Below are 72,089 nucleotides of genomic sequence, written 5' to 3'. Positions count from 1 at the left end.
TAGCCTTTGTTCGTGACTTCGGGTGCCCGATCCTAGGTTCGGTCTCCCAAACTCTTGTGTTCGGTTGCCTGGGGCTCTTTTTGAACTATACAGTTTGGTCGCCCGGGTTGGTGAAAAGCACTCTGACATAGGTTTAGGTGCCCGAGGAGGATACATTCAGAAAGGTTCGGTCACCCGAAACCAAATCAACTCGCTGACTTCCCTGCGGTTCGAACGCCTGAGGAGTTCTGAACTCCAAGGGTTCGGTCACCCGATCTCTCTCATTTTATACCTATTAGGTTTATTTTCACTTCAATTGATTTCCCAGATATTATAAGTGATATATGGGAATTTCTTTTGTGCAAGTGTTGTGACCTAGGGTATTTTCTAAGGTCTTACTGAGTATGCCAAAAACCTGGCGTTGGTGCCCTAAGGTCATTCAGTCTCTATGGTCAGTTTATGACATTTCTGAGCTTACAAAAACCTACATGCATGACATGCAAAGATTATTACAGACCATATACCTAGTTACTATTACAGACCCATACTACAATCATTGATTTGACAATACAAATTAAAGTCTTCAGGGTATTCATGCTTTGTTTTCATGTGTCATCAATTGGTTTGCTAATATAAACTTGCACATAAATTAGACAGACATTAAATACCAGAGTATTTTTCATAATCAAAATAGGGCATGACCCATAGGGTCAATAATCTCTCACTTTTTGATGATGACAAATACACTATGCAAAAAGTCGGTATAGCCTTGAAAGGCTCATCCTAGCAATATGTATAATGTTAAAGATTTGAAAATTTTTCAAGTACCCAATTTTTGCCTCTTCTCCCCCTTTTGGCAATAGAAAAAAAGGGCTATAAATATAAAGAATGTAAGCAAGGCATTTGAGTATGAATCATTTAGAAACACGATAAGATTGGGAAAAGTTTTAGAAATTTCGGCAGCATGCCGTTTGAAAATAGAGCATTTTCCCAAAAATACATGTATAGAAATGACTTGATTGAGTTTTAAGTATATAATTATCCACAATAGTCAACTCAAACAGTCCAATAATGATTAATAAAATAAACAAGAGTATAACTATCAATATGCATGAGATATGATAATCATGCATTGCAAACTATAAACAAATTCACAAAACATGAAATATAGAAATGAAGCACACAAACTGTATAATTGGTCATTTAAATGATTTAAATGACATAACAAAAGTAATTAGACCAAAACTATCCACAAACCATAGCAATTTAAATCATATCATAAGACCCGTGAAAGATTTGAGTTAAAAGCACATGACATACGATACTAAATAGAAGGTTTGAGCATAAAATAGTCTAACTAGTTCGCATGCATTTTCATGTGAAGTTGCTGAACCAGTTATGCAATTTTAAAAACATATATGTATATATATCCCACTTAGGATGTTTTCAAAATAGTGCTGGGGGTTGCTTGCCAAAAAAATTTAAAGATCATGCAAGCAAACAACAATTTTTCAGGCTTGTTAATTAAGCACACAAACTGAAATATAACCAAAAATTTATGCAAATCAAGTGACTGTGGCAATAACATCATATTTAAAATTTATGATTTTCTACAAGAATAACACATTTAAGCACATGCCACAGTGAATAACAAACTGATCTAAGCCAAGAATGCTAGTGAGTGTAACAAGATGGGAATTTAATTTCAGATGTTCCCCCTATCAATTTGAATTCATGCTTAGATACAATAAGTTGCTTATATTGGATAGAGAATTATTCTATTATGCCTAGTAGTATAAGCCATCATTTGGAAACTTCTAAACCAGCTATACTGATTATTAATCAACTATATTTATCCTTATTAGTATAGTTGTCCCTATAGACCATAGATGCATCAAAGAATATATATTAAGGCATGCAATAATGTTCATGACACTACGAAAAATCAAGGTATTAGTGAAGGATTATTAGTGACGAATTTATGAGTATTAGTGACGATTTTAAAATAGTTGTTATATCTACCATTACTACTAACTATTAGTGATGAATTTTAAATTCGTCACTAATAATTGAGTATTATTGACGGATTATAACCATCACTAAAACCCTAATACTGTCACTATAAATTTTACATCGGCTTAACTCAAATTCGTCACTAATAGTAGGGTATTAGTGACGAATTACAAATTTGTCACTAATAATAAAGTAGTAGTGAAAGATTCAAATTCGTCACTAAAAGTATGCTATTAGTGATGAATTATTAGTGATGAATTATGAATTCATCACTAATAGCATACTATTAGTGACGAATCTAAAAACCGTCACTAATACTTCACTATTAATGACGAATTTGAATCCTTCACTATTACTTTATTATTAGTGACGAATTTGTAATTCGTCATTGATACCTTACTATTAGTGACGAATTTGAATCCTTCACTAATAATTTAAAAATTAAAAAAAATATTTGATACTAATTTTTTTTAATCATCAATTCCTATAAAAATCTATAATTACATTTTCGCATACATAACCTGAAACCATAATTACTACAAAATTCATAAATTATTCAAAATTTCGAATTCAAATACAAATTCAATTAAAATAAAGAAATAACATCTGTTTAGATAGCAAAAAAAATTTCAAAATATTCAAAATTCAAATACAAATACTAATACAAATTCAAATAAAATACAAAAATTTCATTTGTTCAAATAACAATAAAAATTACAAAGAAATAATCGAAAGTTGCATCCGCCGACTGTAGTGCATGCATGTATGGCATCGTGTTGATGTTATGACAGCTGCGAACCCTATAAATTAAGAATCATAAAAAAAAAAATTAGTATACAAATGGAGAGCTGGCGCTCAGTATAATCAGGAAAAAAAAAATATTGAGAGTGCGCCGTACAATAATTTTCAATCCTGAACAAATAACTGAAATGAATGTGAATGGCGTATGTATGAATATATAAACAGTTGCATGCATCAAACCACGCACGTAGACACTTTAACTCGTTCTCAAAACAGAATATCCTTGGTGGTGGACAAATGATAATGTTTATCCATAGTTAAAAGCAAATGATTTGCCATGTATGTTAATAGATGCAAATTTCTAACTTTCACTCTTCCTTTCAAAAATATTTTAACTTTTATTTTATCATAATTCTTTGTACATGGTTTTTTTTTATAGAAAATTTTAACAAAATTTTGGCAACATGACATCTGTAAATTAGGCACTTTCCCATAAAACTTGTACTTGATAAATTCAAATAAGCCATTTATAATTCAGTTTAAGGCACATGAGAACCTATATCTACTACCAGCATGCAATACACATCAACTGCATCCGCCATGCAGGAGACATTCTAGACTAGCATGCAATCAGGTAGTAATCAACAAATCACAATATATAATCTATCCATTAAAGAATATAAATAGCAGAGAACAGTGGATTGTATTGAGTTCAGTGTAGTATTTTTATTCATCTAGGCATATGGACATGAATGTTATGAGATGATGAGAGCATTTAGTTTAAAGAATTATGAAGATGATGCTCCCTCTGAGTTATGTATATATTCAACTTATGTATTTTTCTAACTTTCAAATCCTTAGCCAAGTGTTTTTAAGATTGTTAATGATTTAGGCTCGGTAATAAATGCTTTAGGCTTATCGTACCAAAAATATAAAAATGAATGCTTCTTTAAATGAACTAAGCCTATATTGCCTCCTTTCTTATGATTCATAACTTTCACTCATCAAAAATATTTTAACATTCATTTTATCATAATTATTATTGTGCATAGTTTTTTTTTTGGGAAAATTTTAACAAAATTTCGGCAACATGATGTCTGTAAATTGGCTATTTTCCCATAAAACCTATACCTGATAGGTTCAAATAAGCCATTTATAATTCAGTTCAAGGCACACGAGAACCTATATCCACTATCAGCATGCAATACACATCAACTGCATCCGTCATGCAGGAGGCATTCTAGACTAGCATGCAATTAGGTAGCAATCAACAAATCACAATATATAATCTATCCATTAAAGAATATAAACAATAGGCATGAACACACTCTTAATTATAGGCAATTTATTCATCTAAAGTGACAATCACATAACATTCAAATAACATACATTTACACTTTTTTTTTCCCAAATATAGCAGTGTTATCCCAACTAAGTGCACATTTTATCTCAAACAAGTGCCAAATTACAGCTTGGCCAACCATTAATTAATGCAGAAATACCCTACGGAGATTTAGGGCCTTTCACCCAAGGGAGACACAATCCCTACTTGCTTAAATTTCACAGTTTCACATCCATGACAACTAGTGTTATCTATTTCACTCTATAACAATTTGACAGATGCATACACAAGGTTTGACATAGTAAGTAAAGCTATCATCCTTACAAGATGAATATCTATTATATGAAAATTTCCCAACTAAACAAGATATACAACTATGATAACAATAAAAAAAAAAAAACGCATGTATGAATTATGCAACCATATCAAGTAATTAGAGATAACAAGCTTAAATCTTCCTAATTAGGATTCAACCTTATGCAAGTTTCTACCATTGTTTCCTTTAGATACCCAAAATCCCTAGTTGAACAAATGAAAATTAAGAACACCAACTTGATTTTTCAGCTTCTTCTAACTTAGTTTAAGTCTCTCTCTAAATTTCTTGTATTTTCTCTTGATTGTCACTGAATTTCTTGATTTTCTACAGAGTTATCTCTCTCTCTCTCTAGAACTAGGTTTTTCAACCAGAGGTTGTGGTATTCTTTTCTGTATTCAGGATGCTTTGTAGGACTAGAAAGGTCAAGACAACAATCGGACACATGGCAAGACTGTAGCAGTTGGTGGCAATAGAGGTCTTGCAATGTTAACATTTGTGCGCTAGGTGTTTATAGGGGTTGTGGTATTCTTTTCTGTATTCAGGATGCTTTGTAGGACTGGAAAGGTCACCAATGCTCACCTTTGGCATGCTTTGAGAAATCAAATGGCACTTCTTGTCCATGTCAAGCTGACCACATGGTTGTATCTTTAGCACACCATTTGCTCAGAATAAAAAAAGAAAATCAGAGAACATGTTTTTTTTTCCTTCTTTCTTAGAAATGAGAGCACGTCACATGCAAAAAGAAAAGAATAGTGATGCTCTATATAAGACAATTGAAATTCACTAGAATTCATGTATGCACACAACCACACACATGTGATGGATGCAAAAGCTATAAAATAAAAATAAAAAATTAGAGGAGTAGGTTTCATTTACAATGCATATATCTACAGCAATTTTTAATCATAAGTGTGCATATATTTGCAATTTATTGCACTACAGCAGGTTTCATGTGCAATGGATAAATCTGTAGTTTTTTTTTTTTTTTTTAAAGATAAGCATTATTCACTAAGCATGGGAAGATGCATAATTTGAAGCAACTAAAGACTGAAAATGAAAGCAATGTCTATACAAAACACCCAAGCTGATGGTGGTTCTCAGATGATCTATTCTTCCAAGGTTATATGGTATCAATACTACATTATTTGGAAATGAGTAAAATCCTAGCAAGCACTTCTAATGAAATCACAATTTGATGCATTGCAACTCAATTAGTGTCTTTAGGCAGGTATTAATAATTTTCTTTTTAGTGCATTTAAATACCAAAGATAAAGAACATGCATCATTGATGATCCAATGTTTCATGCATATTACGTGCATTCATGGATATACTAGGTTCCTATAAATATACATTTTTAGTCCCACAAATACTGTAGCCATTAAAAAGAAAATTATGAGCCTGCATAATTTCTGCAAATCAATTAACATATAAAGGATCCTTAAAATATATGTACCTCTTTTTTACTCATCAGTGCACTACATAGCTTTCTTTCTAAACCCTGGTACTCTTCTCCAAACCTAAATTCTTCTCTTATCCTGAATTAATTGAGCAAAGAAAAAACAAGATTCATAATTCTTTGTAGACATTATTACTCAATTTTCCCTTCCTTTCATGAGAAAATTGTGTGTGTGTGTGTGTGCATGCATGCATGTGTGTGTGTGTGTGTGTGTGTCTCTGTGTGTGTGTGTGTGTGTGTGTGTGTGTGTGTGTGAGAGAGAGAGAGAGAGAGAGAGAGAGAGAGAGAGAGAGAGGGACGGAGGGAGAGAGAGAGAGATTGGACCTCTCAGAACAGAGTCCGTGATGCTCAAGTAGAAGAATAAAAGGCCTGAATGGATACGTTCTGAATGTTCCCAATAAATTATTATTTTAGCGCTGGTTTGCTTCCTACATCTCATGATTGGATATTTAAGAATTTATTAACCAGTTGCACGATTTGGTTGTGAGTACATCCAAAGTTCTTAGCATTACCGCTTCAGATCTACTTTCTAGCAAAGTAACTTCATCAACTGGTATCTGCACCATTTTCTCATTCAAACTATCCAGCTGTATCACAACACAATCAGGCTACTAAGAAAGAGGAATCAATGGAAATAAAAGATAAACTTTGGTGTTTTTAAAGTTTTGTCCAATGCCTAGGAGATATCCACTGGTTAAAGCTTGGGATTCCCACGTTGGTAGTCTGAGGGTCAAGCTCTGGAAGGAATGGGAAGAAGTATGGGATGGGCTAACTCCCATTGTGTAGCCCAGGTCCAGTGGGGGGCCTCCCATCGACCAAGTTTTGTCTAATGCCTGATACATATTTGATAGGGATATGACTCACTTTTATAGAATAATCAATTATCCATTACACAAAATTTTCTCACTCAATTAGATATAGCCCTTATTCTCTTTCCTTTTCTCTAGGAAGACATGAAATGGGATGCTTAGGTTGGGCCAGGGTCATTTTCTTGGCACAAATGTTCCATGTTTGCATTTGAAAGTACAGATGGATGCTTAGATAGTACTAACATCAAGAATTGCAGTGTCACTACTTTTGAAGCTACAATGCCACTTATATAACTTTCAGTAAATGAAAGTACAAGTAGGTATTTGAATATTGATTGTGGCCTGCTTACATCCATTTCATGAAACATGAAATAAGATCTACACTGTAAGGATACATACAATCATCACACCACCTCATGAAATCATTAGATGCATAAAAAGTTATGCAACAAGGCGTGCATGTAGATTCATCACACATATACCCAGTGTTGGAAGCGAAAAAAAAAATTGATGTAAAAGAAGCAATGATTGATACAGGGCATCCTAACTGCAAGCTGCCTGTTGAGGAATGCAATGAATGCTGCAATTAATAAGACTCATCATTAAAATAATATGGTGCAATTTAATGTGCTGACGAACAGACAATATATTTGCTACACAATTGGCATCACTAAAAATGTATCGACAAGAGATGTACCATGCAATGCTGTAAAAAACAGAGTCTACTTTTCTAGATCTTACATAAAAAAGAACAGGCTATTTAATTCCACAAAACATCCGCACAAACTTGCAAATACCAATTATTTAAAATTAGTAAAAGGCCATTTCCCAGTGGTTTCCCACCGAGTTGAGCTCTTGAAGGGTGATCTAACACAATCATAAACTTCTTGGCTCATTGCACAAAAAGATCTCTCTCAAGACTAACTGCATGCATGCACTTTCCCGAGTGAGGTTGTAAAAATGCCAAGACTATGGTCTACAGTTTAGCTACTAAACATTAATTATTGGGGTAGGGCTGGGGATTGTGGAATTTTAGTAGGTTGACCTCTAAATAAATCTTACCCAAATTCAAATTGGTGGCATGAGTAACTAAGCAAGAAAAGTTCCAAACTTGACAATATTGAAGCAGCTGATGACTAAACAATAACACAACTTCAGAAACTTGTGGTTGGCTGGCTAAATAATCCCCAAGAAACCTTCAACTCAGCAAAATACTAGCATTATATACAAAAATGAATTATATGACCAGTTCAGTTTTTATTTTGATATAGAAATATGTAATACTTCATTACTTAAACTTGAACTAGATATCTTTCATGCATTTTCACATCATTCAACCCAACAACATAGTAAATCTAAGTTCTTAAAAATTCACTATTCAAGAAGGAACATATGCTTACAAAATCTTCAAGGGTAGAATTCGCTCACTGCATTGCATCCAACCCAACCATAGCTATGTCTTCAAAATTAGTTTGCAGTGGATCATAGTCAATCTTATCCTCATGATTGGGAATTACATGTTTTCTAATTAAATGCTGCTGAAAGCCTGTCAGAAAGTAAAAATTTCATGCATAAGTTTAAAACATTATGCTAATCCATTCCATCATGAAGGAGATGAAAACAACTTAACCAGGGCATTATAAATTTCTTTCAACTACACTAGTTAATATTCCAAATTGAAGGAATATAAAAAACAGTGAAAATTTTAATTTAAATGGTAAATATTATTTTGCATCAAATTAAATGTAAAACATTATAAGTTTTTTTCTCCCGAAGAGGCTTCTTTTAAAAGAAAGAAATAAAGAAAAGGCATACAATTACTCTATCAAGATTTCTTCTCATATTCCAAAAGTTGGTACTAGAACATAATGAATGGTAGGTAAATTTGAATCAGCTACAGTAAATAACAAAGAATTTTGCAGCTAAATGTCATAGTCGCATAATGTTAAGACATTCTCATTTCATTTTATCTTTTTTTTTTTTCAATTTTAATTCAAAATAAAGAAAAATTATGCTTCAAAGATGCATGAATTCTTTAGAAAAAATCTTCTGTTTTTCCCTAGACAAGAAAAAATATCTTAAAATATGAAAGTAATAGAGGAATTAACTTTAGTAAATCAATCAAATGAAAGTAGCAATGGTACATTAGGAAAGGAACAAAAAGAATGAATCATTTTCCAAATACATATTAGGAATACATGAGAAGGTTCGAAGCAAGACAACCAATATTGAAAGGGGAAAGAAAGACATGGCAAAGTGATAACTATAGGAGTAGGCATGGTTGGAAGAGGGCAGCCAAAGGTTGAGTGATGAGCGGATGCCATACCATGAATAGGAGGAATTGAGCAAGGAACCGATCAGAGTCGCAATGACTATTTATGGAAAAGGTTGTGAAGCCACGCGACTACATCAATAGCAGCATCTTCTGCTCTTCTTGTTTCCAGTCCAATGATGATGGGCGATGGACGACGACGATGGGCAACGGCGACGGGCGACAGAGAGAGGAGGATTGGGAGAGAGGAGGATCCGGAGGGGTTGCACGCTGGAAACAAGAGATTGGGGGGAATATTGGGGGGAAAACCGAGAAACAAGTGTTTGGGGGGGGGGGAGGGGCAATAGTGACGAATATTAAAATTCGTCACTAATAGTATTAAATAAATTTTTTTTTTAAATAAGGAAAGTATTAGTGACGGTTCTCAAATCTGTCACTAATAATGAGGCAATAGTGACGAATATAAAAATTCGTCACTAATAATCTTAAACAAAAATTCATATTTTTTTTAAAAAAATAAGGGGAGTATTAGTGACGGTTTTCAAATCCGTCACTAAGAAGGGGTCAATAGTGACGAATATGGAAATTCGTCACTAATACTCTGAAACAAAAATTTTTATTTATTTTTAAATAAGGGGAGTATTAGTGACGGTTCTCAAATCCGTCACTAATAATGGGGCAATAGTAACGAATATATAAATTTGTTACTAATACTCTGAAACAAAAATTCTTTTTTTTTTTTTTTAAATAAGGGAAGTATTAGTGACGGTTTTCAAATCCGTCACTAATGGTGTGCCAATTGTGACAAATTTACAAATTCGTCACTAATACTCTGAAACAAAATTTTTTATTTTTTTAAATAAGGGGAGTATTAGTGACGGTTCTCAAATCCGTCACTAATAGTGGGCCAATAGTGATGAATTTACAAATTTGTCACTAATACTCTGAAATAAAAATTTTTATTTATTTTTAAAATAATAGTAGTGATGGTTGTTTAATCGTCATTAATGAATATCTTTTAGTGACAGATTTAATTTGTCACTAATACTGTAGAAATCATTGCTAATATTTTTCTAAGATAATTTCTTCGCAAAAAATGATTTCCTGCGATTTTTTTTTCGGTTTTTAGAATACCCACTTTTAGTGACGAAATTGAATCTATCACTAATAATTTCGTCACTAAAAACCATTTTTTTTGTAGTGTGACCCAAGAACATTCCATATCAAATCATAGAACCTCAAGTGCAAGATATAATATTTAGGGATTTCAGAAGAGCCTCAATATTTTAGTAGACGAAAGTGACGCATATAAGTCATTTATGTTCTTCCTATAAGGACGGATCTGAACCTTTCTAAACAGTTGATGATTATGTTAGGATGAAGTTTAATTATCTATTTGGTTTCACTCATCCTTTCAAAAACATTTTAACATTTTTATTATCATGATCATCTTTAACACAAGGTTTTGGTTTGGGAAAAATCCTGTCGAAATTTTGGCAGTATGTCGTTTGTAAATCAGACATTTCCCAAATTTTCATGCACCAAAACCTGATAGATTCAAGCAATCAATTCAAAATAAATCAATTTGAGCATGCGAGAACCTATAATCCACTACCAGTATGCAATTCTCATCAACTGTAACCACCGTGTAGGAGGCATTCTATACTAAGCATGCACTCTAGTAGTATAAACAATTTATAAAACATAATCTATCCATCAAAGAATATGCACAGTAAAGAACAGAGGATAGAATGAGTCTAGTGCACTATTAATATTTATTTAGGCATTCAAACATATAGTATGATTATGAGAGCATTTAGTTAATATAACAATCAAAGAAGGATGCTCCCCCTGAGTTATGCACTTAATCATTTTATGCCTTTTCTTATAGTTCAAGTTCTTTAGCCAAGTGTTTTAAGATTTTCAGTTATTATATCTTGGCGGTAGATGCATAGGCTTTAAAGGACCAAAGAGTCACAGTCAATATTCCTTCAATGAATAAAGCCTATAACTGCCTCTTTTCTTATGATCTTCAAAATGTGAGCGGCACAAGTTCAAATGGCATTAAGCTTTAAGAATCGAGCATAAGTTTCTTGAAATTTTGTATCTTCATATATGTTGAAACCAAAACCAATCATGTAAGCCATTTAACTTAATTCACGAAGACGAAGCTCTAAAGGTTTTGACATAAATTTTGAGAGCTTGTGATGATGATTTAAATATTCTTAGTGGTTAAATTTCTATTAGAGTTAGAAGAGTATTTTAGAATAGGTACGACATTTTTTCAAAATGTTTCCTGTGATGGTGATCATGTCCATGCTTCGGCAAAGCGCATATAGGATATGTGAATGTTGAGAACAATGCTCTTTGGTGATTGGAAAGTATCCTATAAATATAATCACAATTTGAAGCAAGGATACAAATAGATAGGCGAAACCTTATCGAATATGATCATGGTTTGGTAAGAATTCCTATGGATGGGATGGTGAACCAAAATTAGAGGAGTTTCATATTTTAAGCACAAAAGAAATATTTGATTTAACTAGATGATTTGATTTCCTTAGTGGATGCCCCTAATTTGGTTATAGCTATGAGAAGCACTCAATACATTAGTCATTTATGATCAATAGTGCTTTAAGCCTAGAGTGGTAACTTGATTTTGATTTAGGCTTTTCATATTCAAAAGTGAGTCTAGGGTATAGTGATATATGATATAAGATGGATCCCTAGCACTCAATCTTGTGCACTGGACAACAGTGGCTCAACTTAAAGTATTATATTTAAGCATGGGTTACACATTTGAAATTAATTACTTGACAAAGATGCCATGTCCAATTGGAAGTGGATTTAATTCAATTTTTGAATTGGCTTGCTAATCTTATGATTCTAAGTATGGAAAAAGTGTATAATGAATATATATACTAAGAATTTTCATTTTAAGCACAAAACACTTTCTAAGCCTACAGTCATCACAACCCCAACTAAGGGAAGATTAAAATATTTATACAATTTCGATTGGAATCTGGTCTTCCTTAGATCCTACAGGGTTTGCTTTACTGATTATCCATTTCATTTCCTTTTCTAAGCCTCTTGCACTTCTAAATAGACAGTTAAACCACACGTGCCGCACAGATTTGCAAAATAAGCAGGTATTGAATATACATAAAAGAGTATGCTTATTTAATCTGTTTTTACTCAATAAGGCATGATAATAAGTTTTGTAAGATAAACCCTTTTTGAAATGATTTTTATTTTTAAGACCTAAGGATTTACCATCTCCTGTTTCTCCTTTCTTGCAGATTATTTTCAATATCTTTTCAATCTTTTTCTTTTCAAGAATAGCATGATAATCTTTTAATTCGTCTAATTGCACTACTATCCTTTTATTCTCACTTTTCAGAAATGATTTCTGCTTAGATAACTTAACTAGAAATTTATTCATTTTCAATAAAGTCTTTTCTAGTTTTTCAAATGACAACATGCTTTCCTTATTCAATTCAGCACATGATTCATCAAAAGAATTAACACAATAATTTTCACATGAATCACTGCATACAAGAACAACAATATTTTCACAAGGAATACTTGATGATTCATTATACAATATATTGCAATATTTTTCACGATTATCATCATATGCATCACTAACAGAATTATCATGATATTCAATAGATGATTCAACATAACACACATTACATCGTTCAACACAAGAATCATCAATAGTGGCAAAGATAGAATTATATACCCCATGTTCTGTTAATGCACTAACCCCGTCATTTACCACATCCTGAGTGGTGGTTTTATTCTCCCAGGATTCTCCATATTTTTTTCCGAGTTCATCCCAAATATCCTTTGCAGTCCGACATGCCACAGACTCAACAAAAATATTAGAATCTAATGCAAGATATAATATGTCAATGGCATATGAATTTGCATGCATTATCCTAATATCATGTTCATCCAAAGGCATACGAATCCTATTAACAATCACCGTCCAGGCCATCCAATTCATTAATTTTATAAATACGCTCATTCTAATTTTCCAAGTGGTGTAATCGACACCACAAAATACAGGAGGCCTAGAAGGTGAATGTCCCTCACCGAATGGGGATATACCAAATTGAGCCATTGCGATCTTTTTGCAAAAACGTTTAAGTATAGTGCAACAAGGCTCTGATACCAATTGTTAGCTTTACTGTATTCCCAAGAGGGGGGGCGAGTGAATTGGAATTTTAAAAGTTCTTTCCTAGGTTACACTAGTTCAACAACAGTACATTCACAACCTATGTATATCTACCCAAATGCGCAGATAAGTATAATATGCAGAATTTATATCATGCGCATCATTCACATAATAACATACACGTGCGGTAAATATAAAGTGCAGAAATATAAACATACACACAATATGTTATTGGCGTTCGACCAACTGTGCCTACATCCTCGCCTCTAGCTCGCAAGCTCGAGAATTCCACTAAAGCTCACTTAACAGGTGGAGTGGCACCTAATACAACTAGGTCAATTAGCACAGAGCTGACCTCAACCTTTACAAACTCTCCTTGCGGGGCGGAGAAGGCCCTAGGTCAAATTCACAAGGCTGATCCCAACCTGATCCTACGGGAAGCCCCCTCAGGCCACACCTGGAAATACAATAGTATTCTTCACAATTAAATGGTACAGTGATTATGCTTTCATGTAAAGCAGATATGTACCCAATATGCACAATCACATACACATCAATAATGTAGGTAAATGTAAGCTCAGTGATGTGTATATATGTGCAAATAACACTCAACAAGATATGATCACAATAATGTTTAAGAGTGTTCTAAATAAGCAATACCTTGGAATTTAAGCAATGCACAAATCAATAGCAAATCAGTATTCCATAGATATCAATAAGATATTCAAACTAGTTCAAGAAGATTTTCTTCAATGAAATAGGCACACTACTAGTTCGAAAATATTTTGCTTGTATGAAAATATCTTTGCACAACCAAAAAAAAAACTATTGGACACTTGCAATAACAATGCAAGTATCCTAAGCTTACTAGGTTATCCCAACACAAGATTTATAGTATGAAAATCTGTGGGATAAACCTAAACTAAACTCCCCCAAAATAATATCTTAATCACACAAGCAAGTGGGAGTTTTTAGCAAGACCTAGTAATTACAATCACACAAAATATGCTCTCACAATCTCAGAATATATCAAAGGAATATAAATATGAGAGTATTTTGGGCTAAATGGGATTTTGAGATAGAGAAGATTTTTGCTAATTATTTTGGCTAATCTCCCACTAATTTTGTAAGTGAACCCATATGTATAGACAAAGTCAAAAATATAACCGTTTGGGACATGTTGGGAATTATTAGAAAAGATTCAAAACGTTTAAACACCATTAACCCCACTTAACCCAATTTTACCTCAGTTAAATAATTTTTAACCCGCCGAGGATTGGGTGGCTGAACCATGCTTCAGTCTCTCAAATAGACACAATTTTAAAAGTTATTTAAATAAGTTCGGTCACCCGTGTCATGCTTCGGCAGCTCGAAACAAAGTCAGTAGCCTTTATTTGTGACTTCGGGTGCCCGGTCCTAGGTTCGGTCATTTGAACTCTTGTGTTTGGTCGCCCGGGGCTCATTTTGAATTGTACGGGTTGGTCACCCGGGTTGGTGAAAAGTACTTTGACATTGGTTCAGGTGCCCGAGGACGATACGTTCATAAAGGTTCGGTCGCCTGAAACCAAGTCAACCCGCTGACTTCCCTGCAGTTTGGGCGCCCGAGGAGTTTTGAACTCTAAGGGTTCGGTCACCCAACCTCTCTCATTGTTAGCTTTACCGTGATCCCAAGAGGGGGGGGTGAATTGGTATTTTTAAAATTTAACCCCTAGGTATTCCTCCTAACAGCAGTATGTTCACAATCCTATGGTCAATCTAATGCGAGTAATATAAATATATCAGAAATTAAATGAAGCAGTTTAATTAATCGCACAAGCACCAGAAAGCAGTAAATAAAAGGTGACACGCAGATATGTTATCGAGGTTTAGCCAACTGCCTACGTCCCCGCCTTGGCTAACTAGCACAAGGATTATCACATTAACTTGCTCACTTGAATGGGTGGAGCGACACCTATACAAACCAAGTCAAATTATCACAGGGCTGACCTCAACCTTTACACCAATCCTTACCGGGCTGGATTACCGCCCCCTCAGGCCACACCTGGAATCTCTCAAATATACAATCAAAAGGTACAATATATGGGTGCTTTCATGTAAAGCAAATTTGTACCACAAATGCGCACAATCACATACACCATAGATGATTTAAAATGTAAGCTCAGTGTGGTCTAAGTAGTTCAACTCTCAAATATATTTTCTATCAGTGTTATATATACGTGAGAGTGTCAACAAGCAATCTTTGTATTTCTAGATGTTCTCAATCAAGAAGCTCAAACAAAGATATCATGCAATATTCAAATATCCCAAATAGCAGAATATGTCAATCACGTGAATAGTGTATATGCTTGGTTTGCAAGATATATGTAATCTTTGTATTTCAACAAACGATGTAGACTTGAATGGATATTGCCACAAAGACTAATATAACGCACACAAATATCTTTTCACAAATGTATCAATATGAATAACATAGGATATTTGAGTATGTTTGAAAATATTTTTACAAGCCAAAAACAAATACAAACTTCCTAAGATATTGCAATGAGAATGCAACACTTAGAAGTTCAGTAAAGTCTTCTTATGATAGGCTTATAAGAAAAGTCCCTTAAGAATACTTAGGTAATGCTCTCGAGAAAAACGATTCAAACAATCAAAGAATGAGAGAGCAAAACCTCAAACCAATAACACTCAAATACACTTACAAATGATACTGAGATGAAGTAGGTAAGTTTGAGTGGATTTTGGAAGTAGTATAATTAATAGGAAGTACTTAGCTTGAGAGAGAAATTTGATTTTTTGGTTTTTTTTGCTAATCACACTTAATTCTCCCAAATGAAACAGTATATATTGACATACCAAAATATTTGACCGTTGGGGACCTATTAGGGATTGTTGAAAAAGTTTAATGACACTTAAACCATTTTAACCATGTTAAAAATTATTTTTCCACGGTAAAAATTATGGCAACCCGAGAGGTCCGGTCGACCAGATCAGTTTCGATCGACCAGGACTCATATGGTTCGGTCGACCAGGGAGTTTTTGAATTGAGGGCTTGGTCGACCGGAAGTGGGCGATTTTCCAAATTTCTGAGGTTCGGTCGAACGGGCCATTTTGAACTGCCTGGTTCGGTTGACTAGACTGCTGGGAATTCTCCCGAGGACCCTCCGGTCGACTAGGTAGTTGGAGAACAAAAGTTCTCGGTCAACCAGGAGGTCAAAATGTTGACTCCCAGGTGGTTCGATTGACCGAGGTCAAACGAACTGTAAGGTCTCGGTCAACCGGGTTGTGGTCAACATGTTGCCTGGACCGATTTCGGTCGACCAGGAGAAAATGACCTGTGTGGGTCAGTCGATCGAAAGTACTAGACTTGTACATTTTTGTCCTTTTTCAAGCATGCAATTACCTAAGTCAAATATTCAAACATATGTATGCATGAGCGAGTGTCCCAGGGTCATTTGTGTCAAAAATTAAGACACTGAAAAAGTCTGCTGTCGATTGACCGAAGGGTACACCCTAAGTTCATGCTAAGGTCGTTTTGCATTATGATTTGGTTTGAGCTTACAAGATAAATCATTCATGTGATGTGTGTGCTTATTATAAACTGAATACCCTAATTACTATTATAGACAAATTTCATTAAAAATATTACAATTAAGAGCATGAATTTGCCTTCAAGCTTTGAGTTTTCACGTGCCATTAATGATCTACTAATATGGACCTGCACATGAACTAGATATTTATTAAATACCGGAGTATTTGTCATTATCAAAACCGGGTGTGACCTATAAGGTCAACACTCATTTTATGCCTATTGGTTTTATTTTCACTTTAATTGATTTCCAAGATATTATAAGTGATATTGGGGACTTTCTTTTGTGCAAGTGCTGTGACCTATGATATTTTCTAAGGTCTTACTGAGTACGCCAAAAACCTGGCGTCGGTCGACCTTGCTCTAAGGTCATTCGGTCTCTATGGTCAATCTATGGCATTTCTGAGCTTACAAAAACCTACATACATGACATGTAGAGATTATTACAGACCATATACATTGTTACTATTATAGACCCATATTACAATCATTGATTTGACAATACAAATTAAAGTTTTCAAGGTCTTCATGCTTTGCTTTCATGAGCCATCAATTGGTTTGCTAATATAAACCTGCACACAAACTAGGTAGACATTAAATACCAGAGTATTTTTTATAATCAAAACAGGGCATGACCCATAAGGTCAACACATGAACAACCTTATAGATACAACATATACAATGTATATAAAAAGTTCCCGGAGGCTTTCCCTCCAAAACCCAACCAACTTAACATTCTAATTCAAAATTTAAAATTTTGCTCTGGGTTGCCAAGCCAAACCATCAACGGTTTATTACCAAGAGCAAACAGTCATTGCTCCTAGCCAAAACGTCAATGGTTACAGGGAAATTGTCAACGATTACCTCCTGCAAACAAGCATTTTGATTTTCACCATGTTTTCTCTTTGTACGTGTGTAAACCTATTTTTGCCCGGGCCAAAATTTATCATAACATCATTACTATACTATTATTATTATTATTATTATTATTATTATTATTATTATTATTAGTATTTTTTATTATCATCATTATTATTATTATTATTATTATTATTATTTATTATTATTATTATTATTATTATTATTATTATTACTTTACTATTAGTATTTTTATCATATTTATTTTATTATTACTTCACTATAATTATGTTTATTATTTATTTATTATTATTTATTATTAGTATTATTATTATTATTACTTTACTATTATTATTTTTAATTTATTATTATTATTATTATTATTGTCTTAGTATTATTATTATTATCTTATTATTATTATTATTATTATTGGCTATTAGGGTTTTTGGAGAAACATTATAAAAGAAGGGGAACGGGGGGCTCGCAGAAGCGAGTCGGGGGAAGCCAATAAAAAAAAAAAAGAAACAAAAAAAACCTAGCTGCTTTCTCTCCTCTCTCTCTCTCTCTCTCTCTCTCTCTCTCTCTCTCTCTCTCTCGCTGCAACAGCAGCGTCGCCCCCTTAACTTTCTCACCACAGCAGACCCTCGGCTTCGTCTCCTACTCTCCCTTAACTCTCTCAGCATCCCTCTCCCTCTGTCTCTCATTCTCCCCTGCTCCTTCTCTGGCTGTCACGACCACCACAGCCGTGTTCCCACGGCCCCCTGCTGCAAACCTCTTCGGTCATCCTCACTGGCAGACAGCACCACCACACCAGACGGCCAGCGACCACCGAGCATCAGTGCTGCCAAGCACTCAGCCAAGGAGGCCAGCCGCTGCAGCTTTCCAGCCTTGACACATCTCCTTTCTTTGCCCAGCAACTAGCGCCGTCGCCGTCGCCCCCAACACTTTCCGTTGCCGTCGCCATAGCCGATTCGCCGTCCATCAACTCCGGCCCTTGCTTCGTCCCACGGCAGCCGTGCACCAGCAGCCCGAAACCTCCTAGTGCCCCCTGCTCCGTTCTCCGGCAACCCCCCCCCCGGTGAGCTCCTATGCATGTATCATGCACGCACACAAACACACACTGTTTACACACACATTTACCCACACAGTGCACACACACAACATACACAATACACACGTGCACGTGTATTTTATTTTATTTTCATTTCTTTTTATTTATTTATTTATTTACTTATTTATTTTTCTGTTTCTTTTTTTATTTTGATTTGTTTTAATATTTAAAGCTTAAGACTTCATTATATGGGTATGTATATTAATATATTATTTGTCGTAGTATGTAATTAATGTTCGCATCTAGGCTTTTTATTATATATACGTTAAAATTTTAATAGTGTTTATGGTTTCATTTTATTGTTGTGATATTTGTTTAGATTTTTTGTGATAATTATTTTAAATACTAATCGGTTCATTCTCATTATTGTAGGATTTTGTTTTACTGGGGAGGTAAGAGTTCTATTGTTTGATATTTAAATGTAATAAGTTTTGATTGTCAAATATTATCGAGTGTGCCATATTCATGTTATACGTTTAATATTTAAGGTTTTTTTTTAGGTCATATTTAAGCATGTGATTAACATTTAGGGTCATGGTCGTGTTTATCTAAATAGGTTGTGTTCATTGTTGTGTGTATTTAGGGTTTTTGGTTGTTATTGCATTCATTTTATGTTTAATAATTGTATATTCAGGGTTGTGTATTAATTTTGGTAGCCATATTGAATAGGTACACATTAATTTAAGAAATAACTTGTTTCCATAAGTTCAATTATTTTCTTACACTTTTCATTGGTTTCCATAAGTTAATCTTAAGTTCGATTTGTTTCTTGTGCATATCTTTAACAGCGTGTTAATATTAAGATAAATATCATATTATTAAAATATGAATATTATTAGTTAACGATATTTATTATTATTATTATTATTATTATTATTATTATTGTTATCATTATGGTATTTATTATTATTACTATTAATATTAGTATTATTATTACTATTATTATTATTTATTAATATTATCATTCTTATCATTATTAATATATTATCACTATTTTTAGTATTTTCGTTATTCGGCCTTATATGTACTATGGTATTTATTTTTATAAAATATTTTTTTGATTTTCATCCCTATGATTTTAATGCAAGGGTATGAGCTTTCGGACTTCACGTACCTTTGATTCTAAGGGAATATATATTGCGCATGTTTTTGTATGATTTATTTATTTATTTTGTATGTGTATTTGTAAAGTCACAAAAAGAGTAATTTGAAAGGCTTTTTAAATTAACTTAGGTATAATTCCAAATTAATTAGGTACCGTTCGTAAGAATGGGCGCGTAGGGGGTGCTCGTACCTTCCCCTCGCGTAACTGAACTCCCGACCCTAACTTTGGTAACGCAAACCAATTCTACCCTTAACTAGGTAGTAATTAAGTGTTCTAACCACACTAAAAGGTTAGTGACGACTTCATTACATCATTTTTCTTCAAAATTTAAACCACAATTTTTATTTCGCCACCTCGGGGCATCTGCGCTCCCCGACATCACGACAACGTGCATTCCACTTAGTATATGAGCTACATATCACACAAAAGGTTTATACTAGGGAAAGAAAGATTTAACTAGATCAATCCATGTTTGAACTTGAGTCTTATCCAAAAGCACCCTTGAGGATTAAGAAAAATTTTTCCTTGCCCCACAAGATTGCTTAGACATAAACTCTTCCAATCAAAAGAGTAAATCCCTATGCAAGTTAGGAATAACCCTCCTCTGGACGAGAACGAGGCGGCATAGCGGGTGTATCGACCTCCTCCCCACCGAAAATTTTGTCCAATAAAAATGACATCGATCGGGTGGCAGCAGAGTTAGATAGGGAATTAGCCTGTCTACTGGATGGTCCCGCAATACTAGCTGCTGATGAAGGCGCATACGGTGCTGACAGACCGAACACGTACTTCCCCTGTACAATCTGTGGCAAGGATATGAGACTCACTGGACGACTAGAGGAGGCAGGTCGTCCTCATCGTACTGGAGTTGGTCGACCTCCTCGTGCAGGTACATCAGGTCGAGCAACTAGGATCCGTCGGCCGTCCTATGCAGATCGTAACTTACACATAACAAAAGGAAGTGTGGGCTAAAGTCTTCTTACGAGGCTCAGATATACACCAACAGTCCTATCGACGAAGTGTCGTGTGATGGACCTATACCAGGTAAAGTATGGGTCATCCAGATGCGTCAGACCGTCCTCCGCCACTCCTGGTACGATGTACTCTCGCCGCTGGTCCTACGCAGTCTCGAATATTGCTTGTGTAGTCATTCAGTCCGTGACCCCTCAACCACGTCCATCCATGCCATGGATGTCATCCCCAACTACATCCACCCCCGACGTCAAGAAGGGGTAAGGAATGCCCTGTCGATAGCCGAACTGCTGCATGACTTGGCCAGGGAGATACCACTTGATAATATGAAAGCATATGAGAGGCACTTGGGCTACCCACAGGTCACTCCCAACTGCATAATCGAGAGGTAGGTCGGCTAGAATCTTAGTCGTGTAGGGTCTCCATTGGAACTGCACTTAAATATAAGTAAAATGTAAGTGAACTATACGTAACTGGAAGAAAGAAAGAGACTACTATGTGCTACACTTTAATCGATTTATACCTCATGCTCTTGGCACATGTTCAACTCGAACCTATACCAGGGCAATGTGTGTTGCCCAACCGACGACGCCCTCAAGTTGTCCCTCCATCTGTATAAGATGAAACGTAAGTTTGCGAATGTAACAACTAGTAAGTACTACAAATTAGTATTCATAGTACTCATAGAATGAATGAGGAGGGATGAATGATGTTGGTACTAACTGGTATGCGAGTAGGAGTGGGTCAACCATACCACTGTCCTAGCCCCTTTGAATCTATAGGAAACCTCATCGCGTAGGAGCTAAGGATGAAAATCTCTCCCAAGCCCAAACCTGTAGTAACGGAAGTGGGCCAGCAATCTGTGGCTTCGACAGGTGAGTAGTGCGACACATCTCCTTGTAAAGCCATGCCAAAGTAGCAGACCCCCAACTGCATGAGGGAATTGCTCCCAGGTTCGCAAGGAGTGCAAGGAACATCAGATGCACATAGCTCTCCGAAATGTCACAAAAGAGCACCCCATATATCAAGTGCAACAGGTGGGCTTGTGCATGGCATGCTATAGTCTGCGCATCTGCATCTACAGAGAGCTGATGAAACATATCCCTCTTGAGAAACTGCATACGAATGCGTGCACCAACCAACTCGCTGTTAGGTGGCACAACTCCTAACAAACGCTCGCACTGAGTATGCAGGGTGAGTCATCCTTGATGGTTTGTAGGTCCCTCTATTGGTCCGACAGTACGACCAGTGACAGGGCTCCTATCAATTGGTAGCCCAAACAAAACGGCAACGTCCTGGAGTGTGACAGTCAGCTCCCCTTGCGGTAGGTGGAACATGTGCGTCTCGGGTCTCCATCACTCCACCAGAGCTATCATAAGATTTCTATCCAGCTGGATATGGGCAATCCAATATATACCGTAGAACCCTACATCGCATATCTAGCTGACGATGCGATCATCTGCCTCCAATCAGCACTCAGTAAACTGCATGTCCCCTTGGCAGAACAAGGGGTCAGCATGCCCATCAGCCCACGCTCGGCTGGATCAGTGATCACTGCCCATCGTCAACACACTCCGATCAAATGACCCTGGATTGATCCTGCAAAATGCACCATTGCAATATAATAAATATATAAAAAACAAGAAGTGTACTAAAAGTCCTATAAGTTCGTACGGAGTCAATGTGATGGTCCAGCTGCATCTCCAAGTTGGATCCTTCTCGTACACCTTGTGCGGTTATGTCCTTCTTGATGACATATGTGGCATGTGCTGAATACTTAGGCAATTCCCTTCTGTTTGCCCAACCAAACCTTCTTATACGAGATCAAATAGCCGAAGCAATGATCTATGAACTCTTTCAATGTGGTGATTGATGTCGATGCATCTCCCCTGATCATATTCATGATCTCTTTAGCAATGAGGGACGATGTGATTTGGTTATGGTCTTACAAGAGAAGTTCGTTCAAACACGTGTGCAGAACACCATATTGGGTGATTTCGAATAATTGGTGTTTCATCCGATACATTGCACGCACTCTCCATCCGAAATTAGACTCCTTATACCCAATAACCCATAACACTGGGGTTGACTGTAGAACGTGGAAGTCATGGTGGGTTCGAGTGTGATATATTCGCACTGCCGCTATCAACTGATCCTTTGATTCGAATAGCATCCCCCTACTTAGCTCAGACAATTCATCCCAATGAGTCGCCCGTATAGGAAGCTCCTCATCACGTGACAAATCTGCAGCATCTGTGTCAATTAGATCGTACATAGGAGGTTCTTCCATAAACTGGGCATCGTATGTGGCACCATTTGTTTCATCGGGGGGTGGGTTGAAATCATCGGGTGACTCATTTAACCCTTCACCCGTTTCCTGCTCGTACGTGTCATCTTGTAAATTAACATCATTAGTAATGTTCATCCCCTCATCTAACACGTTGTTCGCAATGGCAAACAACGATCCTAGACCTTCTACCAAAACTTCATTGCAACCTCCTTGATCATCCGTGTGAAGAACAGGTCTTTTGTACGTCGACGGCTTGAATGACGATCCTAGACATTCGTTGAAATCCACAACAGGCATATCTTCTTCCGCAGTCATATCATAATGACATATCTGTTGGGTGTCTTCCTCCACTTCAACCTCATGCTTGACAGACCGCAACGACACTCATGTGAGGAATGGTTTCGACATAAAACTGCACAGTTAAATATGTCGTATCTACACAGTATGCATCCAACACAATGCACAGACCGTAATCATCAGTTATGGGAACAGCCTCATAGAGGATTGTATCATGATACCCTCACATAGGGTATCTTGTGGTCACCTGCAATGCATATTGATCTGGATCAATATGCAAATATTGATATATTTTCGAGTACAATTTATTTAATTTACACCCATGACCAATTCGAACTGGTCGAACTGGCGTAGTACTATAACTAACACCATCTACTCCGATGATAATCCCTCCCCATATACAACATGTTGACTTTTTGAGTCCGATCTCTAGTTTTGATAATGACAAACTGCAAGTTTCTTACGTGCTTATCCAGTGTTTGAACATGCTTGATATGTTAGCGCACACATAAGGGAAAGGATAGTGGAAGTCAGAAGACCTTAAAACTCACATCAACTGGCATTTTCCAAGGAAGACAGAAGAGCAAAAGAAGAAGATATTTTGTTTTAATTATATATGTATTTTTTGTTTCATTCTTTGGTCTGTAATAATTTATGGTCTGCATGTTGACCCTATGGGTCATACCCTGTTTTGATTATGACAAATACTCAGGTATTTAATGGTTTCCAAGTTTGTGTGCAGGTTCTTATTGGCAAGCTCATATAATGACATGCGGCAACCTAAAGAGAAGTGAAGACCCAGTATATTTATTGTTGTATTTTTTTATCATTGGGTCTGTAATAATTTCAGTTTAAATGGGTCTGTAATAATCTTTGCATGTCATGCATGTAGGAAGTAAGCTCAGCAAATGATCATACACATACCATAGAAAAACCTTAGGGATCACCCTTCGGTCGACCGATGCCAAATTTTTTCAGTGTCCTCAAAAGACCTTAAAAAAACCCTAGGTCCCAGCACTAGCACAAAAGATGTCCACAAAAATCTCTTAATATATCAGGGGAGTTGACTGTATCAAAATTAGACTTAATTGAAAATTTTGTGAGAGGTCGAGCAACCGAACCTGTGGTGTTCAAAACACCTCGGGCGCCCGAACTGCTGGGAAGTCAAAGGGTTGACTTGGTTTCGGGCTAACGAATCAAAAATGATCCTATCGCCCTCGGGCGACTGAACCCATGTCAGAGCACTTTTCACCAACTCGGGCTGCTGAACACTTTAATTCAAATAGGCCCCAGGCGACCAAACACCTATGTTCGGTTAACCGAACTTAGCTTCGAGCACCCGAACTGCGGACAAAACATTTCTAACTTTTGTTTAGCCAACCAAACATACACTTGGGCACCCGAACGTCCAAAAGAGGCTTTTTTAGTTGAGTCTATTTGGGTGACCGAGCCATAGTTCAACCACCCGAAATCTCTCGGGTTGCTTAATTGTTTACCGAGGTTACAATGTTTAAATAGGGTTAATTTTGCTAAACATTTTTAAAAAAATTTAAGAATACCCTATGTGTCCCCCCAATGGTCATAATTTACCCTTTCTTTGTATATAGAGGTTCATTTGTCAAGATTAGGGGGGATTAGAAAATAGGATTAGCCAAAAACTCTCTCAAATTTCCTAAACCCTATTTGTTCATTCAAAACCCATATACTCATAACACTTCATTCCTTTGAGAAATCTTACTTTGTGAGTGTTTTATTCATCATTCTAATTTGCTAAGAACCCTTACTTGCTTTCTTGCTTGTAATTTTTATTAGAAGGTGTAGCAAAGGATTTTCCCACAGATTTTTTTTTTTATAAATTTAGTATTGGGAAAAACCTAGTAGCTTGGGGATCTTTGCATTGTCATTGCAAGATTCCTATAGCTTTGATTTTGTTGTGAAAATATTTTTCCAAACTATAATATTTTCAAACTACTCTTGTACTTATTTCATTGAAGGAAAATATTTTGAATTAATTTGAATATTTGATTAGCATCTTTGAAACTCTGATTTGTTATTGAGATTTGATATAACTTGTTTCAAAGATATAGCTTGATTAGAACACTCTTGAGTATACTTGTTATTACTTCTTGTTGAGTGTTGCTTGCACAAAGATACACATCACTAAGCTTACATTTACCTGTATTATTGATGTGTATTGACGGATTTGTATTGGTACATATCTGCTTATCGGAGAAACATTATATTTTTCACGGTTTGTATTGTAATTCGATTGTATTTCAGGCGTGGCCTGAGGGGGTTTGATCTAACCCGAAGGATCAGGTTGGGGTTAGCCCTGTGAATTTGATTTAGGGCCTTCTCCGCCCTACAAGGAAAGTTTGTAAAGGTTGAGGTCAGCCCTGTGAATTTGACTTGGTTGTAAACTGTAGTGATCCTAAAAAAAAATAAAAAAAAAAAACTTAAAATGAAAAAAAAATATTATTAAAAAATTAAAATTAAAATTAAATTAAATTAAATTATAATTAAAAAATTAATTAATGAAATAAATAATTATTATTGTTAATTAAATAATATAATATAATAATAATATAAATATTATAATAATATGTTATATAGATAAGGAGGAGATTCAATCCTGAGATTTCTTAGAATTGAATTTACAGAGAGTCGTCTCTAAAGCTGCGCCAGGACTCCATTCCCCTCGTCTCCTCGCTCCCACTCTCCTCCATCTCGTCTTTGATATTCGGTCGATCAAAAATCTAGAAATACCGTTGGGTTATGCTCGCTGCCACCGACACTTCTACTGGAGTGGATCTGTCGTGGGAGCGGCGTAGGCATATCTCCTAGGGTAAGGTCAAATCGCAAACTTACCTCAATTTCTCTTAAACTATAAGCCCCATTAATGAACGGAAATTGTCAGGAGACTCGTGGGGAGATTCTCTACAATCTAGTCGGAGCGGGTTTTCGAATTGGAGCTCTGGGGTACCAATCCTAAATCGGGGGTAAGTTTGATAATTTAGGCTTTTATTAGGCTATTTAAGATATTCAGAACCTAGGGGAAATTTAGGAAAAGTTACTCTAGGGATTGTGACGAATCATATGGTGAAATTTGAATTTCAGGGCTCAGGGGTTTTTGAACACCCATGGCGTAGGTCGAGGTGTAATTGGGTTTTTTCAGTAATCGGGTAAGGGGATTAAGTTAAGTCGGTAATTTTATGAAAATTGAATCAATTTAATTTTTATGTTGATATAAACATATTTATTTATTTATTTATTTATTCATTTGAGAATTTAAAGGCTATTTTGAAAACCAACCGTTCGAAATGGAATTTACAAACCAAGGATATATGGTATGGTATTTTTGAATAAAATGAACGGTGGAAAGTTTGTTTATTTATATGGATATGTTAAAATATGAAAAATTGTGTGGCAGATGATTTAAATTGTATGGATTATTGTATATTTGGATTTGAGATTTTAAAATACTGAATTATTTGAGAAATACTGGAATTGTTGTGAAAAATACTGGAAATGCTTGTGAAAATACTGGAACAGTTTATGAAATGTAGGAGTTTGAACTAACGGCTAGTAGCAGAGTATTATTTGATTGGCCAAGGGTCAGGATTATTATTTGACGGCCAAGGGCCGAGTTTTAATTGATGGCTATATGCCAAATTGTATTTTTGGCCAGGGACCGCGTTTTTAGAATAACAAGAAATATATGTGAAATGATGTTTTAAATGGTATTTTCGATTATTTAAATTGCATGATATGCTTTAGGAACCCTGAGGACCAGTGTATTATGAGCACGGTACCGTTGCTAGAGATTTGTTATGTGGCCGTGTGTGCCCACACCTGTGTTGAGAGGTGTAGGGTGGCCTTGTCCGATTTGCCTACGTGAGGTGAATGCACCCCCTGGGTGAGGGCAATCGGACCAGCAGTTGGAGTTGCGTGTACCCGCGGAGTATGTTAGCGGAAAGTATAGATGACTACTGTCTGGGTGGATCCCCCAAGACATTAGTCCAACCTTTGGGCCACATAATCGGTGCCATGGGGATGTAAATGACGTGTTTGTCACAATGAGTGTCTTATATGCATATTTGTTAATTTATGTGAATATGGTTAATTAATAAGATAACTTTGAGGGCTTACTGAGAAAGGTGAGTGTCGTAGTAGCAGTAATGGTACTAGAGCAGAGGGAAGCTACTTGTATGGGATGGGTAATCTTCCCTATCCTCGACTAATTGTGTGTGAGAGTGTAAAATAAGAATGTTTTCATAAATGTGTTTATCTGTTTAGTGAACTGGTTATTTTTTGGTACACTAAATACATGTTGGCCACACACTGACATTAACTTAGTCTTTTCCTTACTGAGCTGTGCCTCACCCCTACTTTACAAATTATCTTTTCAAGAAATCCTAGAGATCGGGTTTAGCGAGCTAGAAGAGCAAGGCTAGTGGTGTAAATTTATGTAGGTAGTGTGTAGATAGAGATTTTATTTTTGTTTAGTTTTATGGGATGTAATTATATGAAAATGGATATATTTGTGTATAAAGATAGTTAGAACTCTAGTAATGTAATTTGAGGATTTTATATTTTATTTTCGCTGTGTATGTGTTTTTTATATTTGATGAATAAGGTATCAGGTACACTTACGTCACTTAATAAGAACTTCGGGCCCACGTGGCGGGTTGGGGTTGTTACAGGTGGTATCAGAGCCTAGGTTTGTTAGGTTCTGTAGACTTTGAGGATTGATAATTACCAGAGTATAGGTTAAGATAAGATAGGGATAGGATTGGGTAGGTTAAGATAGGTTTTGGTCTGGAAACTTGGAGGCAGAAATTTATTGATGGACTTCTGTGATTTTCTGAATTAGTCACGAGTTTCCGAAAACCATGGTAAATCCATCGATGGTTTCGTTTCTGGGTTGAGGGACTAGAATTCAGAAAATTTAGGTTGGAATGTTAGGATGAGTGGGTATGTGTGTGAAGTCAATGTTAGGATGGAGATATTTACCTTAATGGTTTTTTGATAGAATTGGAATATGAATTTTTAAATTAGAACCCGTATATTATATTTATTCCATATTGTCAGATAGTGCCATTGTATTATTTGATTTTGGTGCAACCCACTCGTTTGTGTCTCGGGGATCAACTGTTAGAGACTGAGTTAGTAGTGGGCACACCGATAGGGTCAGTGTTAATATGTAGTAGGGTGATCAGGGATTATCCAGTAGAGATTTAGGAGAGAGTGCTGCCTGCTAGTTTGATAGTCCTTAATATGTATGATTTTGACATTATTCTGGGCATGGACTAGCTAGCATCCATCTATGCGAGCATTGACTATCACAGGAAGGAGATGGTATTCAGATCTCCTGGGGAGCAGGAGTTTGTATTTGTTGGGTCGTGTGTGCGTTTGGCACCACGGATACTTTTGGCTATCCAGGCAAAGAGGTTACTTTTGGGGGGATGCCAGGGTTACCTTGCAGTGGTGAAGGAAGCGCCAAAAGAGGAGCTCAAGTTGGAAGATATCCCACTGATAAGGGAGTTCTCTGAAGTTTTTCCAGAGGATTTACCGGGGTTGCCTCTTGATCGGGAGGTGTAATTTGCAATTGATCTGATCCCAAGGACAACACCAATCTCTAAAGCCCCATACAAAATGGCTCGAGCTGAATTAAAGGAGTTAAAGGAGCAACTACAAGAGCTTCTAGACAGGGGGTTTATTGGATAAAGTGTATTGCCCTGGGGTGCACCGGTGTTGTTTGTGAAGAAGAAGGATGGGTCGATAAGGATGTGCATCGACTACCAGAAGATTAATAAAGTTATAGTAAAGAACAAGTATCCAATACCTCGAATTGATGACCTGTTTGATCAGCTTCAGAGTACACATATTTTCTCTAAAATCGATCTGCGATCTGGATATCATCAGGTGAAGGTTAGATCAGATGATGTACCGAAAACTACTTTTTGAACTCGGTACGATCACTACGAGTTCTTGCTTATTCCATTTGGGTTGACGAATGCTCTAGCGATATTTATGGATCTGATGAACAGGGTATTCCACGAGTACTTAGACCAGTTTGTTATTGTGTTCATAGATGATATTTTGGTCTATTCGAGGAGCCCTGAGGAGCATGAAGCTCATCTGAGACTAGTACTTTAGGTGCTTAAGGAAAAGAAGTTATTTGCTAAACTTAAGAGATGTGAATTCTGGCTAGAGCAAGTTGCATTTATGGGTCATGTGGTATCCAAGGAAGGGATTTCAGCGGATTCGAGCAAAGTAGAGGCTGTAGTTGATTGGGAAAGGCCGACAAACATGCAGGAGGTCAGAAGTTTTTTAGGCCTTACCGGATACTACCGCCGATTTGTCGAGGGGTTCTCTTGAATTATTAGGGTCTTTGACATGACTCATGAGGAAGAATGTGAAGTTTGATTAGACCGACAAATGTGATCAGAGCTTTTAGGAATTGAAGCAGCGTCTAGTCACTACCCCAGTATTGACCCTTCCATTAGGTGATGGTGGATTTGTAATTTACAGTGACGCATCGCAGAAGGGACTTGGTTGTGTTCTAATGCAGTAGGGAAAAGTCATTGCGTATGCGTCTTGTCAGTTGAAAGAGTACAAAAAGAACTATCCTACGCATGACTTGGAGCTGGCAGCAGTTGTGTTTGCATTAAGGATCTGGCGACACTACCTTTATGGTGTAAGGTGTGAGATCTTTACTAACCATAAGAGTCTCAAGTATTTCTTCACCCTGAAGGAGTTGAATATGAGGCAGCGCAAATGGCTCAAGTTGATAAAGGATTACGACTGCACCATTAGCTACCACCCAAGAAAGGCGAACGTGGTAGCCGATGCATTGAGCTAGAAATCTAGGGGTACATCAGCCTCAGCAGTTATGGCTTCACACCAGATCCTGATGGACTTGGAGAGGTTGGGCGTAGAATTGGTAGAAGGGAATCATCAAGCATTCATTTCTAGTATGGTGGTTCAACCGACGTCACGGGAGAGAATCAGAACAGCTTAGTTGAAAAATGCAGAGTTGATGGAGATTGTAAAGAAGTTACAAGATGAGCAGCACACATACTTTAATGTTGCTGAGGATGGAGTTCTCAGATTTCACACTCGATTGTGTGTTCCAGACGATGTAGAGGTAAAGAGGATGATTTTAGGGGAAGCTCACCGTTCTCTATATACTGTTCACCCAGGTAGTACGAAGATGTATAGAGACTTGCATGAATAGTTCTGGTGGACTAACATGAAGAGGGAGATTGCTAAATTTGTGGGTCAGGGCTTGACATATCAGCAGGTGAAGGTAGAACACTAGAGGCCATTGGGACCACTTCAACCATTAGACATCCTTAATTGGAAGTGGGAGCATATCTTGATGGACTTTGTATCGAGATTGCCTTCAACGTTGTATGGGTAGAATGCCATATAGGTAGTGGTTGACAGATTAACAAACACTGCTCATTTCATTTCGGTTAGAACCAGTTATTCCATGGATAAGTTGGCAGAACTCTATGTTTAAAAGATAGTCAGAATACATGGCGTGGCTGTGTCCATCGCTTCAGATCGGGATCCACGGTTCACTTCCCATTTCTGGAAGAGTTTACAGGGAGCGTTGGGTTCTAAACTTTCTTTTAGTACTGCATTTCGCCCTTAAACGGATGGACAGTCCGAATGAACCATTCAGATTCTCGAGGATATGCTACGGGCATGTGTGTTAGATTTCGGGGGCAGTTGGATCTGATATTTGTCGTTGGTTGAGTTTCCATACAATAATAGTCACCAAGCCAGCATTGGATGGCACCATATGAGGCTTTATATAGTCGCCGATGCTGATCTCCGTTGTATTGGGATGAAGTAGGTGAGCGGCAAATTTTGGGACTAGAACTTGTTCAGTAGGCCTCTACAAAGGTTGAACTTATCAGGGAAAGGATCAAGGCAGCCCAAAGTTGGCAGAAGAGTTATGCGGATACTCGCTGATGGGAGTTAGAATTTGAAGTAGGTGATATGATATTCTTGAAGATTGCTCCAATGAAGGGGGTGATGAGGTATGGAAAGAAGGGCAAGCTGAGCCTTAGATACCTTAGGCCGTTTAAGATTCTGGAGAGGATTGGTTCAGCGGCGTACAGAATAGCACTACCCCCAGCGCTGTCCAAGATACACGATGTGTTCCACGTGTCCATGTTGAAAAAGTATGTTCCAGACTCCTCACATGTGATCAGTTATGAGTCGTTGGAGATCGGGGATACTCTAGCATATGAGGAGGTACCGGTTCAGATTTTGGATTGAAAAATACAGGAACTGCGTACTAAGGATATATCGGTAGTGAAAGTGCTGTGGTGAAATCATGCAGTTTAGGAGGCTTCTTAGGAGTTAAAAATGGAAATACGCAAGAAGTACCTACAACTATTCAGCGAGGGCTAGTGTCAGACGGGTAAGGGTATGGTTGTATATAGAGGGATTAGAGTAGATTGTGTGGTTAGTTGTGTATAATTTTAATTATGGATAGTTTTTGGAAAACTTTCTTATGATTATTGTAATTTCCCAAAGGCAGTATTGTAACCATGATATTCCTCCATCATAAGTGAGGGTAGTTAATAAATGTGGGACGGGGCCGCTATGTGGGTAGATACCGACTCTTTAGTAGACAGGAGTAGTGAAGAAAGTGATTGGTAATAGTTAACAAATTTCGAGGACGAAATTTTTGTAAGGAGGGGAGAATGTAGTGATCCTAAAAAAAATTAAAATTAAAATTAAAATTTTAAAAATATTATTAAAAAAATAAAAATAAAATTTTAAAAAATATTAAAATTAAAATTAAATAAAATTAAATTAAAATTTAAAAAATTAATTAATGAAATAAATAATTATTATTGTTAATTAAATAATATAATATAACAATAATATAAATATTATAATTATATGTTATATAGATAAGGAGGAGATTCAATCTTGAGATTTCTCAAGATTTAATTTACAGAGAGTCGTCTCTGAAGCTGCACCAGGACTCCTCCGTTCCCCTCATCTCCTCTCTCCCACTCTCCTCCACCTCGTCTCCAATATTTGGCTGGTCGAAAATCCGAAAATATCGTTGGGTTCTGCTCGCCACCACCAACACTTCTACTGGAGCTGATCTGTCGTGGGAGTAGCGTAGGCATATCTCCTGGGGTAAGGCTAAATCTCAAACTTACCTCAATTTCTCATAAACAATGAGCCCCATTAACGAATGGAAATTACCAAGAGACTCGTGGGGAGATTCTCTATAATATAACTGGAGTGGGTTTTTGAATTGGAGCTCTAGGGTACCAATCCTAAATCGGGGGTAAGTTTGATAATTTAGGATTTTATTAGGCTATATAGGATATTCAGAACCTAGGGAAATTTTAGGGAAAGTTACTCTAGGGATTGTGACGAATGATATGGTGAAATTTGAATTTCAGGGCTCAGGGGTTTTTGAACACCTGAGGCGTAGGTTGGGGTGTTATCGGGTTTTTTTTAGGAATCAAGTAAGGAGATTAAGTTAAGTCAGTTATTTTATGAAAATTGAATCAATTTAATTGTTATGTTTATATAAACATATTTATTTATTTAATTATTTATTTATTCATTTGAGAATTTAAAGGCTATTTTGAAAACCAACCGTTCGAAATGGATTTTACAAACCTAGGATATATGGTATGGTATTTTTTAATAAAATGAACGGTGGAAAGTTTGTTTATTTATATGGATATGTTAAAATGTGGAAACTTGTGTGGCAGATGATTTGATTTGTATGAATTATTGTATATTTGGATTTGAGATTTTGAAATACTAAATTATTTGAGAAATACTGGAATTGTTGTGAAAAATACTGGAAATGCTTATGAAAATACTAGAACTGTTTATGAAATGTAGGAGTTTGAGCTAACGGCCAGTGGCCAGGTATTTTTTGATTGGCTAAGGGCTAGGATTATTATTTTATAGCTGAGGGCCGAGTTTTAATTGATGGCTATATGCTAGATTGTATTTTTGGCCAGAGGCCTTGTTTTTAAAATAACAAGAAATATATGTAAAATGATGCTTTAAATGGTATTTTCTATTATCTAAATTGCATGATATGCTTTAGGAACCCTGAGGACTAGTGTATGATGAGCACAATACCGTTGCTAGAGATTTGTTATGCGGCCGTGTGTGCCCACACCTGTGTTGAGAGGTGTAGGATGGTCTTGTCCGATTTGCCTATGTGAGGTGAATGCACCCCCTGGGTGAGGGCAATCGGACCAGCTGTTGGAGCTGCGTGTACCCGCGGAGTATGTTAGTGGAGAGTATAGATGACAACTGTTTGGGTAGATCGTCCAGGACATTAGTCCAGCCTTCGGGCCGCACAACCCGTGCCATGGGGATGTAAATGGCGTGTTTGTCACAAGGAGTGTCTTATATGCATATCTGTTAATTTATGTGAATATGGTTAATTAATAAGATAACTTCGAGGGCTTACTGAGAAAGGTGAGTTCCATGGTAGCAGTAATGGTATTAGAGCAGAGGGAAGCTACTTGTATGGGCGGATAATATTCCCTATCCTCGGCTAATTATGTTTTTGAGTGTAAAATAAGAATGTTTTCATAAATGTGTTTATCTGCTTAGTGAACTAGTTATTTTTTTGTACACTAAATGCATGTTGGCCACACACTGACATTAACTTAGTCTTTCCCTTATTGAGCTGTGCCTCACCTCTACTTTATATCTTTTTAGGAAATCCTAAAGATCAAGTCTAGCGGGCTAGAGGAGCCAAGCTAGAGGTGTAAATTTATGTAGGTAGTGTGTAGATAGAGATTTTATTTTTTTTTAGTTTTATGGGATGTAATTATGTGAAAATGGATATATTTGTGTATAAAGATAGTTAGAACTCTGGTAATGTAATTTGAAAATTTTGTATTTTATTTTTGCTGCATATGTGTTTTTTATATTTGATGAATAAGGTATCAAGTACATTGACATCATTAAAGTAGCACTTCGGGCCCACGTGGAGGGTCGGGGTCGTTACATAAACGGTGCCGCTCCACCCATTAAGTGAGTCGTAGTGGAATCCTTGTGCTGGTGTAGTCAAGGCGGGGACGTAGGCACAGTTGGCCGAACCCTGATAACATATCGTGTGTGCACTGTTTATATTTCTGCAATTTATATTTTCGCACGCGTATGCTATAGTGTGAATGTTGCGTATAATTTAATTTCCACATTATATTTATCTGCGTATATTGGAACAGCATAGACAGACCCTAGGTTTGTGTAATACTGGTTGTTGGATTAGTTGAACTTAGGACAAAATTTTAAAATTCCAATTCACCCCCTATTTGGAATACACCAAAGCTAACACTGTAATATTTGCATCTCATGCATAATAGGTATTTATGCTCAATATGATCGTAGATTGACCATACGAAACCAAAAGACCTTAGGGTACAGTCGACCGATGCCATATTTTTTTGGACTATAAGCTTAAAAACCTTAGTTTGACCATAAGACCCACAACATTGCATGAAAAAGGCTCCCATAATCTTAGTGTTGATTATCATGTGAATAAGGGTAACTTTAAAAGAAGACAAAGACCGAAATGCACAAAGTTGACATGTTCGGTCGACTAAACCCCAACATTCTAAGCACCTTGGTCGACCGAACCTCCCAAGGGTCAATGGTTTGACCCTTCAGTGGACCGAACTCAAAATAGGTAGCAACGCCCTGGTCGACTAAATTGACATGTGGGAAATTCCCAATGCTCTAGTAGACCGAACTCCTACTTGAAAAATGGCCCGGTCGATGGAACATCCAAGTTCGGTCAACCGAACTCAACTCGGTCGATCGAACCTCAGAGGGTTTAAAATCTCCTTTAAATGGCTGACCAAACCTATAGTTCAGAAATGCCTTCGGTTGACCAAACCTAGTAATCTGGTTGACCGAACCTTGAATCTAGTTGATCGGACCTCTCGGGTTGGTGAAAATTTTACTGCAGAAAATCAGGGTTAATTTGCTTTAAACATCATTAAACATTTTTCAAAATACCTAATAGGTCCCCAACGGTCAAAATTTGGGGGATATCTATAAATACCCCCTCATTTGCCTTGATTAGCATAAGATTAGCAAAAGTCAATAGGAAAAATCCTCACAAATATTTTATACTCCTTTTACTATATACTCAATATTTTAAGCATATTTTTATACACTCTCTTACATATTTATTAGCAAAATATCATTTTGAAAAAGAGAGTATTTTTTTCTAAGTTCTCCTAACTTGCAAATCAATTGCAAGGTTTAGGAAGATTTGTTTGTGGTATTGTGCAACATTTCAAATCATTTTTTTAGCATTACTTTCACACGTTCATATATATTTGAAAAACCTTTTTGAGAGTTTTTCTCGATTGTTTATTCCCACAATATTTCGTATATAAATATTTGATTGGGAATAACTTGATTTAGCTTCCTAGTCTTTGCATTCAAATTGCAAGACTTGAGAGTTTGCATATTTTATTTGATAAATCTTTTGCAAGCTGAAACCCTAAGTATCTGTTGTGATTATATTTGATAAAATATCTGTGTGATACTTGATTAGGGTTTTTGAGGTAACCTTGAATATTCACTCGTTGAATATATTATCTTGAATTAAATTTTCAAGATCTCACTTGAGCATAAATTTTATCATATATGAGTGCATAAATTGATTAAGCATAGTGGTACACATCTGCTTAGTGTAAGAAGCATATTTGTTTGTACAAAAAATTTAATTATCTATTGTATTCCAGGCGTATGCCTGAAGTGGGAGACTAGCCCTATTGAATAGTCTCGAATTGGCTTAGACCCGGTTATGAAAGTTAGGTGCACCATCCTGGTAAGGTGCAGTTGTAGGTTGAGGTCAGCCTCGTTAATTGACATTGTTGTAAACGGTGAGCTTAAGACGGGGATGTAGGCAGTATTGGCTAAACCCCGATATCATATCTGGTGTCAACTTTATTTATCTGCAATTTATTTTTAACACCTGTATGATATTTTACATTACTCTGATTATACTGTTTATATATTGACTTGGTATATGCTTAGAAAGACCTTAGGTTGTGTAATCCTGATATCTAGTTTAATCTAAGAGAAAAGTTTAAAATTCTAATTCACCCCCCTCTTGGAAATACACTAATTTCAACAATTGGTATTAGAGCCTCGTTGCACTAGACTTAAACGTTTTTACAAAAAGATCGCGATGGCTCAAATTGGTGTATCACTATTCGGCGAAGGACGGTCACCTTCTAGCCCTCCATTGTTTTGGGGTGTAAACTACACCTATTGGAAAATGAGAATGAGTGTATTTATAAAATCTATGGATTGGAAGGCCTGATAGGTGATTGTTAAGGGAATTCGTATGCCTTTGAATGAAAATGATACTAACTTAATGCATGTGAATTCATGTGCCATGGACATGTTATACCTTGCCTTAGAGTCTAATATTTTTCTTGAGATTTTGGCATATGCATATGCAAAGGATATTTGGGATGAACTTGAAAGGAAATATGGAGAATCCCGGGGGAATGAGATCACCACTCAGGAAGTGGTAAATAATATGGCAATTGCATTAACAGACAGAAAGGTATATGTTCCCATCTCAGCCTCTATAGATGATTCTGTTGCTGAATGCTATGATTTGTCAAATGCTGAGTCATCTGTTGAACTTCATGATAATTCTGTTAATGATGCATGTGATGATTCTCATGGAAAATATTGCAATATATTGTATGTTGAATCATCTGTCAAACTTTGTGATAATACTATAAATGATTCATGTGATGGTTATTGTGATATAACTTGTGATGAATCATCCATTGTTTATGTTGATGTTGCTACATGCAATGATTCATTTGTTAATGATTATAATAATTTCTGTAATGAATCATGTGTTGAATTATATCATGAAAGCATGTCCTTTAACGAAAGACTAGAAAAAGCTTTATTTAAAATGCAGAAGCTTCTAGGTAGGATACCTAAACATAAAATCTTCCTGAGAAATGAAAATAAAAAGGTGGCAAAACACTTAAAAGAATTAAAAGTATATCATGCCACTCTAGAGAGGAAAAAGGTTGAAAGATTTTTTGAAAATCATTTACTTAAAAAGGAAAACTGAAGATTACTCTGAAATGGTTTTCAAATTCACAAGTGAGGAAGATAACTAGAATAAACCCCTAGGAATCAAAAAGAAAAATCATTTCAAAAGGGGTTCAAAATTGTTACGTAAAACCCATAGTCATTCATATCCCCCATCTTGTAGAAACCAAATAAATAAGCATAATCTTTTACACATACACAAAATTTGCTTATGCTGTGAAATGTTATGGCACATTCAATTTACTTGTTTATCTAGAAGTGCCAAAGGCTTAGATAAGGAGATGGCGTGGCTTGTTAAGAAAGCCAAACCCCGTAGGACCTAAAGTGAAATGGATCTAAATTAACATTACATAAATATTTTAATCATCCTTAGTTCCTAGGTTTAAAAGGTAGTGATGACTATAGGCTTGGGAAATGGTGCATGCTTAAAATTCCAAATCTTAGCATATGTATTCACTATACACTATTACCATACTAAGAATCATAAGATAACCAAGCCAATAAAAAAATTAAATAAAATCCACTTTCAAAATGGACAAAGCATTTTTGCTTGGTAAACAATTCAAAATGCTTAACTCATACTTAAATGTAAACACCTTAAGTTAAGCAACTGTTGTCCATTGGAAAAAGCTGAGCTTTAGGGAATTCGTCTTGTCATATATCATTTTACCTTAAACTCTTTAATCAAAATTGAGTCACCTCTCTGGGCTTGAAGCACTATTGATCATAAATGACTAATATATATTAAGTGCTCATCGTTAGATATCCCTTCTATTCACCAGTTGTATCCTTGCTTCATAATTAAAATTATATCTAAAGGATACTTCCAATCACTAAAAAGCTTTGTTAAAAAATTCATATTCTCCTTGTTGCTCTTTGTCAAAATGGTTTGGACATATACACTATCATAAAACTATTTTAATACTATCTGTAATGCCCCGAACCTTTAAACCCGGGTCCAGCGCGTTATACCTGATAAAATCTCTAATAATCCATAATCAACATATACGCAGCGGAAAACATAAATATAATCTCCCAATTATATAATACCAGAGTTTTCTAAATCCATCTGCCAACCATAATAAATTAATCATCCACCTTTATTCAAATATATACATATCTCCAAACATTATTCAGTATTCATAATACCAGTATGTTTCACAACCTTTCATAATATTTAGAAGACTTAAAATACAAAACATAAAGCATAACATATACATCTCAAAATTAACATAGAAATATACCCTTTTCTTTTTCTATTTTCCAATAATGCTATAAAAACCTCGAGCTCTCTAAGCTCGATCTCGAGGAAATCCTAAAAAAGATAAATTCATATTTGGGTGAGACACATCTCAGTAAGGGAAGAAACAATATATTAAACTCAGCATGTGGGCGTCATGAGATTATACATATCATTTTATAATATTTGCAAATCATTAACATAATACCAAAGATCATTTTCTAAACCTAACAATCATATGCAAATGTTTCCCCACGAGATTACCCAAGGATAGGGGTGATTACCCACTCATATAAATAGCACCCCTCTGCTCTAATACTTAGGTAACCCGAAGGTCACTACTGAAGCATACCAAAGCACTCACCTTACTCAGTAAGCCCTCAAGTATTAACTTGATCTCGTACTCACGCATTCAAAAAAAGCTTACCAGCAAAGGCCCTAAGGATAAGGAATTCTACTCGCCCATACAAGTAGGTTCCCTCTGCTCTAGTGCGTTATGCAGCTACTACCACATCTGAAGCTACTAGTGCACTCACCTTACTCAGCAAGCCCTCAGGCGAAGAGTATGCCTCGCCCAATCGTAACATGTTTTACATACATAGATACTTCTAATATCATAATACATTATTCTTTCCATCGTTATTCAATCATTCACATTTTTTCATGTTCATAACTTAACATTTTCTTGTATTTCACTTTAAGTGCCTCTTTCCCATTTGTATCATTCACATTTCACATTTCATTTCATTGCATTGTCATTCCTTGTCATTTCATTTCATTCCTTTGTACTACAGCAGTTGTTTAGCCGTCATTTGTTAGTCCACATAGAAATGCGAGAATCTGCTACAATTAGTCCACATAGAAATGCGCTAGAATCTGCTAACCCGGCTTCAGCTGTTGTACCTTTACATGATTGCATTTAACATACACATGCAACATTGTCCATATCATATCTTATTCTCATTGTTTTACTTACTTAGCCTACATTTCATACATTTAACATATATTTGCACAGAATCTCATGCCACACAATTTAACAGTAAAATTCATACATATTCCTGTAAAATAGGACAACCCACATTTAGCATTTAATTACTGAAAATATAATTTCCATTTCTTACACAATTATCCAGAAAATTTCTTCCACTTTGTTCAATTCATTTCCATAAATACATAACTAAATAAGTGGTCCCAAACTCACAAATTATAGTTTTACATGGTTGGCATTTTAATAATTCACACCAAAATATACATATAATATAACATAATTTATTACCTTTAATTTCATAAAATCCAATTTAATATATAATTTCCCCTTACCTTGTTTCTTGAACTACGCCAATAGGGACTCCGAAAAATACCTGCGGCGCTCACCCGGACCTTGAATAAAAAATTCTAGTTCCATAATTATTCGTAAATAAAATACTATTTAAATATTTTCTAGGGTCATAATCTCCAAATTAACAGTTATACCGGCAAATTTAACTAATTTGCCAAATTTTTCAAATCCCACTCTCGCTTTGGAGTGGGGCCTAGAAAACCCCAATTGGAAAATTTCCTACACCAAAATAACGACGATGACAATTAGGATCCCGTGGTGGTGTCTGATCATCGATTTAACAACATATTTACAGAGAAAATGAGAAAAAAGGGATAAGTTACCTTTCCCTAGGAGTAGGGCCTAAGTCGTTCCAACGACAAATCTGCTTCAGTAGAAATGTCGGCAGCGGAACCAAAAATCCAACAGCACCTTCCATTTTGCGATCCACTGCAAATTCGCTGAGAAATTGAGAGAAGGAGAGAGACGGAGACGAAGGTGGAGTGCGCTGCACGCAGGAAGCAATTTGCAGAGAGGGGGGGGGGGAAGTGAATTTCTCTACTTCTTCTTCTTCTTTCTTCTTTTACTTTATATATATATTACTTTAACTTACACTTATTTTATATATATATATATATATATATATATATATATATTTATATATTATAATAAATTACTTATATATGTATATATATATATATATATATATATATATATTTCTCGTATTACAATTAGTTTTTTTTTAAATCCAATGTAAAAATGTTTAATTTAATAACTAATTATTTAATTATTTAAATTATCTTAATTTAATTTAATTTCTTTAATTTTAATTTTTTTTTCTTCTTTCTCCCACGCATTCCTTTTATTTATTTATTTGTTATTTTATCTATATTTTTTTTTATTATTTCAATCATTTTAATAAAAAATGATTTAATCTTCTGAACTTAAATAAAAAATTTAATCTTTAAGAGTATTCATTCTTTACTTCTCACACAAAGCTCTCAACTTTTAAATCAAATCCTTTAGAGCTCTATATCCCTTGACTGTGTTGAATAGCTAAATTGATTGACTATGTCTCAATCTAGATGAATGCATAAAATTCAAGTAGGCCTATGCATGTGTATTTTTAAATCGAAAGCCATTCCAACTTGTGCCTCTTACACGTATTCAGATTCATGAGAAAAGAGGCATATATAGGCTTAGAGTACTCAAAGAAATATTCATTGTGACTTTTTGGTCGGATAAGCCTAAAGCTTTCATGCCAAGTCTAAATCCATTAAAAATTTTAATAACCTTGGCTAAAGAAGGTAGATAGTTAAGAAAATGCATAAACTGAATAAGTGCATAACTCATGGGGAGCATTACTCTTTCATGACTATATAAATTAAATGCTTTTATTATCTTATAATATCTATGCCCATATGCCTTTATGAATTACAACATTGCACTGAACTCATAACTATTCTCTGCTCTTTACTATGCATATTCTTTGATGGATAGTTTATATTTCATAGATTGTTGATTACTATTGGATTGCATGCTTGTGTTGAAAGCCTCCTGCATGACGGATGTAATTGATGTATATTGCATACTAGTAGTGGTTATAGGTTCTTGCATGCTTAAATTGAATTATATATTACTTGGTTGAATCTATTAAGTATAGTTTTTATGGGAAAAAGTCCAATTTACAGATGGCATGCTGCCGAAATTTTGATAGATTTTCCCCAAATAAAACCATGTACAAAGATGATTATGATAAAATAAAAATTAAAATAGTTTTGAAAGGATAAGTGAAAACTAATTGAATAATAACTTTCATCCTTACATAATCATTAAGTATTTAGTAAAGCTAAGCTCCGTCCCTAGAAAAGGAGCATAAAGAACTCATATGCATCATGCTTTGATTTTTGAATATTGAGGCTCTTCTAAGAACCCTGAACATCATATCCACCTCTTAAAGTCATATATTTAGATATGGATTGTTCTTGGTTGTGAACACAAAATCATGCCTTAATATATCTTTTCTGATGCATGTGTAATCCATAGGGATAGCTATACTGATCGCATAAAATAGTAAATTAATCTTTACCAGTATATTTATTTATTTTTTTTAAAAAAAGTTTTCAAATGACTACTTATACTTATTGGTCCATTAAATGAAAGTAACTTTTAAAATGTATAAGCACTTAGAAGCATCTAAGCCATCATTCAAAACGAAGGGGGGAGCATTTAAACATAAATTCCTATTTTGTTTTGCTTACAAATATTTTCACCTTAGATGTACTTTGAGTTCACTGTGGCATGTGCTTAAATGAAATGTTTTTCTTAAAAATCTTAAATTGATATATGATTGCTTTGCCACTATCATTGGTCTGCCATATGATCCTTGTTTTAAAATTCCTGAGATCCTTAGGATTTATATTGTTGCTTTTGTTTGGTTATATTGAGGATGTGCTTAAATGCTTAACCAAATGAATATTACTTGCTTGTATTAAATTAAAATTTCTTTTTTAGCAAGCATGCACGCCCAGTATTTCTTGAAAACATCAAAGGGGGATGTATATTTATATACACATATATAAATATATATTCATTTTTTATTTTTTGCAAGAAATGGTTTTACATAAAATATATTTTATTTCTTACTTATGTGCTTCAATGTAATATTTTTAAATTAATTTTAAATTTTTACATGCCCTTTTACTGATGCCAAAAGGGAGAGAATTGTTTGAACAAAATGTTGCATATCTTTTATACTCAAAATTTGAATGGTCTAAACTTAAGTGTGCTTTAATGATTGAAACTAAATGCATAATTAATTTCAAATGTCTTCTTTATTGAATATGCATATGCTATATTGTTTAAATTTAATTTATGCATATTCTTAGGGGGAGCCTATTTAGGCTAAACCCCATTTTACTCTGGTGCATTTGTCATCATAAAAAAAGGAAAGATTGTTGACTTTTTGAGTCTAATATTTGGTTTTAATAATGACAAACTGCAAGTTTCTTATGTATGTATCCAGTGTTTGAGCATGTTTGATATTTTAGCGCACACATAAAGGAAAGGATAGTGGAAGCCAGAAGACCTTAAAGCTTACATTAACTGGCATTTTCCATGGAAAACAGAAGAGCAAAAGAAGAAGATATTTTGTTTTAATTGTATGTGTATTTTTTGTTTCATTATTTGGTATGTAATATTTGCATCTCATGCATAATAGGTATTTATGCTCAACATGACTGTAGATTGATCATACGGAACCAAATGACCTTAGGGTATGGTCGAATGATGCTAGATTTTTTTGGACTATAAGCTCAAAGGCTTTAGTTTGACCATAACACCCACAACATTGCATAAAAAAGGCCCTCATAATCTTAGTGTTGATTATCATGTGAATATGGGTAACTTTAGAAGAAGAAAAAAATCGAAATACATAAAGTTGGCATGTTCGGTCGATCGAACCCCAACACTCTGAGCACTTTGGTCGATCGAACTTCCCAAGGGTCAAAGGTTTGACCCTTTGATCGACCAAAATAGGCATCAACGCTCTAGTCAACCGAATCGGCACATGGGAAATTCCCAACGCTCCAGTCGACAAACTCCTAGTTGAAAAATGGCCCAGTCGACCGAACATCCAAGTTTGGTCAACCGAACTCAGCTCGATTGACCGAACCTCGGAGGGTTCAGAATTGTCTTTAAACGGTTGACCGAACCTGTAGTTCAAAAATGCCCTGGTCGACCAAACCTTGAATCTGGTTGACTGGACCTCTCGAATTGGAAAAATTTTTACCGCAATAAATCAAGGTTAATTTACTTTAAACATTATTAAACAACTTTCAAAATACCCAATAGGTCCCCAATGGTCAAAATTTGAGAGAAATCTATAAATACCCCACCATTTGCCTTGATTAGCATGAGATTAGAAAAAGTCATTAGCAAAAATCCTCACAAATATTTTATACTCCTTTGTCTATATACTCAATATTTCAAGCATATTTTTATACTCTCTCTTACATATTTATTAGCAAAATATCATTTTGAAAAAGAAAATTTGTTTTTCTAAGTTCTCCTAACTTGCAAATAAATTGCAAGGTGTAGGAAGATTGTTTGTGGTATTGTGCATCATTTCAAATCATTTTCTTGGCATTACTCTCAGACATTCATATATATTTGAAAAACCTTTTTGAGAGTTTTGTTTGATTGTTTATTCCCACAATATTTCGTATATAAATATTTGATTGGGAATAACTTGTTTTTGCTTCCTAGTCTTTGCATTCAAACTACAAGACTTGAGAGCTTGCAAATTTTATTTGATAAATCTTTTGCAAGCTTAAACCTTAAGTATCCGCTGTGATTATATTTGATAAAATATTTGTGTGATACTTGATTAGGGTTTTTGAGATAACCTTGAATATTCACTCGTTGAATATTTTATCTTGAATTAAATTTTCATGATCTCACTTGAGCATAGATCCTATCATATGTGAGTACATAAATTGATTTAGCATAGTGGTACACATCTGCTTAGTGTAAGAACCATATCTGTTTGTAGGAAAAATTTAATTATTTGTTGTATTTCAAGCGTGGGCCTGAAGAGGGAGACTAGCCCTGTTGAATAGTTTCGGATTGACTTAAACCCGATTAGGAAAGTTAGGAGCACCATCTTAGTAAGGTGTGATTGTAGGTTGAGGTCAGCCCTGTTAATTGACCTGATTGTAAACGGTATCACTCCACCCGTTAAGTGAATTTTAGTGGAATCCTCTTACTTGTGAGCTTGAGGCGAGGACATAGACAGTATTAGCTAAACCTCGATATCATATTTGGTGTCAACTTTATTTATCTACAATTTATTTTTAGCACGTGTATGATATTTTACATTACTCTGATTATACTGTTTATGTATTGATTTGGTATATGTTTAGAAAGACCATAGGCTGTGTAATATTGATATTTGGTTTAACTTGGGAGAAAAATTTAAAATTCCAATTCACCCCCCTTTTGGGAATTCACCAATTCCAACACAACAATACCGTCACCGGAACATTGCTCGAACTTCCTGCTATTTAGATCGACTTCAAGAGATTGTAAAAGCCAACGAAAAATAAAATTGTATAAGATCTCAGTAATTTGCACTTGCTCTAATTTTTCATTTTTTCACTAATTGCTCTCTTCTAGTAACACTTAAATTTTTTTTAATGTGCATAATTGAATCATGAGATTTGCAATAATAATTAGGTGTTATAATTATTATTTTGTAGTTAATATAATTTAGATTATTACTTTCTACTTAACAAGAATATATATCATATGGTAAATTAACATGTTTTGCATGTCGGTTCAATTTTTTATATCTTTTTATAAAAATTTAAAATTGTATTTTATTAACCAATAAATGCACTTGGTTATCCAGTTGGAATTTTTACATAAATACAAAAAAAAAAAAAAAAAAGACACCTTTATGGAATATTTATATCTTTTTATAAAACTTTAAATTTGTATTTTATGAACCAACAAATGCACTTGGTTAACGAGTTAGGAATTTTTCATAAATATAAAGAATACACCTTTATGGAAAACAGAAGTTGCACATGCAATGCAAAAAACATTTGCATGAAATAATAAATACCAACAAAAATGCTGAACCAAATAGTTTTATTTTTTATTTCTTTTTTTCTAATAATTACAAGAATGCGACTCTATTTCCAATTATCCACTATTTATAGTTCTAGGGGATCACTCAATTTAACTAACATTGATTAGATAAATCAGTTCACAAAATACGTTTTGTTGTGGATCAGTTCACAAAATGCATTTTAGTTCCATGGTTGCGGTGACTTACAATATTCAAGAGTGACATTTACTAGAAGAGGAAGCAAACAAAGCCTTGTAAAAATTTTTAACAATCACAATGCAGCAGCACTAAGGAAACAAAAACTAAAAAGAAAAACATGGTGACTGCGTGTGCTTAAAAAAAACTAAAAACAACATGGTTTCGAAACAAATGTTTGTCTTGTACAAATTTTTAACAACCACAATGCAGCAGCAACATCAGTAGTATAGTAATAAAATAGTATTCACCAAAATTCATAAAGGACTTTATTTGAACAACAAATGAAATGAAAAAACTGAAAGGAAGTAAAATACACACCTCCTCAAATTTGAGCGTTTCCAATTAATGATGCCTTCAATCAGCAAATTGAAGGTGATATGTACTAATTTATGTACACACTAACGATTTGATGAGCCACACTAACAATTTTATCAATCAAAAAGTGTGTATTTTCAATTCAAAAATAAATGAGCTTAGGGTTTCAAAGTGAACTTACCCCATTTCCCCCTTTTATAGCCTCCTCCTCAACATTCACAAGCAACGGTAACCTATAATCATTCGACCTCTGTCCTCTGCTCTATTGCAACACGTCTCCGGTCTCTGTCTCTCTGCTCTCCCTACTTTGTCGGCAAAGAAAATTGAAGGTGAAAGGGCATATGAATGGGCGAAGCGAATCTCGCAGGACCAAACTGCGAGATTTGCCATATATGAACTCACGAGTCATCTTTGAAGAAAATCTCACAGTTTGGTCATACAAGATTTACTTCCCCCACCTTGCCACGCGTCACACAAGAAACGCTGTACGTTTAAATCTCATAGCACCAAACTGCGAGATTATGTAAGCATTAAATTAGGAAATTTTTTCCTAAACAGAGTGTTATTTAATATTTTATTTTAAAATAATAATAAAAAGGGAAAAAACTCACAATCTTAGCCTTTCTGTCTTAAAACTTTTTGTTTTGCAAGGCCTAATTCCATTGTAAATATCACCTAATGAACAAGCTTGCATTCAATACTGTGCCAAGTGGGAATAATTAATTTACTATATTTTAGGTTTATTTTGAGGTTGAAAAGGATTTAAGGCAGAATTAGATAATCATATCGAAAAAGTGTTGACCACGCAACTTATTTGTAACCTATCATGTATCACACACACACAAAAGATTTTTTTTTAAAAATTTTTTTATCATAAGCCAATCCACATCAACTAGTTCACATCTTAGGGGTAAGAAAGAGGAAAAGATTTATTATAAGAAATGGCAATTTAAATATAGTACAGTCAATGAAACTAAAAAAAAACTCAAGGAAGCATCAAATTTGAGAAAAAGCTAACCACACCATTTGAAGCCTCTCATGTGCAGCATAATTTTTTACGAATTTTTTTAATAATTTATTTGAATGACAAGTCGATGCACCCTCCTCATAAGAGATAAAAGGAATTAATTTTGAGAAATGACTACTTAAGTCTAATGGACCACAATGGCTAAATCAACCGAAACGGCAAAAGATTATTTCAATATTGGTCACTTTCTAGAGGGAGAGGGAGAGGGAGAGGGAGTGGCCGATGGAGAGGGAAGACAAACCAACAAATTCAAATTTCATGTCTTGCCAAAAACAAAAACAAAAATAAATTCAATTTTCAGGGGAAATGTGACACGTGGCAGAAGAAAGTGAAACATAGGATAAAGAACTCATTCTAATCCTCTCCAGCTGGGCCCTACCAGGAATCCCTCCATCAGGAAACCAGCCAATAGAAAAACAGATATCAAGATCAACTTTATAATATCAGCCAATAGCAGATCAGATAAGGCCTCCTCTGGGCCCCCACAGCACAGCACTCCCTTTCCCTGTGGAAACCCTCCGGCCAAAAGCGCATCCAAAAGCACTCTTCACGATTCCTGGACTGCAAAAGCGCCGCGCCTCGGCCCCACCCCCTGCACAATAATTGCAATGCCCTTATGTCCCAAACATTTTCCCCCACCAATTTGGCTGCTTTCATTCAGTTTCTCTTTTTATACATTTTCAGCTCTCCTCCTGTTTCTGTTTGGTGATCTTTTCTGGCCATGACTGCCGGCAGAAACATGGCCAACGTCGTCGGCGGCAAGACTGCGAGAGCCTGTGACAACTGTATTCGGAAGCGCGCCCGGTGGTTCTGCGCCGCTGACGATGCTTTCCTCTGCCAGGCCTGCGACGCCTCGGTGCACTCGGCAAACCCTTTAGCTCGCAGGCACGAAAGGGTTCGCCTCAAGAATGCATCCTCCAAGCCCTCTGTAGTTGATTCTCCGCCTGCATGGCACCAGGGGATCACCCGAAAGGCCCGCACCCCTCGGCATGGAAAGCACTGTGTTTTCCGTGCCTTAAAATCGAAAGAACAGGCACAGAGCCGGAGCCCGATTGTGCCCGATCTCGGGGCAGATGATATGTCTCATGAAGAAACCGAAGAGCAGCTCCTTTATAGGGTTCCGGTATTCGATCCCTTTGTGGCGGAGCTCGGCACATCTGCGGCCTCGGATGCAGCGGCACCGATGGCTACTAAGGATGCCGATTCGGTTGGAAGCAAATCGAAAACCGGTCCGGTACGTGATTGTTACGGTCACGATGACCTTGTGGAAGACTTGAATGGTTTTCTTCCGTCCGAAATGGATTTGGCGGAATTTGCTGCCGATGTCGAGAGCTTGCTAGGTAGGGGTCTCGAACATGAGTCCTTTGGGATGGAGGACTTGGGGCTATTGGATTGTGCAGAGAAAAGGTCAATGGAGGGTTCTTTGGGTGGTGGGAAAGTGCAGGTTAAGGATGAAGAAGAAGGGGAAGCCATGGCCGGAAGCCGCATTTATTCGGAGGTTGATATGACGAGAGAACCGCGGTTTGAGTTGGGATTCGATTACGATTCCGTGGCGGCAATCGACGGGGAGGAGGAGAAGAAGGCGATAACAGGTGGTGAAGCGGGGGATGTCAAGAGGAACAAGAAGATATTGTTGAGGCTGGATTATGATGCTGTTATGGCGGCTTGGGCAGGGCAAGGGTCGCCGTGGACGGGTGGGGACCGGCCGGAACTCGACCCCAATGATGACTGCTGGCCTGACTGCATGGTAGCTACATTCAGGTTCCCTGCAATTTTTTTTTTTAAAATTTAGTTTAGTTTCTAAATACTATAAACTTTAAAATTATCTTTTTTTAAGAGAAGAATATAAGAATGATGGGCTTTTTTTCTGAGGAAAACTCGTGTGCATAGAACCTATCTTGAATTTATGCGAGTTTGAAAAAAATACAATTACATTCATCAATTTTCATTCATATCTATAAAAATTTAAATTTGAAATCTGAATCTATGTTTTCAGTAAGGACTCAGTAAAATGATATTTGGTAGAAATTGCATAATGATTGTCCTACTATCAATCTAGCTACCCCCTTTTGAAGAGAGAGAGAGAGAGAAGTAGAGAGGTGGGGTGTAGCTATACTCAGCTCTAATGTGTTGTTAAACAGAAAATGAGACAAATCCCAATTTTGACTATTTTCCTACAAAAATTTCATCATCTTCAACCTTATACTGCTATATGTAGTTCTTGACACGAAAATTCTTTTAACTTTTTTTGTGTGAATTGTTGTGTATATATATGCAGGGTGGGTGTGGAATCGAGGTTCATCATAACAGTACGTTGGGAGGAATGGGTTTGCATGGAGCCATGGGGAACGGAGGGAGAGAAGCGAGAGTGTCGAGGTATCGAGAGAAGCGGCGAACGAGGTTGTTCTCAAAGAAAATAAGGTACGAGGTTCGGAAACTTAATGCCGAGAAGAGGCCCAGAATGAAAGGCAGGTTCGTGAAGAGGGCGTCCGCAACCTTTGTAGGATCTGCTGCACCTTTTCCTTTGTTTACAAAATAACTGTCAACCGCCAGAGTCTGCCGCATGCCCCTTGCCCTCTGCAAGGAAAGTGGCAGACTGTTAATTATAAGCTTTTAAGGGCGACTGTAAAAATTCGATGGAATAAATAAATTTAAGCTCAAAAGCTTTAATTACTTATAGTTTCCATGCATGTAGTTCTGTCACATGCAATGATCAGCCTCCACCTCTGCAGTTTGCACCCATTTTTCCATTTGTTCCAAACAAAGCCTAAGAAAACTTGACTATATAGATGAGAATGTGAATTAGGTATGGTATATATATACGTAAGGAAACAAGTAATAAAACAAAGAGTACTGTCTAAACGAAGTACCAACAATCTGCCATAAGAAGCAGGTTAATAAGACCTTCTGCATGGTGTCCGAGAAATAAAAATTGCTCCATGCCTTGAAGTGAGCACATCGCTGGCTAATTAGTTGGCACACATTTTGCCTTTGGTCCAATCATTTTGACGAGTTGTGTTGGGAATGTGGCTCATATTTTGAGTAGAACGTATGCACCGGGATATTATCGTGAGTGAGGAACAAGTGAGAGGTTTCTAGGGTGGTAGGATTGAGGGCAAATCGTCGATGATTTGGGTGTAACCGTTGACGGTTTGAGATGGTGTTGCAGGGTGTTTTTCTCAGCTACAAACCGGTGACGATTTGGCCTAAACTATCGATGGTTTCACTCACCAATGTCATAGATTTTCGAATTGGAGATCAGTAGATTGAAAATTTTTGGAGGAATTTCCTCTGGGGGATTGCTACAAAAGTGTTTTAGATTAAGTAGAATTCTTTTGTATGCATTAGATTAGTATTTAATCATTATTATGTAACCCTAGTTTGATAAGTTTGGTGTAAGATTCATTGAGATAGTGAAAAATAGTTGCTACTCCCGTGGATGTAGGCAATTGCCAAACCATGTAATTTCTTGTGTTTTTGTTTGTTGCTTTCATTTATTGAGCGATTGCTTGTTTAATATAGTTCATTATTGAGTACTTACTTTCTTGTTCCACTGATTGTTTAGTGAGTTCGTGTGAGGTCTTCCATTGCGCACACTCGACACCGACAATGGGTATCAGAGCCAGGTAGCCAGCAACAACAATTTGGTATTAGAATTATTGGTTCACAATGGCTAGAGTCTCGTTGATGAAGTTCAATGTTAATAAGTTCAATGGAACCGAGAATTTTGGACTTTGGCAGATGAGGTAAAGGACTTGCTAGTGTAGCAAGGGATGGTAAAGGGTCTATATGGAAAGAAGCTGGAAGGTATGGACGATGAAAGTTGAAAGGAGTTGGAAGCGAGGGTTGTGTCCACTATCAAGTTATGTCTGGCCAATGATGTGTTGTATCACATCATGGATGAGGAATCACTGGCATCAGTTTGGCTAAAACTGGAGCGTCAGTGCATGTCCAAGTCATTGACGAACAAGTTGTATCTTAAGTAAAAATTATATTGGCTTAAGATAACAGAGGGTTCGGATTTGACTTAGCACATCAACACATTTAGTCAGATCATTAGTAATCTGGGGCGAGTTGATGTCAAGTTTGAGATGTTGGCCTTACAAGACTTAAAATCTTGTTATTTTGTTTTGATGCTAACAAACAAGTGAAATTTAATGTATTTGTGTGAGTAATGATATTTCAGAGTTCATATATGAGAAAGTAAGGTCAAAGTGCCCACAAGGATCAAATATGATGGAAGTAAGGTCAAAGTACTCACAAGGATCAAATGAAGCTTAAATGAGCCAAGACATGAATTACTTGTTGAAGAACATGAGGACATGAATAAGTTGTTGAAAGTCAAGGCATATTAAAGTCAAAAGATCCAAAGAAAGGAAAAGTAAGAAAGCTTAAAGAATATGGAAGCTTGAAGAAAAGATGGATTCAATCCAAGGACAAAGCATGAAGACTCAAGAACTTAAAATGTTAATATTTTAGAAGTCTCATGTAAGTGCTTTAATGTTTAAAATATCGTTTGAAATATTTTGAAACTCTTAGGCTAACTTCTTAGACCTAGATACTTTTAAAAAATACCTGAATAATATTTTTATAAGGTCAAAAATTATTTTAAAATGGTTAGAATCATTTTTGGAATAAAGAGCACCAAAAAGAGTTTTTCCCAAATGCTGTCAGTTTTTATATAGCCGCATTGAGGTGAATTTTTCTCTATCAAAAACTCATTATTTTAAAGAGTGGTAAACATAAAAGTTGTAGCATTTTCTCTTAGATTTCTATTGACACAAGGAACACCTAATTTGGAGTTATACAGAAAAAGTTATGGCCAACAACGGGGTCACTACTGTTAGACATTTAAACACTATTCAACGGGCAAATTTTTAAAATTCTAATGTTTTAAATTATAACCGTTTGAACCTTAAATATTCTAATAAATAGGGAAATTCTTTAAGGAAACTTTTTCAAGTTTGAAAGCCTATAAATACATGGTTTTGTAAAACAAAATAAACCCAAGAATTGAAAAATCTATTTTGAGGAGTTGAAAGTACTCTTGTTCTTCCTAAGTTCTTTTGCTCACTCATTGAAAACTTCTTTTGCTGAGAACTCTCAAATGTTGATCCTTCTTCCTTTGAATTCCTACTGCTAATCCTCTTCTAGGAAGGATATTGGTGAATTCTACACTTGAACTTCATTCTATTTCCTATTGATATTTTACATTTAAGTATATAGTGCTGAAATTGTACTAACTTGCTCTTTGAGAGAGTATACTTGTACGTAGATTTTATCTTATATTTCTTGTAGTTCATTGACGTTCCAAGGTGTTTGGATCGTTAGCTAAACAAGGGGATATTGCTTAGAGAGGCGGACTCTAGCCTATGTAAGGAGTGACCGAACGAGGGAATATCGTTTGGAGGAGGCAGATTCTAGCCTTAACCAAGGAATGTTGTAATCGGTTTTGTTCCACCCGTCAACAGAATAGGTTTAGTAAATCCTTTTGTGGTTTTCCAAAGGCGAGGACGTAGGCTGGGTATAAACCAAACCTCGTAAAAATCTCCGTTTCACTCTCTTTTTCCCTATTTTTTATTTTCAGTACATATTTAAAATTGCGTGGATGATTTAAATTGAAAATCAAATATACTACGCATATTTGGAAATCAAGTAAACTTAAAGATTAATTTTGATTTGGGTTGCGGAAACCGAAAGGGAGTACGTTGGTGAAACCATATCTTGCGGAAACCATACGGGAGTACGTTTCTTGGTTAAACACTCAAAGATAAATTAACTGAAAGTTTATTTGAGTTTTGAATATTTAGAAAGAGTGATTGAATGTTGTATTGAACATCATATTAAGCAAATCCATATATGTAGGGCTTGATTAAAATTTATATCTAAGGCTTACTACAAAAGCTTTATTGTGTTTGTGAAAGGATTGTTGAATATTTAATTAAATTCTTCACAAGGTTTTCAAATTCACAATCACGAGGCTTATATAAACAAACAAACAACCTCAAGATTTTATATTACCAAAGTGCTAAAAACTTTATATCTTGGTTTGGTTGTTTGATGTTTAACTTGTATTTGACAATTAAATTGATTGTTTGGTTTGAAGATTGTGTTTAATTGATTGGTTGTTTAATTGTGTTATTGATTGGACAAAAGAACTAAGTTCTTGTGTGATTGGTGAAATCAAGCAAACAAGTTAAAGAATTGGTTAAGTGTTTAAAGAAGTTAAGGATTCTTAAAAGAAATTAAAAGAAATTTTTAAAAGCCAATTCACCCCCCCTCTTGGGAAGCTATTCCTAATTTCAATTAGTACCAGAGCGGGGTTATAACAAATCTTAAATAGTAGCTATAAAAAGATCTAAGTGGCTAACTTAGGTGTAGCTCCCTTTGGAGAAGGACAATCTTCAATTTGGCCACTTATCTTTTGTGGTTTGAACTACGCTTTTTGGAAAAAGAGAATGCAAATATATCTTCAAACTATGAATTGGAAAGCATGGGAAGTTGTCATGGAAGGTGACCAAATTCCCACTAAGATAGTTGATGGAAAACAAGTTCCCAAAGAGAAAAATGATATGACGGACCTAGACTATAAGATACTACAAGTTAATGCTAGTGCTATGAATGCGTTATATTGTACTTTAGATGCTAATGAATTTAATCGAGTAATGGCTTGTAAATCAGTTAAGGAAATATGTGATAAGCTAGAAGTTACTTATGAATGAACAACGGATGTTAGGGATAATAGGGTTGATATGCTCACAAGCGAGTATGAAGCCTTTAAGATGAACCTGGATGAAATCAATTACAAATATGTTTACTAGGTTCACTTATATAATAAATTCCCTAAATGCCTTAGGAAAAACTTACACTACTTATGAGATGATAAGAAAAATTCTACGAGGCCTTCCCTCCATGTGGGAACCAAAAACTACTGCTATCACGAAAGGTAGAAATCTGAAAAATACATCCTTAGATGAGTTTATAGGTTCTCTCCTCACATACGAAATGGTAATGAATGAAAAGAGTGGGAAAACCAAAGCCCAAGAAAAAATAGCCTTTAAAAACTTCACAAGAAAACTCTAGTAGTGAAGAGATGGATGAAGATGAAGCAGCCTTTATATCTAAAAAGCTAGCAAGGATACTAAGAAGGAAAAACAAATTCAAGAGAAGAATTCAAAAATCTGAATCAGATGAAGAAGAAAAAGAAGAAGAAGAAGAAGAAGAAGAAGAAGAAGAAGAAGAAGAAGAAGTTAGTAAGAAATCAAAGAATAAAACTCCTACGTGTTACAATTGCAACAAAGCTGGACATATCAAATCGGAATGTCCACTACTAAAGAAAGAATCTAAAAAGAAAAAGAAGAAGGCCATGAAAGCCACTACTTGGGATAGTACAAGTTGTTCGGATAATGAAATAAGTGACCAAGAGGTTGCTTACACGTGCTTTATGGCATGGGATAACAAAGAAAGCTACTCAACTAAATCTTCAAATAATTCTTGTAGTGATGAATCAAGTGATGAGGGTATGCCATCTTATGATGAACTTCAAAATGATCTATTCAAAGTACATAAGATGCTGATGAAAGCAAATAAACAAAACACCTCATTGAAGAATAAGAATGAAAATTTAATGAAAGAGTTAGAATTCTTGAAGAATGCTGAAAGAGATAAAGACTCAAAACTCAAGCAATTAGAACATAAGTATGAATCAGCAAAGAAAGAAATAGAATCAAAAATTTTTTCTGAAAAAGAAAACAACTTGAAATTTGAGAAACTAGAAATCAAGAATGAACAAATGATAAAAGACCTTCGATCTCTATCCTCTACCGTATATGAGAAAGATATGTATATTTCTGAATTAGAGGATAAAATAAGAAAATTATTTCTAGAGTTAGAGAAATCACAAAAGAAAGTTGATAACAAGAAAGAGATAGAAAATCTCAAGAGTCAGATTGAAGAAAAAGATAAGATCATTCATAATTTCACTAAAGGAAAAGAAAAATCTTGATAAAATGATTGGTTTACAAAGAATGTCTTTAAATAAAGAAGGCATTGGTTTCAATGAAATTGAAAATAAAATGAAAAAGAATTCTTACATGGGATATTTCTTGAAAGAATCAAGAGACTATACTTGCACATTTTCTAATGCTTACACAAACATTATATGTTATCAATGCAAGAAAAAGGGGCATATAAAGTTTGAATGTCCATTTAAGAGGAAAAGTGTTAAAACCAAACAAGTATGGAAAATAAAAGAAACCTCCCTTGAAAAATCCTCCGGACCCAAGAAAATATGGGTACCAAAAATGAAATAATGACTTCATACATATATAAAATAGAAAATGGCATTGTTAGCCAAAATCATAGGATGACTTCTTACAAGGCTTAACTTAAGAAAATATAAAGAAAATATCAAATTTAAGCTTATTATATAAGCGCCTTGATGTTACATGCTACTTGCTTACTTGCCTACAAGTAATATATTAATATGCTACATGTGTATTAATTAACTTGACTTGATTTATATTGAAAAGTATGGCTCATTATGTTGAAAATTGAGAATGAGATTATTGAGCTTAAGTATAAATTTTTGATATAAGGATAATTCTTGAACATGCATGATTTTAAATGAATCACATGGATAAACATACTACTCTTTATCTATGAGCTATGAAAGATAATAGTAGTTATATTGGTATCCATGAACTATACATTATGTGATATTAAGCTTTGGTATCTATAAAGTATTTTTGGTTTCACATGTTAAAAATTTCAATAGATATCAAATCTAAAAGCTTACTTGGTATCACAAAGTCAAATTATTCATGAGCATGAGTATGTCTATGAGCATGATGTAACATTGATGATCTTAGCATGATATTGATATTTTATATGTGATATGATTCAATATTTTACATGAGATGAAAAAAGCAAAATTAATAACAAAACTGAATGTATTGAATTCAGGGGGAGTGTCATGAATCATTAATCAATTGATATCATGAATTATTATTATTTTTTTAAAATTTTAAATTGGTATCATAAAAACCATCAAATTAATATTAGTTGGTATCTTGAATAAATGCGGTGAGCTACACACTACACATGCTATATTGAAAAACAATAACTTGAGTGTGTACATATGTTTGGAATACATGGTTATTGATATGCTCAAAATGATTTGTATTTAAATTTAAATCATTTCTTTTCTTTTTGATTGATGTCAAAAGGGGGAGAAGTTGTGAAGCGAAAATTGGGCATAATTGAGCATGAACATTATATCTATTCAAAAGAAGTATTTAAGTATTTAATATTGATTGAAAAAGCTTGTAAAACCAAAAGAAAGTGATGAGCATGATCGATGAAATTAATATTGATTTCATTAAGATGAAGCTTATTGAAAGGGGGAGCCTATTTTTTAAGGCTTACTCAAATTTTTGCTCCTTGTTTGTCATCATAAAAAAGGGGGAGATTGTTGGTCTTACAAGGCTTAAAATCTTATTATCTTGTTTTGATGCTAACAAACAAGTGAAATTTAATGTATTTGTGTGAGTAATGATATTTCAGGGTTCATATATGTGAAAGTAAGGTCAAAGTGCCCACAAGGATCAAATATGATGGAAGCAAGGTCAAAGTGTTCACAAAGATTAAATGAAGCTTAAATGAGCCAAGACATGAATTACTTGTTGAAGAACATGAGGACATGAATAAGTGTTGAAAGTCAAGGCATATTAAAGTCAAAAGATCCAAAGAAAGGAAAAGTAAGAAAGCTTAAAGAATATGGAAGCTTGAAGAAAAGATGGATTCAATCCAAGGACAAAGCATGAAGACTCAAGAACTTAGAATATTAATATTTTAGAAGTCTCATGTAAGTGCTTTAATGTTTAAAATATCGTTTGAAATACTTTGAAACTCTTAGGTTAACTTCTTAGACCTAGATATTTTTTAAAATACCTGAATAATATTTTTTTAAGGTCAAAAATTATTTTAAAAAAGTTAGAATCATTTTTGGAATAAAGAGCACCAAAAAGAGTTTTTCCCAAATGCTGTCAGTTTTTATATTGCCGCATTGAGGTAAATTTTTCTCTATCAAATACTCATTATTTTAAAGAGTGGTAAAAAATAAAGTTGTAAGATTTTCTCTTAGCTTTCTTTTGACACCAAGAACACATAATTTGGAGTTATAAAGAAAAAGTTATGGCCACAAAGGGTCACTGCTATCAGACATTTAAACACTGTTCAACGGGCAAATTTTTAAAATTCTAATGTTTTAAATTATAGCCGTTTGAACCTTAAATATTCTAATAAATATGGAAATTCTTTAAGGAAACTTTTGCAAGTTTGAAAGCCTATAAATACATGGTTTTGCAAAACAAAATAAACCCAAGAATTGAAAAATCTATTTTGAGGAGTTGAAAGTACTCTTGTTCTTTCTAAGTTCTCTTGCTCACTCATTGAAAACTTCTTTTGCTGAGAACTCTGAAGTGTTGATCCTTCTTCCTTTGAATTCCTACTGCTAATCCTCTTCTAAGAAAGATATTGGTGAATTCTACACTTGAACTTCATTCTATTTCCTATTGATATTTTACATTTAAGTATATAGTGCTGAAATTGTACTAACTTGCTCTTTGAGAGAGTATACTTGTACGCAGATTTTATCTTGTGTTTCTTGTAGTTCATTAATGTTCCAAGGTGTTTGGATCGTTAGCTAAGCAAGGGGATATTGCTTAGAGAGGCGGACTCTAGCCTATGTAAGGAATGACCGAACGAGGGAATATCGTTTGGAGGAGGCAGACTCTAGCCTTAACCAAGGAATGTTGTAATCAGTTTTGTTCCACCCGTCAATGGAATAGGTTTAGTGAATCCTTTGGTGGTTTTCCAAAGGCGAGGACGTAGGCTGGGTATAAGCCGAACCTCGTAAAAATCTCCGTCTCACTCTCTCTTTCCCTATTTTTTATTTTCAGTACATATTTAAAATTGCGTGGATGATTTAAATTGAAAATCAAATATACCACGCATATTTGTAAATCAAGTAAACTTAAAGATTAATTTTAATTTAGGTTGCGGAACCCGAAAGGGAGTACATTGGTGAAACCATATCTTGCGCAAACCATATGAGAGTACGTTTCTTGGTTAAACACTCAAAGATAAATTAACTGAAAGTTTATTTGAGTTTTGAATATTTGGAAAGAGTGATTGAATGTTGTATTGAACATCATATTAAGAAAATCCATATATACAGGGCTTGATTAAAATTTATATCCAGGGCTTACTACAAAAGCTTTATTGTGTTTGTGAAAGGATTGTTGAATATTAAATTACATTCTTCACAAGGTTTTCAAATTCATAATCACGGGGCTTATATAAACAAACAAACAATATCAAGATTTTATATTACCAAAGTGCTAAAAACTTTATATCTTGGTTTGGTTGTTTGATGTTTAACTTGTATTTGGAAATTAAATTGATTGTTTGGTTTGAAGATTGTGTTTAATTGATTGGTTGTTTAATTGTGTTATTGATTGGACAAAAGGACTAAGTTCTTGTGTGATTGGTGAAATCAAAAAAACAAGTTAAAGAATTGGTTAAGTGTTTAAAGAAGTTAAGGATTCTTAAAAGAAGTTAAAAGAAAATTTTAAAAGCCAATTCACCCCCCCTCTTGGGAAGCTATTCCTAATTTCACGAGGAAAAGGACAAAGCGTTGATGCTGCTGAATTCCCTACCTATGTCGTCTATGTACGAGAATCTGTTTATGACGCTGACTTGGGGGAAAGAAACCCTAGAGTTAGAGGACGTCATGAGTGCATTGCTGGGGTTCCATCAAAGGAAGACGGTCAGCAATGAGGGTTCACATGGTGAAGGGTTTGTGTCAAAAGGTAATCAGGATCGTGGGAGAGTCAAGTCCTGGATTAGATCGAGTGGTAATAAAACTCAATCACAGCCTAGGTGGAGGAAGAACATTTATTATTTTAAGTGCGGGAAAATATGGCACATAAAATCAGAGTGTCTGAATTGAGAGAAGGGGAAAGAAAAAAATTAAGAGGGTTCAACAAAAGTTGCTAATGTAGTGGAAGAAGTATACTCAAGGAGTAGTGATTGTAAGATGCTTTCTATTTCATTAGGTTTGGAACACCTCAAGAATTCTTGGATCCTAGACTCGGGATGTTCTTTTCACATGACACCTAACAAAGCCTAGTTCATCACTTACAGATTGGTGAGTTCTGGTTTCGTTCTTATGGGAAACGATGCGATCTGCAAAGTTTTCAGAATGGGGGATATCAGGATTAAGATGTATGATAGTGTGGTAAGGATGTTATGTGGTCTAAGGCATGTACCTAATTTACGGAAGAATGTGATATCATTGGCCACTTTGGATTATAATAGGTATAGTTACAAGTATGAAGGCGTGACAATGAAGGTGTGTGAAGGCGTCTTGATGGTGATTAAGGGACAGAGAATAACAAAGAATCTCTATACACTGATGGGAAACACAGTTATAGGTAGAGTTGCAGCTGAGATTTTTGAGTTAGATAGTACCGTTTTGTGTAGCAAAACCACTCACAAAATAGAGGGTATTCTTAACTATGTTATTTTGGATGTTTGGGGACCAGTGAGGGCAGCATCATGGGTTGGACATGGGTACTTCGTGAGGTTATCACGAAAGGTCTGAGGGTATCTCATGCGGCATAAGTTAGAGATGTTTTCCAAGTGTTACTTGTGGATGAGGTGGAGTACCAGACTGGGGGAGAGTTCCTCAAGTCCGACATTGGAACTGAGTACGCTGGTATTTAAAGAGTTTTGTGAGCAAGGCATGGTGTATACATGGCTTGCAAGGGATTTCTTGGCAAAGTTGCTGAGTATGGCGGGTTTTTCAGTTAATTGATAGCCAAAGGTATCACTAGATGGGAGAGTTACATAAGAAGCTTGGATAGGTTATGCGGTAGACTTCTTTGGTTTGAGAAAGTTTGGAGGTCTAGCCATGCATGTTTCTAGTGAGGTAGGATCTAGGCTTGGCGTGATGTTCGGACATTACATCTTTCTAGGGTATAAGAAATATGAGTTCAAGCTGGGTGATTTAATGGCAAATAATGTGGCGATTGGTGGAGACATGGTTTTAGGTGTTAAAGCCATAAGACAATGTACTATTAGGTAGATGAAGAGAAACATGTGTCGGAAAGCTTCAAGAGCAATGAGTATGTTATGCAGGTGGAGTTGGAGACTCAAGGCAAAAGTGCTGAGAGTCTAACTTAGGAGACCTGCAGTATTACAGGATAAACTAGAGCAAAAAAGATATTGTGATGCAAATGGAGTTACAAACTCATGGCAAAGATGACATTAGTTATAATGCAGGGAGTTCAAGCTCGGGAGACCAGCAGGATCACAATGGGCTCAGAGGCATTATTAGGCCACCGCCTAGGTATAAAGATCTGATGTCCTATGCATTTATTACCACCAAGAAGGATCCTACTACCTTTCAGGTTGCAGTGCACGACCACGAGAAGGGTAGAGGGATAGGCTCCATGGTGGAGGAGATGGAGTTACTGTATAAGAATCATACATAGGGATTGGTGGAGCTCCCAGAGGGGGAGAGGGAGATAGGATGCAAGTGGGTAATTATTTTGTTTTTTTATATGAGTGACATGCATATTGGTGGGAAGGTTCCAATTGAGGTAAATCAGTCGAGGAATTTGTTGAGAAACAAAGTTGACATGAAGGTTTTGGGTGCTACCAAGAGGATTCTTGGGTTGGTGATTCGCAAGGATAAAGCTACAAAGGAGATTGGGATTATCTAAGGATGGCTTTGTGGTCATGACTGTAGGGAGATTGGAGTTATCTCAGGGTGGTTTTTTGGAGTAGGTGTTAGGGAGGTTTAGCATAGTTAATGTTAAATCGGTCACAAGTACACCTTTGGCGAATCAAAGCAAATAGTCTACCGCTTAGTAGTCAAGGACGAACAGTGATGTTTGAGACATGTCAAAGGTTTCCTACACTAGTGTAGTGGGGTACTTCGGTGGGCAACAAAGTGATCTATCAGTTGTGAGGTTCGCCGATGCAAACTAAACAAGGGACTTGGATGACAGGAGGCCTACAACAGGGTAAATTGTGGGAATACCTAATAATTGGAAGTCTAGGGTATAGGCTCAGGTTAAACTAGTTACAATTGGATCGGAGTACTTGGCAGTGGCTGAGGCTGTCAAGGTAGCATTGTGGTTTTAAAGGATCGTTCAAAGAGTTGGGTATTTAGTTAGGTGGAGTTCTTATTACCATGAACAAGTTTAAGCATCGCTTGGACTTGGTTTACATCTCTAGGTGTTAGATGGGAGGTAGCCCCAATCTACTGGCCCGGGTGGAGCAGCAGGGTTATGCTTTCAAATTTCTCTGAGGTAGTAAATATTCGCCAATGCAAAGATTGTTGTAGATGTGGCTCATATTTTGAGTGGAACACATGCATTGGGAAAGCATTGTGAAGCGAGAGACAAGCAAGAGGTTTCTAGGGTGGCAAGATTGATAGCAAACCATCGATGGTTTCAAGCAGTGCTGTAGGATGTTCTTCTCACCTTCAAACCGTTGACGGTTTTGCTCATAGACATCACAAATTTTTGAATAAGAGATCAATAGATTGAGAGTTTTTGAGGAATTTCTTTCGAGGGATTGCTACAGAAGTGGTTTAGATTAAGTAGAAATCTTTCGTATGCATTAGATTAGTATTATATCATTATTATGTAACCCTAGTTTGACAAGCTTGGTGTAAACTTCATTGAGATAGTGAAAAATAGCAGCTGCTCCCTTGGACATAGGCAAATTGTCGAACCACATAAATTCTTGTGTTTTTTTTGTTATTGCTTTCATTGATTCTCATTAATTGATTGAGTGATTACTTGTTTAGTATAGATCATCATCGAGTGTTTGCTTACTTTTTTCATTGATTGTTTAGTGAGTTCATGTGAGTTCTTCCGATGCACACATTCAGCACCGACAATTGGTATTAGAGCACCTATTGTTGCACAACAATTGGTATTAGAGCCAAATACTCAGGAACAACATGTTATGGCACATATTTATTGAATATTTGGTTTATGGAATAGAATAAAGTTAGGATAGGATTAAATTGAAAATTTGAATGGAGAATGTAACCAAATCAAGTGATAAATTTGATTCTTTTCTATTTTATTATGACATATCAAAAGTATAATTAAAGATGGTCTTAAAATTTTTAAGATAAGTGAAAGAACAATATATTAATTTTAAAGGGAATAGTGTGACGCCCCGAAACCCACCAAGTGGGGCTCGGGTGCCACATAATCTACTCACTTGCATCTGATACCATAATTATCATGTACACAACAAAACATAAATAAATAACCTTAAATAAATACCAGAGTTCTATATAGCAACCCAAAAACAAACAGTACAACATCCACATATCCATATCCACAACTAGTATTTAAAACATAATCTCGTACAAATATATCCATACATATATCAGTATCTTACAATACCCCAAAAAGAAAGCACCAAAAATAATCCCAGCCTAGGCCTTCAAACCAGATCTCCAGAAGAACCTGAAAAATTATTAATCCACTAGGGTGAGACACTTCCTAGTAAAGGTGGAATAAATTATAACAGTGTGTGACAAATGAGTTTTAATATTTACATATCAAAATAAACTGAAGATTACCCGCCAATACAAGTAGCTTCCCTCTACTTTGGTACTATAAACTACCTACCAGAGCACTCACCTTACTCAATAAGCCCTCAGGTGAAGAATTACCTTGCCGTCAGTATACACATCTTTATTATTTTAAAAGCAAAGGTTTCCGAGGATCGAGATGTCTACCCGCCCATACAAGTAGCATTCCTTTGCACTGATACCAAGAAACTACCTAGCAGAACACTCTCCTTTCTCAGCAAGCCCCCGGTGGTATGTTTACCTCGCCGCATGCACACACATGCATTCACAATATGCTTTATCATTATTTTTATGCTATAATTAAATTCACATGCGCACAAAACATCCACACAGGAATCATGCATCTTATACTTCATCTTCCAATGTCCTCAGTACATGACCCACATAGAGCAACTGCGTACATGTCAATACGTGGCCCACACAGGCACCTACGTACTTCTTATCTACACGTGGCCCACATAGGCACCACTACCCACACAAGGTACATAACATGGTCCACATATGTGCCATTATCCACATAGGATATAACGTGGTTCACACAGGATATAACGTGACCCACATAGGCACCACTACCCATACAGGCACCACTACCCACACAGGGTACATAACATGGCTCCTATAGGCACCATTATCCACATAGGATATAGCGTGCCCACACAGGCACCACTACCCACACATGGTACATAACATGGCCCACACAGGTGCTATTATCCACACATAATATAACGTGGCCCACACAGGCACCACTCCAGCTTCCGCAACACGTGGCCCACACAGGCACCACTATTCACCAGTATCCAATCCCCATAACCTACCCATCATACATCAGTAGAACAAGCTCCCCAACTTGCCAATGTCCTACCCCATATAAATGACAATATGACAAGCTCCTCGACCTACCAACGTCATATCATGATTTATATCTAGGCAATATAACAACCTCCTCATGCCAACGTTATATTGAGATGCATACGAATAACCAAACCAATTAGTTCACACAGACGCATCAATGCATTACCACATAGGTATCAAACAGATTAAAACATTTCCACACAAGAGTCAAACATAACAATTCATTCATCATGTCATAATCATTCCAAACACCCCCATATGCAAACCCAAATACCGCAGTAATTCATATTCAATTTATTCGAAAAAATTGTTCCCTTGTCACACGAATTTAATATCATATGCAATTATCCCAAATATAAACTTTAAACAAAATCATCATTTTCTAGTACTTAGACGGTTTTAAAAATCATATAGATAAATAATAAATTTCATATGCTTGTAAATAACTGGTTCACCTTAATAAAATATCGATATAATTTTATTCCTCCTTACCAGATTCCCTGAACCACGCCTGTAGGGCTTCCAAAATTATACCCGCGGCGCTCAGCCGAACCCTGATTCAATCAAATCAACCCCAATAAAATATTATTTTAACCTTTCCTAATTTACAATAATTAAATAACAATTAATTTCTAAATAACTCATTTATCCTAGTTTTGGGGCTATTCCTACAACAATCCTATGAGAAATTCGCTCCGTTAGATTTGTAGAGAATCATCCCTAGATTCTCATGGTGGTGTCCGATCGCCAATTTGGCTAAAAATTTAAGAAAAATTGAGACAAGAATGAGAATTTGGCTTATCCCAGGAGATATGTCCACGCTACTCCTACAACAAATCCACTTTGGTAGATATGTCGGTGGCGGAGAATGGAGTCTAGCGGTATTTTCGGATTTACAATTGGGCAAAAATCTGCCACGAAATCGTAGAAAGAAGAGGAGTGGAGAACGTGAGCTGAGAGAATTTTTTTTTTCTTTCCTCTTGCTTCTCCAGCAACTTAACCACTAAGTTTCCTTTTTCTTTTTTTTTTTCTTTCCATTATCCATACTTAACACTTTTTATATATACTTATATATACTTTTATATATATACTTATATATATATATATATATATATATATATACATATATATATATCCACAATCCTCAAATTTCTTAACTTAATTAATTTTCTTAGTAATAATTAATTAATAATAATAAATTTATTTATTTATTTTTAAATTTTTTTTTTTTGGGTTGTTACAAATAGTGTTTATATATTATTATATGAGGATATTTTGGGGGTTTCTAGATGAGATTATCTTATAGTTAGGGTTGAAATGCTATATATTTTATAGTTGAGAGAGTTAAGACTTTAAGGTCGTTCAATAAAAAGGTATAATAGAAATTTTAGTAAGAGCTACGTAGTTAGCTCTATGAATGTGGAGATTGGTTGAATCTCACAAATTACTATATTCATCTCTCTCAGTGCGACGCCCCAAATCTTGTGGGTTCTAGGGTGCAACTTTCCATAAATAAATTCAAGATAAGTAGCGAAAATAATCTAAAACCTCAAATATTATAATACTAGAGTATTAAACTAGCATATTTACATGGGTGTCTCCAAGTAATAATATTTACATCACGTGGAATATAAAAATATATTTAACTGATGTTACACAAACACTTACACTAAACTATATTTTTCGACCCTGCCTAGAAGCTCGCTAAGCCTAATCTTCGATACGTCCTGAAATATGAATTAAATATTAGGATGAGACAACACTCAGTAAGTAAGAACTAGATTATTATCAGTGTGTGGTTAAAATGAGTTTTAGTGTATAAAAAAATAATCTAATAATAATTTTACTTTAATAAAAATTTCATTTGTAGTTGGTCAATCACATATATAAATAAATATCCGTACTCTCCTCCAAAACATCATCTATGCCTATTTAAGGTCATAATCACATAAATACCCAAATATGTATAAAAGACTCTTTTTTGATTGATGCATGTCATGTTTAACCCTTATGACCGGGTTGTGCGGTCCAAAGACTTGTTTTAGCTTGGTTGATCGACTAAAGTTAAATCAAAATTGAAATTAGGATAGCTTCCCAAGAGGGGGGGTGAATTGAGAATTTAAAAAACTTTCTTTTAATCCATTTTAAGAATACTTAACTTCTTTTATTGTTTAACCAATTCTTTGACTTGTTTGTTTAATTTGTCAAACACACAATAACTTGATTTCTTTTATACAATCAACAACACAACTAATTAAACATCCAATCTTCAACCACACTATCCAAACCAATCAAACACAATTGAGAAAAAAAAAAAAAACAACCAATTCAAGATTAAGATAACTACAACACTATGCAGATTGATGAAAGCATTCAAGATTTAGTACTCTTGGAAAACACACTCCAATCAATATCAAACTTATAAACAATTTAACTTTCAGTTTTTGCTTGATTTGAAGCCCTATAGTGAATTTGAATCTTCAATATGATGTGTAAAATAACATTCGATCAACACAATATCTACACTTTTCTCAATATTCAGAACTCAACTAAACTCTCAGTTAATTTATCCTTGGGCTGTTAACCAAGTAACGTACTCCCGTATGGTTTTTGCAAGATATGGTTTAACCAACGTACTCCCTTTCGGTTTCCGCAACCCAAATTAAAATTGAACTTTAAGTTTACTTGATTCCCAAATATACGTAGTATAAATGATTTTCAATTTAAACCATCCACGCAATTTAAATATGTACTCAAAATAAAGAGTAGGGAAAGAAAGAGTGAGATGGGGATTTTTAGGAGGTTCGGCTTATACCCAGCCTACATCCTCGCCTTTGACAAACTACCAAAGGATTCACTAAACTTGTTCCTTTAATGGGTGGAACAATACCTTTACAATACTCCATGGTTAAGGCTAGAGCCCACCTTTTCCAAACGATATCCCCTCATCCGGTCACTCCTTTAGGCTAGAGCCCGCCTCTCTAAGCAATATCACCTTACTTAGCCAACGATCCAAACAATCTTTGGAATCCTCAATCTACAAGAAATAAATCAAATAGATGTGTACAAATAATGCTCACACAAAGAGCTGATTAGTACACTTTAGAAACTAATATACTTCAATTTCAAAATACCAAAAAGAATGAAGTAAGAAGCTCAATGTAAATATCACCGGTTTACTTCTCTTTGATGAGGATCAAGAACTTAATTCAGATACTTCAAAGAAGATGTTAAAACTCAGAAATTTCCCAAGAAATTCGCAGCAATTCAGTACTTAGAGCAGATAGCAAGAGCTTTGAGTAAGAAAGATCTTGAAAGAATGTTCAATGCTTGGTGTGAGGACCATAAAACATGTATTTATAGACTTGAAAAACATTCACTTTCGTGCTACCCAAGTTTACTTGGAGTGCCCTTCAAGTTTCTAAAAATATTAGGGCCCAAGGTAATTAGATTTGAAAATTAGAAGTTTAAAAAATTTGCCGTTGCCATACTTCGGTTGCCTGAAATGAGTTTAGGAGCCTGAAGTTACAGGGTCAGGTGCCTGAAGACACACTGGCTATTTTGATTTTCTTCAACAAAAATCCTCGGTCGCCTGAGGATTTCACCTTGGTCGCCTGGACAGTACAAAATCACTTTCTTTCTTTCTTTTTCAAAGATATTTGGTTTCCTTACTTTCTTACTTTTGAAAGATATTTTTCGGGGTTTTAAAATAAAGTCTCTAAGTCCATTTATGTCCCCTAATGAGCTTCCTTTCATTCATAATGATATTTTTACCTTTGAAGTACTTACATGAAGATTTCCTAACAACTTAAACACTTCTTGTTCTTTGAAAAACTTCATGGTCATCTTGAAGCTTTGAGTTCACTCCTTCTTTAAATGTTTTTGAGCTCCCCTTTTTGATCACTTCATGACATACGTACTTTTAAGCTTATTGGTGATCTTTCAAAGATTTGTTGGTTTTGGCTTTCTAAGTTGCCTGAAAAACATCATTACTTGAACACACAATGTCACCAATCCTTTCCTTCATTTGTTACCATCAAAACAAGAGGTGAAAGCCTTATTAGGCCAACAAAAACATTATGTTTGTAAGTGCGATTTTCCTGTCACGTCTTGGTCTGAAAATATGTTTGTACTCCCCTACTTAGGCCAAATCCGCTATCCATCTCTAACACTTCCCCCAAAGTGTGGCTGCATCAATGAATCCATAGCTATGGTATCGAGCATTCACCACATTTGGATCAGCAGGGTTCGTAAAACATATAATTGTAATTTATGCAATACAATAGTATAATAATCTCATCATTTTCCCAACATATAATTTGTGATAAATCTCAACATATTTCCAATTAAACACGTAATAAATATCACATCAAAAAAAAAATCCCAAATTTGCTCAATTATGTAATAAAATAAACTCATGTCACACGATTTGTATAATAATTATAATTTCATAAATTACCTGAGAAATTCTTATAAATATATATGCAGTAAATTTAAATAAAAATGTGGGTATGGAACAATACCTTTACAATACTCCATGGTTAAGGCTAGAGCCCACCTTTTCCAAACGATATCCCCTCATCCGGTCACTCCTTTAGGCTAGAGCCCGCCTCTCTAAGCAATATCACCTTACTTAGCCAACGATCCAAACAATCTTTGGAATCCTCAATCTACAAGAAATAAATCAAATAGATGTGTACAAATAATGCTCACACAAAGAGCTGATTAGTACACTTTAGAAACTAATATACTTCAATTTCAAAATACCAAAAAGAATGAAGTAAGAAGCTCAATGTAAATATCACCGGTTTACTTCTCTTTGATGAGGATCAAGAACTTAATTCAGATACTTCAAAGAAGATGTTAAAACTCAGAAATTTCCCAAGAAATTCGCAGCAATTCAGTACTTAGAGCAGATAGCAAGAGCTTTGAGTAAGAAAGATCTTGAAAGAATGTTCAATGCTTGGTGTGAGGACCATAAAACATGTATTTATAGACTTGAAAAACATTCACTTTCGTGCTACCCAAGTTTACTTGGAGTGCCCTTCAAGTTTCTAAAAATATTAGGGCCCAAGGTAATTAGATTTGAAAATTAGAAGTTTAAAAAATTTGCCGTTGCCATACTTCGGTTGCCTGAAATGAGTTTAGGAGCCTGAAGTTACAGGGTCAGGTGCCTGAAGACACACTGGCTATTTTGATTTTCTTCAACAAAAATGCTCGGTCGCCTGAGGATTTCACCTTGGTCGCCTGGACAGTACAAAATCACTTTCTTTCTTTCTTTTTCAAAGATATTTGGTTTCCTTACTTTCTTACTTTTGAAAGATATTTTTCGGGGTTTTAAAATAAAGTCTCTAAGTCCATTTATGTCCCCTAATGAGCTTCCTTTCATTCATAATGATATTTTTACCTTTGAAGTACTTACATGAAGATTTCCTAACAACTTAAACACTTCTTGTTCTTTGAAAAACTTCATGGTCATCTTGAAGCTTTGAGTTCACTCCTTCTTTAAATGTTTTTGAGCTCCCCTTTTTGATCACTTCATGACATACGTACTTTTAAGCTTATTGGTGATCTTTCAAAGATTTGTTGGTTTTGGCTTTCTAAGTTGCCTGAAAAACATCATTACTTGAACACACAATGTCACCAATCCTTTCCTTCATTTGTTACCATCAAAACAAGAGGTGAAAGCCTTATTAGGCCAACAAAAACATTATGTTTGTAAGTGCGATTTTCCTGTCACGTCTTGGTCTGAAAATATGTTTGTACTCCCCTACTTAGGCCAAATCCGCTATCCATCTCTAACACTTCCCCCAAAGTGTGGCTGCATCAATGAATCCATAGCTATGGTATCGAGCATTCACCACATTTGGATCAGCAGGGTTCGTAAAACATATAATTGTAATTTATGCAATACAATAGTATAATAATCTCATCATTTTCCCAACATATAATTTGTGATAAATCTCAACATATTTCCAATTAAACACGTAATAAATATCACATCAAAAAAAAAATCCCAAATTTGCTCAATTATGTAATAAAATAAACTCATGTCACACGATTTGTATAATAATTATAATTTCATAAATTACCTGAGAAATTCTTATAAATATATATGCAGTAAATTTAAATAAAAATGTGGGTATGATCAATTACACCTATTTAATTTAACTCTAATATATTCCCAAAACCCAATATGATCAAATCCTCGCAGTTTAATTTAATTACAATATATTCCCAAAAACCCAATATGGCCAAATCCTAGTAATTTAATTTAATTCCAATATATTCCCAAAAACGTGATATGATCAAATCCTTGAAGTTTAATTTAAGTCCAGGCATATGGAAATAATTGAATTCACATAATCAATTTAAATCAAGAATATATTTAAAATGAACTCTAACATAATCTAGTTTACTTACCCTAACTCTAGAGTTATGCCTACAGCGTGTAGAAGACAAATTTTCTGTTCTTCAAATTTTGCATAAAAAGGAACAGGAAATTGGGATTCCAATTTTGTAGGGCAGAAAAGAAATTGGAAAGGAGAGAGATAGAGTACAAAAAGGGAGAGAGAAGGCGACGGCGAGAGAGCGGGAGAATGAGAACGGAGAGAAGGGGGGGTTGAAATTTCCAGTAAGGATTAGGAACATTCCTGATCCTCACTAATATATATGTATATATTATTATATTATTATTATGTTATATTTATAATGCCCTGAACCCTAAAGTCGGGCTCGAGTTGCTACTCTAGTAATATCTGCATTCTCTGATACCACACTCATCATATAAAAGCAGTGGAAATATTGTAAATATCCTCAAATACATTACCAGAGTTCTTGACTACCATCATACATAGAATTCTCCAAATACCCATATTACAAACCAGTGAAATGAAAGAAAACTAACTCAGTCCATACGAAACAACTTACTACTAGTAGATAGTCTAAACTCAGCCCCTTAGCCTGCTAAGCATGGTCCGTGGTGCATCTTAAAAAGTCAAATGATCATTGGGATGAGACATTTCTCAATAAGATGGATTAAGTTATTATCAGTGTGTAGGCAACATAAGTTTTAGTAGAAGTAGAAAACATCCATTTCTTCCTTTAACCCCAAAATAGCATTTGTAAATTGTACTCACATATACAATTGAAAATACACATTTATTTCCACAGTATAAACCAGTTCAATGAATATATAACACCATGTACATAAATTCACATATATGAGTAGAAGAAACCCCCTATTGTACAAACGACATGTTTAACCCCCATGACAAGTTATGCAGACCGTAGGCTGGACTTAGCCGGGGTGATCAACCCAAACTAAATCAAAATCGTTCTTCTGCAAGTATGTTTGCAGGCATCTGCAAGTTCGTCTGTAGGTCTGATTACCTTACCACTTCCTGGTCCAGACTCCAGGGAAGGTACAACAACTCTTCAATGGTCACCAGCTGGGTGCCACCTACACTTCCACTACAGTGTTGTTGCACTGGCACAACAACTAACTAGCAACAGTACCATGCTCTCAATACAACCGATCCTTAGGGTTCTTAAACCATATCATGCCATTTACGTAATAAAAATTGTAGTATAAATCTCGTTTCCATCATTCAGTACAAAACCCTTCATTTCACAACCCGGCACACAGTTGTCCTATCACAATCCGGTATACAGCCGTCATATCAAAATGTTGGCATACTGCCGTCACATCACATTTCCAGTATTTTTCATAAACCAGCATAAATCATATTATCACCATATAATATCATACCCCTTACTCATGTTCAATTACGCAATAAAACCATATAGTCTATTCTCATGCCACACGATTTAGGTATTATACCATAATCAATTAAACAACTAGGAAAAATACCTCGTAGTATATTAGTTTCTATGATGAAAACCAGGGTATGATCACCTCCACATTTTAGTTATTCAAAACATACATACATACATACATACATACATACATATATATATATATATATATATATATATAGATACTTACATATACATTTTCTAGAAAATGATGGCGATCACCCCACACCTCTAGGTTATTCCCCAGAACATGTGTACAACAACAAAACCACATTTTCCACCGTTCGAATCAATCAAAAATCATTGTAGGATATTCCCATATTCATAAAGTCTATTTTAGAATAGTTGGATTTCAAAATACCCATTAATACCATAGAAATACAAACATACAAATAGTTTAATCAGTTTAATTTTCATAAAAGCCTGACATAACTTAATCCTCTTACCTATTCCTAAAAAATAAATTGATTACGTTCAAAAAACGAAAAACCCTAGCCTCCGACCCCACCATCAAAAGTGAGTCGGCAAGCCGAGAGATGAGAG

General features: G+C 35.4%; 1 protein-coding gene across 2 annotated transcripts; it reads left to right on the top strand.

Annotated features, from left to right (window-relative positions):
- Positions 1-47,744: 47,744 nt before the first annotated feature.
- Positions 47,745-49,861, top strand: LOC131154338 (zinc finger protein CONSTANS-LIKE 6-like). Of its 2 annotated transcripts, none has more exons than XM_058107039.1 (2): positions 47,745-48,935; positions 49,467-49,861. In XM_058107039.1, exons 1-2 carry the CDS (start codon positions 47,910-47,912, stop codon positions 49,725-49,727), a joined length of 1,287 nt encoding a protein of 428 aa, XP_057963022.1. In that variant the 5' UTR covers positions 47,745-47,909; the 3' UTR covers positions 49,728-49,861. The 2 variants fall into 2 exon arrangements, with proteins under 2 accessions (XP_057963022.1, XP_057963023.1); XM_058107040.1 differs by having other exon boundaries at positions 47,760-48,949.
- The last annotated feature ends 22,228 nt before the right edge of the window (positions 49,862-72,089 follow it).

The sequence above is a fragment of the Malania oleifera genome, chromosome 4, assembly GCF_029873635.1.
Source record: "Malania oleifera isolate guangnan ecotype guangnan chromosome 4, ASM2987363v1, whole genome shotgun sequence".
NCBI classification, from domain to species: Eukaryota; Viridiplantae; Streptophyta; class Magnoliopsida; order Santalales; family Ximeniaceae; genus Malania; species Malania oleifera.
This window is presented reverse-complemented; position numbering and strand designations above follow the sequence as displayed.

Coding starts and splice junctions, on each gene's coding strand:
- LOC131154338 (XM_058107039.1), top strand. CDS start 47,910: ATGACTGCCGGCAGAAACATGGCCAACGTCGTCGGCGGCAAGACTGCG. Junction 48,936..49,466: donor ACTGCTGGCCTGACTGCATG/GTAGCTACATTC, acceptor ATATATATGCAG/GGTGGGTGTGGAATCGAGGT.